Below are 64,374 nucleotides of genomic sequence, written 5' to 3' on the forward strand. Positions count from 1 at the left end.
CCCACATGGGTATAATATTTCATTTAAATGACAAGCAGAAATGTGGAGGGGAACACAAAAACAAATTTGTACATTTGCTGCCAAGTCCCCTAATGTCCTTGCACAAGGGTTAGGTGGTTTGTGGTATAAAAATAAATGACCGAAGCATCCAAGAAGTAGCACATACCAACCAAGGTGAAAAAGACCTGCAATTCACTTTGGAGGCGCTCACTTTCCTACGGCTGATGCTGCTCAAGGTACAGCAATGCTTGAAGTGGCTCCAAGGGTCCCTTTCTGCCAGGCACTAAAAGGGCTCAGAGCCAGAGATCATCCCTGGCAGTCCACAGAGACAGAGGCTGGGATGGAGAAACAGAAACCTGGAGCAGCAGAGCAACACCTGGCACAGTGGGACACAAGTAGACTTGCAGCCTGTCCGTATCACAAGTTGCTCAAGGAGAGGCTTACAGGCACCTGCCAAAACATGGTGGCAGCACACAAGGATTAGGAGAAAGCTCTGCAATCTGGCAAGGGGTAAAGCACTGTCAGCAACCCTTGCCTAGGAATACAGCAGCACAGGCACCACAGCATGGCTGATGACCTGGCACTAGCCAGGAAAAAAGGCTGCTCCAGCAGCTTCAAAACTTGCTGTTTTGTTCATTAAAAGGTGTCCTTTCGGGTGATAGATAAGAAAAACAACTACTCTGGGCTATTAGTTTTTATCTGCTCTAATTAAAGAGCTGTGTAGTTGTGTGCTGATAAATGCACAGACAGTGCTAAGCAACCACAGAAGTTGCTCATTCCCACGCCTTTTTTTCCACCTTAGGAGGGTATTAGAAGCACATTTGAATGAAAGAGTTCACCATCTCTAAAATGGAAAAGACCTACTTTGCTTCATGAACTAGGTCAACAATTGCAAAATAAAAGTGTGCCAAGGAATTCTGAGATCTTTATGTATCTACCAAGACCCTGAGACTCAGAAAGACTCTATTCACCTGGAATTAGGCTTGAAAACAATTTCCAGTGTAGAGTTGCGCCTTAAGGGCCATCTGGTAGTGATGGAAGTTATTGTTGTGAATTTAAGGACTCAGATATGGTACATTAAGAAGAAAATGTAGCTTAGCATGAGTAGTGTGTTACAAGAAAAAAAAATCTGTGAGTGTAGAGACTTAACAGGGTGCAAGCTTTAAAGCAGGATCAATACCCTACATTGAGCCCAGTAGGCGTTAGAACCAGGGCAAAATAAGAGCTGAGCACAAGTGGTATTTACAAAACAAGGTAACCTTTTAGAAAACACCATTTCCAATGCTTCATATTCACTACTAAGCCTGAGGGCTTTCATGTCAGTGTTCTCCTTTATGGAAGACCAGCCTCCAGGAGAGCAGAACTCAGATTCTGCATCCAGAAAAGAGCGTGTTGCTAGCACTGACTCCTGCACATCCTCCACTATCCTGCTCCCTGTCCCACTGAGCACAGACCTAGGGTCAGTCACAGATGCTGGGAGGCTTGAGCAGGGCCAGAGCAGGTCAAAACATCCCCTGGCAACCCACAACAATAGACAGAGCTAGGAAACTGATGAGGAAGCTATTGAAAATCAAAGACTTAACAAAATCCAGAAAATGTAGAAGTAGTCTTGATTCATTCCACTGGCTGACAGCAGGGTCTCATTTGCATTTTCTCCCTTTTCACAAACCAAATTGTTATATTTAAGAAATGGCCCTATGCTGTCCTGTCCTCTGCCTTCCCACCATATACTTTTCCTAATCACCCTGTTTGCACAAATTGCAAGGGGCTTTGGCTGATTTAGAGGAAAAGCAGAGTATATCAAAATAGTTACTGTCTCTGCTTTGTTTAATGTTTTTTAACTACTTCATTGCATAATATTAAAAAGTCTGGGTTTGAGCCCATTAGCTCAAATAGCAGAAAACAAACAAGCAATGAGCTTTGTCAGTATAAGATGCACACTAAAGACCATTTCATTTCCATCAACCACGCAATTTCCAAACAGCACGCTATTTCTATGCACTTGGTGTTCTTCCTTCTGACTCAGTTTCAGATCATGTTGCTGATTTATGAGATGCTACATTTACGGGTCATGCTAACGTGAAAGCATGTTGAAGAGTCTCAGCTGCAGAGCTACACCAACAATCTCTTTTCTTAAAAAAATAAAAAACCGTGGCAGGAAATGTATGTAAACAGATTGCTGGAAAGCAAGAGAGACATTTTACAAGATGGGCCAAGCAAAGATCTTGCAGTCACCAGAAGACACAGTTCAGCTCTCTTCCCAGAAAAAAAATCAAATAGGTTTGAGGTTTTCTCCATGAATTTAACAAGCTGAATTAGCTCACTGAGGTGTCAAGAACATTTGAGCCAATTCAAGGACAACTGAAACATGGAGGACAATATAGTGAGTAAGCAAGTGCCCCAGAAGTAAAACCTTTTCCTGATAGAAATGACATAATATATTGGCTCTGCCAGTATCATGAAACTTCACCCCAGTTTCTCTCTTAACCCCAGGTTAGCAGAGATAAAGATGAGCAGTGAATGGATGAAGGATAAAAGGCTTTCTTCCTAACAGAGTAGTCTGGCTGATCCAAGAGGATGCTTAATCACAGAGCACCAGACATTCTCAGGCAGAAGGTTCAGCACAAACCAAGGATTTTCCTGGACAGTATTTAAACAGGTAACTTCACAACAACTGCTACCACAAAGTAGAGACATACAACAATAGGTAAGATGCTTGCTGCCTCTCAGCAAAATACCATTTTTGAGAAGTAATGACAAAGGGACAAAAGTAAATGGACAGTAAGTTTTTGAAAGTGTGTGTGATGTGCATGATTATCAGCATCAGGCTGCAAATCCTGACGACCCTTTGTAACACACTGTTTAAATTGGTGCCATTTTCCTGTTTTCTGGTATAAAAGGCCTGGAGCAAAAACAACAGGAATCACAATGGCACAAACTAGCATTGGATGTGCATAACAGGACTTGTCTGGGTAAAAATTACACTATGAATTCTCAAATTAACATTACAGCAGCAAGGTTACTATGTAACTGCAACTGATTTTATCTTTGTAGTTGCATAAGGTGGAACTCTTCTTCCCCAGCTCAACTTTTGCACAAATTAGGACTCGCTGATCAGCCTTTGAGAAGGATCCCATGACCAGACATTAAAGTTTTCAAATCCAAAACTTGAAAATAATCATTTTATAGGTATATGAGACTTGACCTTAGCTCCTCATGGTCCAAGTGTGCTTTGCAACTGAACATTATACGTCACATAAAAAGCCTTTGTGGAATATTAGTTTCCTTCTCATGAATGGCAAGAGCATCACTTCCTAGCAGGAGTCTACAGCATTTACGTGTTCACATGAACACACAAATTTTGAAAACTAATGTAGAAAAAAGCCCTAATTTGAGTGAAAACTCTTCAGATTCATTCCTGTCATCCTGCAGATAGTAAACAAGGCTCAGGGTAGGTCATACGTTACAAAGAACGCAATGTGGTTCCTAGAATCCACCTACGTAAAAAAGGAAACCAAAACAAACAGAGCTCCCCAACTCCCACCATCCCAAGAAGGATGACAGAGAAAAAAAAGATAACCTGAAGTTTTCCATGGAGATTTGCTCATTTGAATAAACCTAGTGGAGAAAAGATCAATTTCTGTGCTCCTGCTCCCACATTTTCTGTCTCCTTAGTAAGTGACAACTCTACAGCCAGGATTTCTGGCTGTTTATATCCACCTCATGATACCTTTAGAGACCAGATAGCTTTCAGTGCGTCTGCTGTAACAACAAAACTGAAGTCCATAACTAAACAAATACACATGTGACCAGGCAGGACTAGAGAAGGACTCATCAGCACGTGTCAGCGGTTCACCTGAGCTGGCCTAGTGCTGTGCTTCAGATTCATTTCAAGCTCCTGCGTCCCATTCCTGCCATTGCTTTCAATTCTGTGCTTTGGCTGAAAATTAGTCACTTTCCTTTGTAGCCAAATTTGTTTCAAAGAGGGAAATGGCAGGGCAAGAAATAAACTTAAGCATGCTATAGCACTATCCCCCAGATTATCCAATTTACATTTAAAAACAAACAAACAAACCAAGCATGAGATATTTTGATTTAGGAAGATCACTAATAATCTTTGAAGTCTCTGGTTGTCATGTTGGTTGGGACTTACAATCAGATTTCAATCTCCTTTCAGTCATCTGCCTTTATGAAAACAGATGTAATACAACACAAGACTGTCCAAAAGGGAGTAAACTGGGAACAAAAAGTAAACTACAGCTGAATTTGAGAATTCAGTTTTTAAAAACACCAACATATCCTTGCATCCTTTTTCTCTTCACTCCCTAAAGTATCTCCAATAAATTTTCAGCCATAGACTTCAGTGGTCTCTCTCCTCTTTATTTGGCTTCACACCATACTACAATTTTGCTGTCTATTGATCCTGGTTTTCATACCAGGCAAACTATTTGAGAACCTCAGACCTGAAATAGTGGCAGGATTCCCAGAGCATAAAAATCAGTGCCCCATTCTAAAGCCCAGTAATTTTAATCACAAGCATGATAGTGTCCAAAAATATCATAAAGTCAACTCAGCACAGAAAACTGAAGTTGTTATGAAACCAGACCCCACCAAAACTACCCATAAGAACAATTTCATATTTGGACTAGTCCACCCGCGTACTCTGCCTCCCCCGGCAGCCAGGAACAGAAGTATGGGTGCAGGAAAATGGTACTATAGCAATAATTCCTCAGAATGTTACCTCAGCTTCCAAAATTTCGTATCTACAGAATTTCCTGAATCAGAGATTTTGTGTTCAGTCTACTTCCATTAATTTGCCCAAGGCCTTCTTGACCCATTTTGTTTCAGTTGTTACTTGCTTTGCTTCAATCCACCATCAGGTTTCTTTCCCATTTCTATTACGGAAGACAGAGGACAAAGCTGGATTTCCACACCGAGCAGAAAGAAAGAAGCAAGGGGAAGGACAGTGGAGACACAGCAAGCCTGCACAGATGTGAACCAAACCAGCACAGCTATATTAGCTACGCTGTTTCATGTTCTTTGAACATTTGGAACTTACTTTGGCATCTTGCTTCTTCACTTTATGTGGGTTAGAAACCTGGCAGGAGAAGAGAGAGACCAAATCTCATGTTGTTGTGAGACCTGGCTGGGTTTTGTGGTTCCAGGTGAAACCTGAACAAAAGGAAGACAGCCCCAAATCATCCACTCCACATACTTCAGACATCACTGCTAACTTTTATCCTAACCAGTCTCAAAACAAGTCTTTTCAGACCTGGTAGAAGAGCATGAGAACTCCTCCACCACAGTGTGTGCTTGGAAGAAGGGAGTGGAGAAGGGGAGCAATACCCACTCCCACAGCTCTGACCCTGGATCTCTGTGTTGCTACAGACTGCTGTTGTCACCTAATTTAATATCATTTCAGTTCAGATGAGCACATGTTGGTAAACAAAGCAGCGATGGAAGGGGAGCATCCTGTTTACATTTCACTGCAGGATGATTCATTTACAGTTCTTCAGCAGGGCAGAGGCTGTAATCATGCGAAAGGTCAGCAGTTTCTGGTAGGGCTTTTGCATTTAGTCAGATAGTGTTTAGGTTAAAAAATATCCAGTGTTGATATAATCCTGCTGAACAGTCTTCATCTTTCCTGGAAATCAAGAGTTTGACGCAGATGGAACTTTTTAAATTTAAGGTATGGAAAATATTCCTCATGTTCCAAAAGAAAGATGATTGTCTTTGAATACAACAAATGTAATCCACCTGCAAACTCTACCTTTTGGTGGATGCTGGCAATATGCCATCTCCCACAGATCCCCAAAACCAGCATTGCCAGACTTGCAAGTTGTAAGAACAAGAAATCACCCCAAGCATTAATGGCCTCTGTTGAATGAGGCTGGGGGAAGTGCTGTCATTTTTGGGGTAAATAATTAGAGATGAGCAAATAATCTAAAGCACTTGCCCTTCTGTTATACAGCAGGTGACCTGCAGGATCAGCCATTTATCTTCAGTGTTAAGATATTGAACACAACATCCAACACAGTAGGAGCTAATCAGTGTCTGATGAGCTGTGATTTCTTCATGCTTAGCATTTACCTGAAATTTCATCTTCCACCCCAGACACTGAGTTTTTACCTATCTCATGCATTATGTACAGCTTCTCATGGTGTGGCTTCACTGTGAAGGTACACATGTGTAGGCAATGCTTGTCCCTAGTCTCTGCAGGAACACACTTTATGAAATCTGTGCATGAGCTCCCAAATAAGCTATTGATTTAGAAGCTGACACCAACTCTTAAATATAACAAACCCTCCCAAGGTGTATCCTCTTCAAACACTAAACTTAGCTTGCCTATACCAGAACACACATGAGGAACAACCTTTCCCAGCTGTTGGAAGAGTCTGACCTTACAGTACTACACGATTTATATTGCAATCAAATAAACATGGCCTCTGAGAAGGTTAGAGCTACTTACTGCTTTCCAAATACTACCTCACATAAGCACTTTTAAGCCAAAGATGTCCTTAAATCAGTAACTACTTCAACAAGCCCTCGAGGAACGAGGACATAATTATTACAGCACCAGCTCCTGACTTAGAACTTGTTTGAAATAGAGCTCATTAATTTGCACATGCATCTGATTGACTGTGATGGAAAGGAGCTATGCAGGGCACCGGTTCCCTTATACATTGGTCAGAGCATCAAATACATGTCTATTAGAAGAACTGCCACCTGTTTGTTTTCCATGTCTTCTATAACTTAACCCCTAAAAACTCAGATCTCTCCTTTTCTGGATGGCCTAATCAATCCTAACTGGTCTGTACAAGTCTATCCAGATTGTAAAGACATTCACAAAAAATAAAGCGATTCAGGAAAGTCTGACCTGTTTCCAAAGAGTGCACAACAGGAGAGGAGGAGGCCAGCATGGCTGGGGAAATAACTTGCTGCCTGTTTTCCACTCCATTCCCCTGCTACATAAAATAGAGCCACATGTGATATGAATAGTAACACTCCAGAACTGTTAATATTATATTAATGACTGCACAGAAAAATGTGGAAAAAAAGCTCAATTTTTTGAGTACATTTTAATAACCAGAAAGATTTAATCACAATTTTACCTGCCCTGTGAAAAGGGAGGCTTATAGCCTTTATAAGCCAGGGGTATGCAACTGAATTATCACAGGACAGTTGGCCAGAGTTACACTGGAAACCAGAAAGAAGGTAGTTAAAAATACCACACGACATAAGCAAGGCAAAGGCCATTGGAACAGAAACAATGGGAATAATAAATACACCAGGAATACAGAGGCCAATTTACCTGGCAACATTTCCCAGCATCAGCTAAAGGTACAACAAACACACAGCAAGAAGGGACCCCTATTTGCACTGAGGCTTGGGTGCCAGCAGAAATGTCTCCCTCTCCAGCTCCACCACGAACTCCAGTGCACGTGTGAGTGGTTGCTTTGGCTCCAGTTTCCCATGCCTGCATATAGCTGGTGGGAATTACCAACAACGTCACTTTGGAGATGATATGTACCCTGGAGCTGACTCTGTTTTGATGGAGCATTCTATGAAAAATGAGAAAAAGTTGTGTGGGGGTGTCAGGAATGCTCATTTTCCTTATGCCCTGGCACAGCAGAAATGCAGAGCTAATATGCTTGTCCTCCCAGCTACTTCTGCACTTCTTCCATTTGTATAATATTCAATACTTCAGGTCAGACACTGGTGCTGCTTTCAAGTGAGTAGCACATCTTGCACACAAAATTCTTCATGTTCTTAATGCCAGGGAGTTATGATCTGAATAATTGGTGGCAAGCTGTTTGGAGGCAATAGCTCTCCCTTCTCCACTCTTTGAAGAGTGTTTGGCATTACCAGGTCTTTAGGCTCTACCACTAACACACGAGCTTCTCACCTGCTGCTGATTCCAACCATTCTTAAGCTTTTTCCCAAACTCCAGAAGGCTTATGTTTTGTTCTGCTTTCCTAAATATCCACTTGCTTGTTTGTCTTGGCAAAAACATTCCTCAGTTCGCAGTTAAACTTTCAAGAAACTGAAGGAATCCAAGAGGCATCCACGTTTTGCTCCATAATCTCAAAGTGATCACATCGGCAGCTGGTACCACTCCTCTGGACAGGTTACGCAGTTCTTTCCAAGGACCATTTCTCTCCCTCCCCCACTCCCTAAGGATTCTTGCACTCCTGACAACAGAGTACTATCCAGTATCTAGACCCTGGAGTGCAGTTTCATCTGCAAAAGGACCACCTCTGAGGTAGACAAATGCCAGGTATTCCAGCCTTTTAAAACTTTCCCTACAAACCTTGCACAAAAAGAAAGAAAAGGCTGTTTCTCTGCCTTCTTATCCATTTTGGTTCCTTTGTTTTGTCTGTGTACTTTTACACCACTGGTGATAATCACAGAGGACTGACAGCAGTGGCCATGGGGGGTGCTCTGTTGCCAGCAGTTATTTAGCACCTAGCAAGCACCAAAGGCTCATCAGGGCAGCCACTTCCATATAACCCAGTATTAGGGACGAAACCTTTCCCAGCACCGCTGCAGTTCTGGCAGGGCAGCAGCCAGAACCGACACCCTGGAACGTCCAGGGTGGCTTTGCAGGCTTTTGCATGTGATAATAATTGGGGCATACAAGTGCTTTCACACTGTCCCTACTGCAGCAAGAAGAGGGAAAATCTCCAGCTCTGAATGTCACCTCCCTTCAGCAGGGACACAACCCTGTAGAGCACAGCTCAGCACCAGGGCTCAATGCATTTCAGCACCTTGTAGCACAGGGCACACTGGCTGTACAAGAGCATAGCATGGTGCTGCAGAGCCTGTGGAGCCATGCACAGCCCCACTGCAGCCCCTTAAATTGCCTGCAACCACATCACAATAGCACACAACCCCAAGCAGCTGGCACCACCACAGAGAGGAGCCTAGGTAACACAGCCCTGGAGATGGCCCCCCAGCAGAAGGTGGGAGCTGCAGGCAGCCCAGGGTCATGTTACCTCAGCAGACAAGAGTAATCTTGATGAATTTGAACCCACTAACCATCCCTGGAAATATTCAAAACCCCTCTGGGACATGGTCCTGGGCAACTCTAAGCAGCTCTAATTGAGCAGGGAAGTTGGGCAAGATGACCTCCAGGGGTCCCTGCCAGCCTTCACCATTCTGTGATTCTGTGAAATCTTAAGATCTGTCAGTTCCTACTGAGGACAGTTATGTAACTCCCATTCAGGTTTATACAAAATTCATTAAAATTACAATGTGACCAACCCCACCCAGTGCTCCTGTTGAGCATTTTACAACCAGAATACAATAAAAGATTTTAAAACTCATAAAATGCAAATTAGCATACTTAGATGAGCACTGCCAGCTAGTGTTAGGTCCAAGGAAATCTTGACTTTCTAAGTAAATACAGTTTTAGTAAGAGCCCACCAAGAATGAAAATGTTTCCTTGAGGAGTAGAAAAGAAAAATGGTTTAATCAAGCTGTCTCTGCATGACTGCAAATCAAGTATTATTGTGGTGCATGGGAGCTTTGCAGTTTATATAACCTACCTGTAGGAATACTAGAGCAGTCCAGAGAGAGAAGTGAAAATTGCTTAAATCAAAATGAACATGAAAATGCTCAAAATCAATAATATGTGAAGTGAATTAGTTTCATTGCTCAGTAAACAGGGAAGAAAAATGAAGCTTTAACACCTGCATGTAATGAGTTACAGCAATACTGTTTTAAAAAAAAATAATTTTGCCCCTACCGTTTTATTTTATTGATGCGACCAGCAGTGATGGTTAGGAAAGAACATAATGAATAATGTCAGCACAAAGCTAAATATTACAAAAGTGTATTTGCATTCCATTTAGGAAAGATCTGATACACGAAAGCCAAGAACTGATGATTGCTGCTTTTGTTTCCCAAATGTAAACCCATGCATATTGTAAAGTCTATAAAATCAACAAACAAACATGATAAGTTCATTGGACTAAGTGTTTGCTTTAACCCCAGAATACATTAATCTGTATGCACAAACACCATGTGAGAAGAGTTCTCTGTTTCTTTATTACACACTGTGGTTTTTAGACATGCACTAAATAACCTTTGGAAAGACTGCCTCTGATTTCCCTGCATAGTAAGCCAACTTACTATGCTCAAACATGAACATAAATCACATACTTGAGGAAAAAAAGCATTGGCTTTCTTCAAAAGTCCTGAAAAGTGGAACCTTTTGTCCTGTGCTCAGCGGGCGCACTTGGCAGCAGCAACCCCAGAAGTGACTCCCAGAGAGAGCCTCATGCCCTGCAGTGCTCCTCACGCCTGGGGAGAGTGTGACAGAAGGACAGACCAGCCTCCTTGCTTTGCAGAGAACCATTTGACATGTTCAAAAGTTACCATGTGGTTTAGATTATCCTGAAAAAATGACAGTGGCCATCACAAGGAGTATCCACTGAAGAGATGTTTTCAGACAGATCTGTAGGTATTACACTGGCACAGGTGCCACCTGCAAGTTATTAAACAGGCAGCGCAGGAAGGAGATAGTCTTAACCTGCTCTTCCAGGTCCTCACTCACTCAGCCCATACCTACCACAGTTGTAAATAACCTGTGAGCACTGAAGCTTCAGCATAGAGTTTTAGTTTGTTTCACCAAGGCAGGGTTTTAATAATTTACAAACAGATGCTAACTTGTTATGACTCTTGGGAGACAGCCCCAGCCTGGAGGAAGGATAAGAGCACGTTGTGCTTACACAAGGCAGCACATGCTGCAGTCATTTGCTTCTCTGAACCTTCTCATGTTTCTTTGAACTAGGCGCTCTCAGAAAAGCTGTGCCTCTGCCTGCTGCAGCGACCCATGCATATTTGGATACCTGGGCCTTAGTGCCTACAAAAACAATTTTAAACCCCGAGCAGTGTGTCCTTTAACAGGGAAGGCAGAAACAATTAAATATCCCACGAAAAATTAGATGGTTCAAAAAGAAACTAAGAACTGAAACAAGATCTGGTTTTGGAGTTCTCATACAACTTAAAAATTTGTGTGTATATGGATATATACATGAACACGTATATTCATTGGCTTTAAAGAGTTTTCCATGGGGTAGGAATTAAAAATCAGCAAACCTGTAATGTATATTTTTGATTTTTTAATAGACTTCCATCTCTAACAGAAAGTTACAAAAGGTTTAACAAGAAAACTCTCAAGTCTTCAGATGAATAAAAGTACAATTCCTGCTTAAAATTCTCATCTCCAGAGCATACTGCATCCTACATTGCATCATAGGGTGACATTTACCAACTGAGATGGTTGCTCAGTTCTCCTATATTTCACCCTGCTCTATTGTCCAGTTCCTCTATAAAAGAGGGAGCTGTGAGTACACCCAGTGTCTTCACTCAAACACCTACTGCCCTGGCAGCCTGATCCCTCACATTTTGGTCTGCTTTATGTACTTTGCTTGTTACCTGTAAAGTGAGATAGGCTACAAAATGTGCTTTCCTAGAAAAAGGAATGATTTGGGCCTGTGTTAGAGGCAACAAAAATAATTTTATGGAACTGGAACTCTTAGATTTCCTTCTGCTGCACAGCTGTGACTCGATCACTGCTGCACAGCGATACTACCTCCTTACAGCACCATGATGCACTGTGTGTGCCCCAACTTGTGCAGCATTGCTGTAATAACTGATTTGTGAAAGATGTTATCTAGTCTGCCTGTGGCATAATCAGGAGAAATCGTTAGATTTGAAACACTGCATGATATTACTGCTGAGCAAAGGGAGAACAGAAATGGCCAAGCTCTTCTTACAGGGCAAGAAAGCAATTGAAGAAGTGGTGAAAGATGAGGGCAGAGGATTTCTTTTAAATTACTGTTAGCAGGTGTCTTTTTTTAAAGGAGTGAACATCTAGGCCCTGATCTAAATGGTGAATAAAGTGAAAGTTTGCATGGGAGGTACAGCAAAAAATCTTGGGTATCACCTTAACTCAAATTGAGGCATAGGCTGATGGAATTCCTCCGCTACAGAAGTGACAAGAACAAGAGCTGTGGCTTTACTTCTCTCTTGGATGGACAGCTCCTGTTGTTTTCCAAGGAGCTGGAGACAGCAGCAGGCAGCTTTATTTCACTTGGACTGATCCCAGGATAAAATCCAGCCTCTCCTCCTTCAGTGCAGGCTCCATGAATCCCCAAAGTCTTACCATTAAATATCTTTGTACTATGTAAGTGCATGACCTACATTACACATGCAGCCTTTGATTTTTATTTATAAAAATCCTTGAGCAGGTTTCTAGCACCACACGTCTGTTCCCTGCAACAGGAGGATGTGCCCACAACTGCAAACAAACATGTGACCAGGGAACTAGAGGGCATTTAACCCAACAAACCGCTGCAGCATCTCTTAACCAGTTAGTGTGACAACAGAAGAAAATAGTGAGAAGTGTTGTCTTTCTCCCTGAGCAAGAGAGGCGGAATATCACTTCACATCCCAGAGACAGGCTGGCATATTAATACATCTTATTCCCTAACTCCCTTAGGTATGGATAGTTAAAACAAAATTGTTTTTAATTAAGAAGCCTAAAATCCAGTTGTGAAGTCCTGTTTTCACCCATAGTGAGTATCTGTTACTCACACTGATGAACAGCAATAGGGTTGCTATTCATCTTTGAAAAATGAGACAGTTACATATCAAAATAAAGGTGCCTCATACTAGCCACCCATATTGGAAGAGTTTGTCCAAAAGCCACAAAAAACTTGCTGTAAGTCCTCACGGCTCATTCCAACAAGCATGCATCAGCATCAGAACTGCAGAGCAGGAGAGAGATAAAAACTTCTCATAAAAACCTGGTGGAAAACTTCAAGTGAGCTGCAAGTTGCAGACTGTAAAAAGCCATCTCATCCCAACTCTGACAGGAAGCAGTCTAGCTGCAAATACATAAATGAGAGCGTGTCTCAACTGTATCTTTTCTGTCCTCTAGTGTCAGGTTTTTGTGATGAACAGAATCAGAATAAGCCGTTTTCTGGTGTCCATTTTAACTGCTTTTTTTTTTAAGCCAAGAAATACCTGTGATATTGTAAACACTGAACACTGGTAGGGACACCTCTAAAGAGGCCATGTTTTAATTGAAAAACATCAGCCTTCCCCAAACCCAACTGCAAAGTTTCAAAGAGTTTCACTGCAGCACAATAATGCAATCAACAGTCATCAAATAGGAGATTTACTTCAAGGGAGAATCACAGCAGAACAGAGAAGGCAACTGATTTTGCTCCCAGTTTTTCTTTAAACAAATGTACATGTATGTACAGAAGATAGAACTGTCTTTCCCTCCTTAATTCACCATATAGCTATTCATGCAGGCTGTTCTACTTAAGAAAATCTCTAGCCAAACTCCAACCTATAACAGGCAGATATTTCAGTTGTTTCTCGAGTACAGTCATATATTATACCAAAGTATAGCAGTTCTGTGAACAGTACAGTTGTGTCTGCATTTAGGGGCTGGTATAGTAAAGTATCAAAAAAACCCTAGAGTACTTAGTTGCACTAGTTTAGAAAAACAAAACCAGATTAACTAATAATAGTTGCACAAAATCTGTGAGTAGAGCAGGCGCAGATCCCAGAAGCAGCCGAAGGTCTCCAGCACCCTCTTCTGGTTCCTGGGTCCACAGGCACGACTGCAGCTAGAAACCTCCCTCTGTTCAAGTGACATTGACAGACCCAGTTAATACACATCCAGATGCTAGCTAACAAGATGCCAGTGCCCTCAGCAGCACTAGAGTGAACAATATAGGACACCCTATTGTTTTGAAACTTTCAGGAAGAAATATCAGTTCTTGTGATATTGTTCCTGAGTCTCAGCACCCGTTATTTGTTTTACTGGATTTGTTAGAAGCCATAGATCCAGGGCAAGAACCTTAACATGCGGGCAATGAACAGACACTGGGAAAAACTCCTTACAAGAGACTGATGGGAGAGCACAGACAATTCACATGCAATACGGTCCAAGAGCCAGGCAGAGATCAGAGAAGCCTGAGCTGTCAAGGTCCCTCATTTTGCTTCATTTCACTTTGAAAGGTCTGGGGGGACTGGGTGGAGGGTGGCATCAGACATCTTCTTGAAGTGAAAAGTGACACATTGAGTGGGAGTGTCTATATTGCAGGGGTCTCGAAAACATATTTAATGTAATCAAGGGCAGGAAATACATGGAAGGAGCCAGAGAGGATCAAAACGGGAGAAGAACCTGTGCAGCATCACCCTAGGACAGGTGGGGCTGCATGGTGCTGAGGCCAGAGATGGTACTGCTGACTCAAGAGCTGGGCAGATGAGAAGACCCCCAGTGAGGAATCTTGAGATACATGAGCAGATTAGGTTATACCTTAGAGATGTTATACAGTGAAGATCTGCAACAGCTAGAGGCAGTTACAAGAATCTACAGATTGTGAAAGATGGTGAAAGACACAAGATAAAAAATTAATAATTAGGAATAGAAATGAAAAGTAAAATGGTCAGAAGATACTATTTAAACATAAGAAAATAGAAACCAGACCATTGATTGGGAAGTTTGTTCTCTTGCCTAAGCAATAATGTTTCTGCACCACATGGAGCCATTCGCTTTTTTTCCCATCACAGTGGTATTTTAGGTCATCGGTGTCAATAGCTCTGAGGTTTGGGCCACACATTGAGCAGCTTCTTCCTCTTGAGGATCAGATACTTCAAAGACAACCATCAGCAGCTCATCTGTGTTCTCTCTGGGAACACCATGGTTTTTTCTCCCTGGAGTCACTAGAGGTCCCCCAAAGCCCAGATTTTCATCACTGCACAGAGCTAAGCCACAGAAAACACCCTTGAGGGTCAACCATGCAGAGGCCCTGGCCAAGCAGCTGGAGGGGAAGGTCATCTCGCTCGCCAAGGACTGATGTTACCCTAGGACCAAAGTAAGCCAAAGATTAAAACAACCTGTCTGTCCACACGTGGTTAAGCTTTCTTGCATGATGGGGGCAGGGTGTGGTGGGGGAAATACCATTCATGTGCCAGTCACAGAAGAGCTTGCAGGAGAACCAGGCTTATGCTGAAGAAATTTCTGGGAATGAGAACTTCCTCAAGAGCAGACAGGAAAACTGGATGCCCTGGCAGCAAGGCCCAGAGACCCCTCTCTGCACTCCAAGCCAAGCTGGTATTCCCCACACCATTAGCAACCAAGAAAACCAGCCATAAGCATAACCATTTACTCCATATACGTTGATATATCATGATGGCAGCCAGCATACTGCTGCTGCTGGACTCTCCTAACATGAGTAAACATTATGAAATAACATTCCTTCATCCACACACACTCTCCCACAGCATTCCCTTCATGCCCAGTGGAGGAAGGGCTTGGTCTGCTCAACATCCACCTCTCTGCACCAGATCCTCCCTGCCTACCTCCCAATAAAGCCAACAAAACTACTTGCCCCATCATCCCACAGCTCTGCCAAGATTGCCACTGTTTCAAAGATAATCAAAAACGTTTCTTCTTTGCTGAGGCTTTCTACGTATTAGTTAATGAAGTCTGTCCATCTTGGTTTGGCAAATCCTGACATGGCTACTGCATATAGCAGAGATGGGATTTTGTAATTTTTTCTTAAACAATTAACAGTGAAACAGTTGCAGAATTGGACTCCTCTGCTCAGCTCCCATGCATCCCCCATCCACACATCTCCTTCAGACACTGCCAAGCAACTCACTGCTCAGCCAGAACTAGTTCACCCACATTTCCTTCACTTGCTTCCATGTTTACTTTTTAAAAGGGCTTAAACCCCACTAAAGCATTCATCCCCAGCTTACCAACTTGCACATCTTCACTGCCCACACCAGGTACTGGTTGTGCTACAATGCCCTCCAGCTCAGCATGGAGCTGTAAGCCACCACTTTCCATCAGTCCTCCTCCTCCTTGCAGCTTCTCCTCCCCCAGGCATGTTTCTGAGCCCCCCAAACCCTGCTAAGTCACGACCCACATAGCACCCATTGCTCCTGCAGCCAGTGCAGCACCAAGGTCTCACTGGTCACCTTCAGGGCTCTCCCCCAGAAGCCAGTTTGCTCTCCCAGACCTGCCAGGCAGCTCAGGCCCACCTGGGAAGTAACAAGCAGCTCCTGACCCACAGCTGCAGCACTGCTGAAGCACCTGTATGCAGCAGAGCCAAGCTACCTATCCTTCATTTTACTCAGCTGATTCTGCCAAACCCTGAGCTCTTCCACCACCCGGCCCATGAGCTGTGCGTCTGCATAGTCCTCTTAGCCCTCAATTTTTACTATTTTTTTTAGAAATTATTTTCCTGCTCCAGCCTTATCTCTCCACCCTAACCCCTTGAAGTCAGCTCTAGGTAGAATTGCTACCTGCTTTTGGGCATCCAGGGGAAGAAGCCAGTGAGTGAATACTAGTGAGTGAAGCTTCGTGTCTTGGTCTACGTCCTGCTTCCTCAGCCCAAGGACAGCTTCTGGGCCTGTCCTTTTGCTCCTGACTTGCTGTTTCTACATCACAAATTCTGCCAAAAAGTCATAGAATCATTATGGTCAGAAAAGACCTCTAAGATCAAAAAGTCCAACCACCAACCCGCCACCACCATGCCTCCTAAACCATGTCCTGAAGTGCCACATCTTCACATATTTTGAACACCTCCAGGGATGGTGACTCCACCACCTCTCTGGGCAGCCTGTTCCAATGCCTGACCACTCTTTCAGTAAAGAAATTTTTCCTAATATCCAATCTAAACCTCCTCTGGTGTGACCTGAAGCCATTTCCTCTTGTCCTATAACTTAGGTTAACTTGGGAGAAGAGACCAACACCCACCTTGCTACAACCTCCTTTCAGGTCATGGTAGAGAGCGATAAGATCTCCTTATCAGCCTCCTCTTCTCCAGACTAAACAACCCCAGCTCCCTCAGCTGCTCCTCATAAGACCTGCTCTCCAGACCCTCACCAGCTTTGTTGCCCTTCTCTGGACACGCTCCAGCACCTCAGTGTCCTTCCTGTACTGAGGGGCCCAGAAATGAACACAGCATTTGAGGTGTGGCCCCCACCAGTGCCGAGTACAGGGGCACGATCACTGCCCTACTCCTGCTGGCCACACCATTGCTGATACAAGCCAGGATGCTGTTGGCCACCCTTGGCCACCTGAGCACACTGACGGCTCATGTTCAGCCAGCTGTCAGCCAGCACCCCCAGGGCCTTCTCCACCGGGCAGCTCTCCAGCCACTCTTCCCCAAGCCTGCAGCGTTGCATGGGGTTTTTGCGACTGAAGTGCAGGACCCGGTACTTGGCCTTGTTAGACCTCATCCAATTTACCTCAGTCCATCAATCCAGAACTGTCCAGGTCCCTCTGCAGAGCTGGAGAAATAAAAGAACCACATTAAACCTTTACATGACCCATATAAGACTTTGACTTTCTTACAATGCAACTGCATAACTGAGATCATCACATGCAGCAAATGTTGGATTCTAACACAAGACTAGCCACTAAGAGACAAGAAGGAACACTTCATTGGCATCAGAAGACAAGACTCTCAGCTACATGATCTGGATGGAAACATATTGCAGACCTTTCTTTTCAAAATTATGGGCTTGTGCATCCTCGTGTTGCTCCCATTTATTCTTGCCACTGAAATTGCTTTTCCCCCTTTTGCCATTTTTAGCTCCCCCCCAATTTTAGCTCCTTTCAGTGTACCTGCTGGGCTCTGCCACCCTGCAGCTGCATGCCCAGTGTCCTGGTCAGGCAGGGAAAACCAGTCCCACAATGTTAAGTATTTGGCAGTTAAGTGACTGAGAACAAAACCTTGCAGTGGAAGCACAAGTTTGAGATAACCACAGACACCATCACCAGTTCCACCTGCGCTAATGTGTTCATTTTTCAGCAGTTTCAAACAAAAGACTAAAAATTATATTATACTAAAATATAGCTTAACTGGAACATTGATATATTTCCACATTGCATTTTCAGAATAACTAATTCATTTAGTTCAACTAAGAAGATGTTGTTCTACTGTACAAAGATTGTTTGTGCATGCCCACTTTGTAGGTGGACAATGAAAAAAATCTGAGCAGAAAAAAATGGTCATGTGAGGACTTACTAAAATATCAGTGTACTTTAGTTTCACACTTGAGCTTCTTTTTGGAACAGCTTTCCAAGGGTGACAGAAGTATTTCTCAGCTTTTGATAATAAGTGTTTACAGCTTAGCATAAACAGTGGCTTGATTCAGTAGGCTGCTTACAGTACACATCAATTCCCTACAGACCAGCTCGTTTCAAGCATTATCCTTTCAAAAAGTATACCTTGTTACCTAAAGCAATGTCACAGGGAAAAAAGCAAACCAGGTAATTGATGAAGAGGCCCTTCAGCCTGGCTATAATTTAAGCTCTGTATATCCTGGGCAGGAAAGACCAGGATACCCATGACGAGAGCCACCAGTAACACCAACAGGTACAAACGGCAAGTGTAGAAAATAAATTATTGCTAACCATTCTACAATGTCCCCTTGTATTACATTCAAATTGTGTGTATGCACATGTATTTCAGATTATTCAAAGCTCAACTGTTTTTCCATCTATGATGCAGTCGCTTGAGCTCGGATATGATGCGCCAGAACTTGCTAAAGATGGTTCCACTTCAGCAGTCTTGCAACAGGAAGCAATGGGAGATGGAAGATGCAGAGATTAATATAGCATAGAGATCCCAGACATCAAGCTATCCCACAGAAGAAGGAATAAGAATCAAGAGGAAGCCACTGTACCAAAACTGCCATACTACAATAGGCAGGAGCAGAGCTGCACATCATGTCCTGCTATTGGCTAACAGACTAACAGATTGGAGGAAAAGCTACATCACCTTCCTTGACAACCTTCCGTGAGAACACTAAGGCAACAGTGGATGCTATCTGGCTTCAGAGCAGGTCAGCAGCTGTCTGTTGGTACCTGATGCAGAGGCCTGTTTCAGAATCTATAGGCTTAGAAGGTAACAACAGGGCAGAACACAGCCAGGCTGGTAATCTAGCAAAATGCAATAGCTCAGGCCACCAGACTACTCCAAGTTCATCTTTCAAGCATTTCACAGAATCACAGAATGGTAGGGGTTGGAAGGGACCTCTGGAGACGATCTTGTCCAACTCCCCTGATTGAGCAGGAACACCTAGAGCAGGGGGCACAGGAACACATCCAGGTGGGTTTTGAATTCCCCAGGGAAAGAGACTCCACAGCCTCCCTGGGCAGCCTGTGCCACTGCTCTGTCACCCTCACAGCAAGAAGATTTTTGTCATATTTAAGTCGAGTTCCCTGTGTTTCAACTTGCGCCCATTGCACCTTGTCCTGTCATTGGGCGCTGCTGAAAAGAGTCTGGCCCATCATCCTGACACCCACCCTTTAGATATTTATAGGTATTGATGAGATCCCGCCTCAGTCGTCTCTTCTCCAGGCTGAACAAACCCAAGTCTCCCTGCCTTTCCTCATAAGGCAGATACTCCAGTCCCCTGATCATCTTTGTAGCTCTCCGCTGGACTTGCTAGAGCAGTTCCCTGTCCTTCTTAAACAGGGGAGCTCAAAACTGGACACAGCACTCCAAATGTGGTCTCACTAGGGCAGAGCAGAGAGGGAGGATAACCTCCCTCGACCTGCTGGCCACCTTCCTTTTAATGCAGCCCAGGATACTGCTGTCCTGCTTGGCCACAAGGACACAGTGCTGGCTCAGGGTCAGCTTGCTGTCCACATGCACCCACAGGTCCTTCTCAACAGAGCTGCTTTCCAGTAGTTCAGCCCCAGCATGTACTGGTGCATGGAGTTGTTCCTCCCCAGATGCAGGACCTTGCACTTGCTCTTGTTGACTTTCATGAGGTTCCCCTCGGCCCAGGTCTCCAGCCTGTCCAGGTCTCGCTGGATGGCAGCACAGCCTTCTGGTGTATCAGCCACCGCTCCCAGCTTGGCATCATCAGCGAACTTGCTGAGGTTACACTCTATCCCTTCGTCCAGGTCATTGATGAATATGTTGACAGGACTGGACCCAGCACAGACCCCTGGGGAACAACACTAGTGACAGGCCTCGATCCAGACTGTGCTCCATTGATCAAGACCCTCTGAGTTCTGTTGTTGAGCCAGTTCTCTGTCCACCTCACTGTCCACTCATCCAACCCACACTTCCTTAGCTTGCCTGTGTGGATGTTATGGGAGACAGTGTCGAATGCCTTACTGAAGTCAAGATAGACAACATCCACTGCTCTCCCTTTGTCGACCCAGCCAGTCACGCCATCACAGAAGGCTATCAGGTTGGTCAAGCATGATCTTCCCTTGTTGAATCCATGCTGACTATTTATGATAACCTTCTTGTCCTCTACGTGCCTGGAGATGACCTCCCTAGGATGAACTGCTCCATCACCTTTCCAGGGACTTCTTGCATCAGTTCTCAAGTCTGCTTCCTGGCAGTTGGAGGTGTTTGCTTTCCTTTGCTTCCAAAGCTGAAACTCTGTAGTGCCTTGCTTAGTGCCACCAGAACCAGCTATCTCCCCCTACCTCCTAATGGAACTCTAGTTCTCTTGCATTAACCCAAGCTCCATTAGCCTGACATGCATTACTTCTCTGGACATCAGCAATCATACCAGTAAACAAGCATTTGCCCTGAAGTATGAAATGTCATTTCTCTGTTACAATCATGCTATTTCCAGGGGAATAAATAGCTGCATGCTAAGAGGATGTCCAAGGAAGATATACAGAATGAAGCCAAAATAGGAAGCATACTCTCAGGTATCTTTATAAAGACTTAAGAAATGCATGCATCTACAGGCTTTGTAAGACCTCGCATCTCCATCAGATGATCAGATCTGCACAAGAAACTAATGGGAACAGGTTTTTGTAGGTAGTGAATTCAATAACAGAGCAGTACACTCTACTGACCAACTGGTTGAAGGTATGACTTTCTTTAGTCTGTCTGAAAGTCTTTCTTAGATGGCAACACACTAAGAGGTAGGCCCCAGAAGTTGCTTACAAATATCTGAGGAAGCATAAACCTCCACAGATAGAAGGAAGTTTTTGATACACACCTATGCCTCAAACATCACTGCCAGTGCTGGTTTAGCAAACGCATTGCCAGCTACCTCCAGGAAGGTTGAAGAGAGATCCAGGGAATGAAAAACATCTCATTCAGTTTGCAATAAACCTCACTGATTACTATGAATAAAAGCACAAGGAAAGCTGACCAGCTAGTCAGCACATTCATCATCCTAATGAGCCAATAAGTTTTGATGCACAACTGCAATAATCCTTAATCAGACCAAAAGTTCCCTGAAGCTGAGTAAACTACCTCAGCCACTGCCTAGCAGCAAACAGAAAAAAAAAGGAAAAACAAAGACATCCTTGACTAAACTCTCCTTCCAGTTTCTAGCAGCCAGCAGTTTAAATGTATTTACTGAAGAACAGGCATTCTTTAAAGAAGAAACATTGTAGTTGAGGTCCCCATCATAAATAAGTCAATCTCCCTCCGCCCAGCACTGACAAACTATCCAACAGATATTCTTTAACATCCACAGCTTGATAGAACCTACTGTGGAAATGGGAAAGCTTAGTCCACCAACTTTTTAAGCCTTTAAGGAAGGCTTCCTTGCTGGTGTTTAATCTGCTCAAGCAGAAAATCAATCCTGGGAATGGATTGTGGTTTACGTACAAAAAAAAGAAAGGCTGATGAACTACTAAAATTGCCCTGTGAAAGGAACAAAGTCAAAGATAGAAAAAATTGCATTGTTACGCACAAAAGAATCAGATTTCTTTCTGCTTTACATCCTCAAGCAGTAAAAAAAAGGAGGGTAACAGCACAAAAGAATGCTTTCATACATTTTACAGAAGTAAGATATGAAACCCAGAAACTTTGTTGCAAGTGACATTTCCCAGGAAAACAAAAAACCTCAACTGAAAACAAGACTTCCTAGGTGAGTGACTAAAGAAAGCAGCAAAAAAAGAGGACTAACACACTACTCAGCTTTGTCATAAGTAAATATAATATAAAGCAATCCAGTTCCTCAGTGGAAACACTGAGGCTTCCCCACTTCCATACTGCAGTGAAGGGCAGACTGAAGTAACAGAGCAGGCAGATAAGCATTTAAGACAGGGGCTATGCAGACCTGACATGCCCCTGAACTAGCAGAGCAGACAAATGCATAGGAGTAGAATTGAAGCCACAAGTATTAGTTGGTTAAGGCTATGCATCTGCACATCAAATCACAGTACCAAACATGCCATACTTCAGAAATGCAAACACAGTGTAGTAGGAGTACCTGTTAATTATGTTGTGTCTATAGAGCCAGGATGGGCAACACAGCAGATACAAAAGAAGCAGCCACATGCTTATAGCAAAGAAGTTACAAAGCCTGTAGAAGTGTTTCATTTTACAAAGCAAAATCACTGCTCAATTCCTGTTACCTCCTTTGCTCACAGATCATTATAACCTGTACTTCAGCTACCAGTTTCAAGACATAAACTAGCCAAACAGAAGTACCAAGTATAACTATTATTTCTGGTTTCTCTAAAGACAATTTTCTCAACTACAACGTGTAAATTTCCCAGGTCAGTACCCTTACTATAACACAATTCTATACTTGTAGTATCTTCAAGGGGTTAATTACAGAGATGACACTTTTTACTAAACTGAAAAAAGAGGGGAAAAAAATCTGCATCCCACTTTGAGAAATACCAAGGCAAAAAAGTTTTCACTTAGTAATAAAAATAATGTATTCACATACCACTAAGTGATTAGGATAGGCAGAAGATCCTGTTGCTAGGATGTGAAAACCAAAAAGGGAATGGACTACACCAAGGTGTTAAAGCTACTAAAAAAAACTTCAGGAGAGGGAAGGAGAAAGGTATGTAAGGCATACAGGTAGGAAAGACTTCACTGATATGGCAGGTCTCTCTAAAAAAAAAAAATTTTTATCCTTCATTTGCATGCCTGTCCCAAGATAAAAACTGACCTCTTAAACAGAAATATCTATTTAAACTGATTAAAAACACCCCACAAACCACCTTCAGCCCAAAACTGATAGAATCTGCCTTATAAAAATGTATTTTCCTAAAGGAGTTAAATATGAACAAGACCTCAGCTTTATAATTATTTTTGCTTTAGAGTCCTAAGTTGCAAAGTATTTAGTATATGAAACAGTACAATTCAAAAATATCTTGAAGGGGGAATGTCTGTCTATATATAATATATATAAGCTATGTTACAAAGGCATGTGTCCTCCAAGAGCAGCTGTGCATATGAATTAATGCTACACAGTTTGTACAACCCTGTGGAAAATATTTAAAGAACTAAAACAAACTAAATAAAACTATAAATAATACCATATTGTTTTTCAAATGTGTGATCATAAAGAAAAAGTCTGTCACAAAGTAAGCAAAACAGGTGCTTACTGGATAGATACACTTCTGCTACTATAAAAGCAAGATCTGGTGATGAAACTATTTTCACATCATTTTGAAATGCAGTCACTGCTGCCAGAGTACATTTAATATAAATGCAAACAAAATTTACTAGATTTAAAAACAATACCCTTGATGCTATGCACTGAGACAACACCCTGTATATCAGTTTATTTCCCATGTAGTGGACAAATCCAGTCCGTGTAATTATTTTTCTGCATGTGAGTAGTAAACTCAAAATGGTTATTTTCCCACAAGAAATGTGTTCACTGTGAGAATACTGGGTCTTGCAACACCCAATAAATCTTTCAATTAGATTTCAATAGCTTAGTTTAGAAATTTGGAACTGTAACACAAAATCACACAGAATCCCAGGTTGGAAGGGACCTCAGGGATCATCTAGTCCAACCTTTCTAGGAAGAGCACAGGCTAGACAAGGTGGCCCAGCACCCTGTCCAGACGACTCCTGAAGGCGTCTAACGTGGCCGAGTCAACCACTTCCCTGGGGAGATTATTCCAATGGTTGACTGTCCTCACTGTGAAAAATTTCCCTCTCGTGTCCAACTGGAATCTCCCCAAGAGCAACTTGTGTCCATCCCCCCTTGTCCTCTCCATGTGACTCCGTGTAAAAAGGGAGCCTCCCTCTTCTTTGTAGCTACCCCTTAAGTACTGGTACATGGTGATGAGATCCCCTCTGAGTCTCCTTTTCTCCCAGCCTATCCTCGTATGGCAGCTTTCCAGTCCTTTGATCATCCTGGTGGCCCTTCTCTGGACCCTTCCAGCCTGTCCACATTCTTTTTGTATAGCGGGGACCAGAACTGTACACAGCACTCCAGGTGTGGCCTGACAAGGGCTGAGCAGAGCGGGATAATGACTTCTTTCTCTCTGCTGGTGATGCCCTTTTTGATGCAGCCCAGCATCCTCTTGGCCTTCTGGACCACAGCAGCACACTGTTCGCTCATGTTGAGCTTCGTGTCCACCAGGACCCCCAGGTCCCTTTCCACAGAGCTGCTCTCCATCCAGGTGCATCCCAGTCTGTGCTGCACTCCTGGATTATGTTTTCCCAGGTGCAAGACCTTACACTTGTCCTTGTTGAACTTCATAAGGTTCTTGCTGGCCCACTCCTCCAGCCTATCCAGATCTCCCTGCAGAGCAGCTCTCCCTTCTGGAGTGTCTACTTCCCCACTTAACTTGGTGTCATCTGCAAACTTCATCAGGCTACACTTGATGCTGGTATCCAGATCACTTATGAATATGTTGAATAACACTGGGCCCAATATTGATCCCTGGGGGACTCCACTTGTGACAGGTTGCCACTTGGAAAAGGAGCTTTACCACCACCCTTTGGGTGCGGCCTGTCAGCCAGTTTCCCACCCACTGCACAGACCACTTGTCTAGGCCATAACACATTAATTTCTCCAGGAGGAGGCTGTGGGGGACTGTATCAAAGGCCTTGGAGAAGTCCAGGTAGACAATGCCCACCACCCGCCTCATGTCAACCAGGCAAGTCACTTTGTCATAGAAGGCCACCAGGTTTGTCAAGCACGATCTGCCTTTAGTGAAGCCATGTTGGCTTTTCCCAATCACATGCTTCATTTGACTTGTGATGGCCCTCAGGAGGATTCGTTCCATAATTTTCCCAGGGATTGAAGTAAGGCTGATGGGCCTATAGTTACCTGGCTCGAAGGAGGATCCTTTTGCTTGAGGCTCTTTGCTGTTAGGAACAGCTAGGCTACAAATGGCTGAAGAACAATGATGTGTCGAAGTAGAACAGTACAACAGCTCAATTAAGGAAAAGCGTTTTAGTGCACTTTGCTCATTGTTGCCAACATGCTACATTGCCCTTTTTGTGTACAAGGTGGACTCAAGGATTTCCATTGTAAGAAAGAAATGACTTGGCAAGCAAAACACTGTCAAGCTGCCCTTTTTTTCCTTATAGACTTGAACACTAAGACAGAAGCTTTGCAACACATTGCGCAATTTTTTGTTTTTATTATTAAATGACAAAGTGTGGTTTGTTACATTGTCACATTGCTAGTCAGAAATGCTTCAGTGATGAAGAAGTTGATGCTGGGTCAACCCAAGCCCTCATTCTAGAACATTCATTTACAAAGAAGTTATAGTAATATTCAACAAACCCAGCGCAACATCCCTTGCTTTCTTCAGTGAAAATACCCATCATCCTTCCTCTAGTATTTATGTTACTATATAAATTAGAAATTTTTTTAGGACAACACATCCCCATATTTTAATGAGATCAAAAGAGGCTTCTACAAATGTTACAGGAGTCTTCACACATCATCATCATCTGATGTATCACTGCTGGTAGTCTCAGAATCCTCATTCTCCAGAGCTGGTTTGAAAGTGCTGTTTTTCCAGGGCCCAAATTTAAAGTCACAGACAAAGCCATTTTTCAAAATGTTGTTTTTCCGAAGGCCATTTTTTTGTAACTGAAATGAGAAAACAAGATGTATTTAGAGAAAGAAAAAGCTAAACTCAATCTGTTGTATTTCAACTTTCTCTGCATCTTCACCTCTGGGCTACATTAGATCCTCAGCACTACCTTTTAAATATATACACAAAAGGAAAACTCTCTTGAGAGCCTTCACTTCCGGGCAAGCCACCTGTATCCAAGTGCCTCCAATTGTGCTAAGCCCCTACAGTCAATGAGAGCTTACCCTCTTCTCACCCACTTCCTCAGAAGCCTTGCCTCAGTGATCCCTCTCCCACACTGTCTCTCCTGCAATGCAGTCCCCTTTTCCACAGTGCTGCAAACATCTGTGCTAACAACTGCAAGGTCTGTAATAAGGAAGGGGCCCCGAGGAGAAGCAGGAAGGAGGAATGGGTATCCCAATCTGTCTACCTGATGCAGTCAGAAAGTCAAAGACACTGGAGGGAAAGGAAACAACTGATTCTAGAACAAGAAAGGAATTACTGCATTTCCACACATAGTGCAGAAGCTGGTCAATAAGCCAAGCATTTAAGAGTTTAATATTCCAAATATTCTAATTTAACACGTGTTCCTAGACTTACGGAAATATCACATGTTCAGATTTAATATTGCACAAGATTCTCCCCTGCAGACTCTGTCAGGTATACACAACACTCCTAATTTTAAATAAGTAAAAAAATTCTAGATTGCCTTTTCAGACTTTGTTACTAGTAAGTTAACTGTCTCTCAATTTCCAACAGAGAAAATTCACATTCCAGAGAACCAAGGAAACTGCATAAAAACCTTGAAAGGAAGTTACCTTTCCTCAGGCTAAGCTGAGGAACTGGAAAGCCTGTGCAGTTCTACCAGCAATGCTGAAACTACACAGAAGCACTCCCTTACACTTGCCATGATATTTTGAGAATAGGCCTTACCTACAATAAGCACTGGTCCCCTAGCCTTTTACAGCAAATATTCTTCCAAAAGCACAATACTGAAATGGTACTGAAACAGCAGCACCCCTAACCATCAATATTACTGCAGATTCTCCTCAAAGGTAGGCATTTAGGGTAGCCAACTACAAGTTCAAAATGGAACATTAACTTAGTGTTACCTGTTCACTAATGACTCGGAACTCCCTCATCTCATCCTCTGTTAGTGGAGCACATGTTTCATCATTTTCATTGTCTTCCTGCCAGCCCATCTCCTTTAATAACCTTTAAATTAAAAAGGAGAACATGAAGGAATTTGCTACACACATGCAGACATTTCAAGCTCTGTTTACATATATGTGTAAATGGATTAATCAGTCTTTTTTTAAAAAAAAACTCTACCACAAAAGTAGGTTAAAAGCCTTACAAAAGATAAACAAAGCATCGAAGTTGAGACCTTCTCAGGTCCCTACTGCTACATGCGGTAAAAACTGTACCTTCTTTTTAAAGTAAGAATGTATTTCCTTTGCATAACTGCTCTGGCGAAGCAGCAGTGTACCCCTTGAAAATGATACAAAAAGCCAAAGTCTCTCACTGAAGGAATCTGCAAGTTCTCCTGGAAAACACAGCAGCCATGAGGAATACTGGTGGTTCCCTCCACAGGAACCAATTCAAGATGCAATGGCCTTATATGGTTTCTTTTTTGTAGCACATGTTTATGTTGGAGCCAGGACAGGCTTCTTTGCAAGTGAATCTTACCCAATATCAGCAGATGCTGATATTTCAGCACAGACTACAACTAGTAGGGCATTCTGGGATGGGGGGGAAGAAAAAAGAGGCAGATCCCTCTCATGACTAAGCTTGAGATATCCAAAGATGCAATAAATCGGTGTGTTTTAGCTAGTGCCAGAAGTGGGATGGCAGTATCTGAGCAGGAAGAAAATGGTTTTGTATGTGAAGATGCTGTGAAAGCAGGTTCTCTGAGGGTGAAAACACCATAACATTTAACAACGAAGACAGTAAGTTCACCTGCTGCAAAGTTTTTGCCAAAAGGATTAGCACCTCCTTCAGGCAAACCATGCACTTGTTAACTTTAAATGTTAAAGCAGGTTGAGAGAGTCCTATAGGAAGCAGCCTGAAGGGTAACGGGGTCTAGGAAGGCTGGGCATTCAAGAAGGAAGTCTTAAAGGCACAGGAGCAGGGTGTCCCCATGTACCATAAGATGAACCAGGGGAGCTGCGAAGGTGAGTGTCCTGGCTGAACAGGGAGCTTTTGCTGGGACTCAGGAAAAAAGAAGAGTTTACCACTTTTGGAAGAAGGGACAGGCAACTCAAGGACAGTACAGGGATCTCTTTAGGTCATGCAGAGAAAAAATCAGAAAGGCAAAGGCTCAGCTAGAACTCAATCTGGCCACTGCTGTAAGAGATAACAAAAACATGTTTACAAATATATCAAGAACAAGAAGAGAGCCAAGGAGAATCTCCATTCTCTACTGGATGCAGGGGCAAATATGGCACGTCCTTCTTTGCCTCAGTCTTTAATAGTCAAACGAGTTATCCCCAGGACATTCAGCCCTCTGAGCTGGAAGGCAGGGACGGAGAGCAGGATAAACCACCCATAATCCAGGAGAAAGCATTTTATGACCTGCTGCACCCCTGGACACTCACAAGTCTATGGTCCCAGATGTGATCCACCTGAGAGTACTGAGGGAGCTGGTGGAGGAGCTTGCCAAGCCACTCTCCATCATTTATCAGCAGTCCTGGCTAAACAGGGAGGTCCCAGATGACTGGAGGCTTGCTGATGTGACACCCATCTACAAGAAGGGCCAGAGGAAGGATCCAGGGAACTACAGGCCAGTCAGCCTGACCTCAGTAGTGGGGAAGATAATGGAGCGGTTCATCTTGAGGGATCTTAACAGGCATGCGCAGGACAACCAGCGGATCAGGCCCAGTCAGCATGGGTTCATGAAAGGCAGGTCCTGCCTGACCAACCTGATCTCCTTCTATGACCAGGTAACTTGCCTAGTGGATGAGGGAAAGGCTGTGGATGTTGCCTGCCTAAGCTTTAGGAAAGCCTTTGACACTGTCTCCCACAGCATCCTCCTAGAGAAGCTGGTGGCTCGTGGCTTAGACAGGTGTACTCTTCATTGGGTATAAAAACTGGCTGAATGGCTGAGCCCAGAGTGTTATGGTGAATGGAGCTCAATCCAGTTGGCAGCCGGGCACGAGCAGGGTACCCCAGGGCTCAGTGTTGGAGCCAGTCTTGTTTAATACCTTTATCAATGATCTGGATGAGGGGATCGAGTGCACCCTCAGTACATTTGCAGATGACACCAAATTGGGCAGGAGTGTTGATCTGCTCGAGAGTAGGAAGGCTCTGCAGAGGGACCTGGACAGGCTGGATGAATGAGCCGAGGTCAATTGTATGATGTTTAATGAGGCCAAGTACCAGGTCCTGCACTTCAGTCACAAAAACCCCATGCAACACTACAGGCTTGGGGAAGAGTGGCTGGAAAAGAAAAGGACCTGGGGATGTTGGTTGACAGCCAGCTGAACATGAGCCAGCAGTATGCTCAGGTGGCCAAGAAGGCCAACAGCACCCTGGCTTCTATCAGCAGGAGTAGGGCAGTGATTGTGCCCCTGTACTTGGCACTGGTGAGGTTGCACCTCAAATACTGTGTTCAGTTTTGGGCCCATCACTACAAGAAGGACATTGAGGTGCTGGAGTGTGTCCAGAGAAGGGCAACAAAGCTGGTGAAGGGTCTGGAGAGCAAGTCTTATGAGGAGCAGCTGAGGGAACTGGGGTGGTTTAGTCTGGAGAAGAGGAGGCTGAGGGGAAACCTTATCGCTCTCTACAACTACCTGAAAGGGGCTTGTAGCGAGGTGGGTGTTGATATCTTCTCACAAGTTAACCCAAGTTGTAGGAAAAGAGGAAATGGTCTCAAGGTGTGTCAGAGGAGGTTTAGATTGGATATTAGAAAAAATTTCTTTACTGAAAGACTGGTCAGGCATTAGAACAGGCTGCCCAGAGAGGTGGAGTTGCCATCCCTGCAGGTGTTCAACACACTTGTAGACGTGGCACTTCAGGACATGGTTTAGGAGGCATGGTGGTATTCAGTTGATGGTTGGACTTGATGATCTCAGAGGGTTTTTCCAACCTTAGTGATACTATGATTCTATGAATAGTTATAGAGATCCTGTTAATGTAAATAAGATATCCGGCAATGGCTTATCATCTAAAGTTTGCAGGACCCCTGTCCCTTTGAAGTGACATTAGACTTCTAGAATGCTTAGAAGTGTGAAGTATGTAAAAAAATTAAACTTCAGATTTGCCAACTTGACACCAACAAGATGCCTGCATATTGGAAACTTCCCCAACAGAAGGGAAGCTCGAGATATATTTTGTACTAGATGTGCCAATACTGTTACTAGGTAAGCACAAGTATCCTGTGAGTTAAGCTGGTCACTTCAAGTCCAATTCACCACATAAGGCTTACCATAATATCTGTCCACATGCATGCAGAGGTCACAGACAAAGGGCTGCGACAAAATGGAGACACAGCCTCTCTGAGATACCATAAAGGAAAGACACTTGCCCAGAAACCCTATGAAGGCCATTCAAAATAATCCAAATTGAAAAAAAGAGAGTTAGATTTGAATCCTATCTTCTAGTCAAAAAAATAGTCATCAGCAGCCTCTCATGGCCAAAGAATTCTGCCTCCATAGCCAATGGGAGGGGGGGAAGGCAATAGAGCAGGGAGCATTTCACTTTTCATACTCATGAGGGGTAAGAGGTTATGTGACTTTCCTCTTCGGGTACTGCAAAAGGAAAAGTTCTCTAGTCCAATTGCACACTTGTAGAGTTTGCAACATAATTTATCATTAAAAATAAAATAAAAAACCCCAAACCCATAACAAAACCAAACCCCACCCAACAATCATCACTGCAATTTTGTAGTTGCCAGAAACATTAAGAACTTGACAGAGCTCATGACAATCTGATCTCCAGACTGAGCTGTGATTTCCCAGCAGCATCATCCTCATCTCTACCAGTTGCTACTGCAGTTACTTTTACGAGATACTATAATTGTTTCAAACCTTTTAAAGTTACTTCCTCCCTTTCCAGTGCACTGTCTTGTGATATCACTGACAGCACCAACAAGTCAGCTACAGAAATAATTACTTTAATAATGAGGAAAAATAAAAGTTTACATAAGAGGCAGCATTTAAAGTATTAAAACAAATAGCAATTATATGCTTTGTTCCTCTTAGGCATGCAGATGAAAATCAGAGGGATGAAGTCACTATGCAGTTTGCTTTATTTCTTTAAAAGGAAACCTATAAACTTGCTCTGCTAAAAAGGTCAAGTCAGTACACAAGTCCAGTAGAAATAAAGTACATTCCATGTTAAATCAGTACATGTCTAAATGTTAAACTTGACAATACTTACTGAACATTTTATGTGTTCAAGTTTTCAGATTCTGACTTCTGATCTAGTAAGAATTTATGACATGTTCACTCACTATGAAGGAACACGTCATATTATTATGTAAAGTACATACCTATGCTCTGCCTCGAGTGAGATTGAAAGAGCATCTGCCTGAGGGAAAGCTGAAGATTGAATGATCGGTTGAGATGTAACTGAAGCATTGCCATTCTCCTGTGGAATTTCATTTTCAAAGTTTCGATTTATCTCTCTCTCATGATGAGGACTTTTTTTGTTATGCACGTTAAAGGAGTCATCATCCTGTTAAAATTATACATTAACAAAGTTTAAAAGTAAGTTTCATTCATTCGTAAATGTCTGCAAGAACTACGATTCAGTTATTCTGTTCAATTTAAATTAAAGTTTAAATAGAGACACTCTATACTACTTTGGGGGTAATTTTGTTCACACTTTCAGTGTTTGCAATACCTAGATACTACAGAAATCTTAAGTTATGCCACTGATCAAGTAATGTAGAAAGCAACTCCCATGCTCTACCTCAAACGTTTTTCTACAAAGTTTCAAACGTATCTGAAAACTCGATCTTACTTAAGCTGTCTTTCATACTTACAAAAATAACATTATCTGTTGAACTTACAAACAAGGCTCCCAATTAAGTATCACAGCCACATATGTCAAGAGAAGTTTTAAAGTGTAAGAGTTCTCAAGTTGACTTAGTGTAAGGGGCAGGTCACAGCCACCATACCTCAACCAGCAAATCTGTCTGCTACAAGCTCAGAAAGACTGGATACTGGTCTCGAAATTCAGAGAACATCTTCCCCTGCACACATGCACTCACCACAGCTTCTCAAGCTGTTGTTAACAGCAACTGTAATTTACTAGCCATGAAATAGAACTAGGAAGAAAGTTCATTTAGAAAGCAGACAGTTCAGGTTCACTCAAATATTAAAAGCTCTTTAAACCTATAAACCAGAGATGTTTCTTTTTATTCTACTCATTCAGCAACCTGTAGTTCTTATTTAGTGTGAACCAAATAGCCTCAGAAGTCTTACCAACTGTAAAAACAAAGAGGAGAGTACGATCATTATCTAATTTTGACAACAAAATCCACAACCTGAACATTTAAGAGCATTATCCATAGCAGGAGGCAATCACTCAGTCAGCCAATACTGCACTTGTAAGAAACCATACTTCACAGCCCAGGATCAACACAATCATCATCATTTCCCTTCCACTCAGTGTTGTTTGCTTCCAGAGATTTTAGAATGCTCAGCAAGAATTTTGTAACAAGTACCCCTGTAAACTTACATTCAGCTGTTAAATCATATACCTGAAGTATGCATCTCAGATTATTAAAAATATTTCATAAAACAAACAATTTTAATAGCTACAGGGCAAGATAGCTTCTTCCAAGCACAATTCAGCCACTGATTATGATTTGCCTTGTTATTTCAGGTGACATCTGAATCATGGACATGGCACTTCAGGACATGGTGGTGTTGGGTTGACAGTTGGACTTGACCTTAGCCGTCTTTTGCAGCCTTAATGATTCTATTATTTGGTTAGTGCTAAGCTTAATTTGTCCTTTTTATTGTTGCTAAAGACACAGATATACCTCAGTTACTAACATGTATGAGTAGATACCGCAGAAAGAGAAACTATTAAGAAGCACTGGAAGAAGAGTAGTACTTGGACCTCTAAATTCATCAAAATCTAATTCTTTTCCTTCATTTAGAGAGCCAAGACCATGACTTAGCAGCTGCTTACAGCAAAATAAGATCTGGTTTATGGTCCACCTGAAAACTACTGCTGCCGGGTCTACAATAGGTATGAATAAAACTACCTTCTCTTGCCCAGTATGATTCTTGTCTTCATGTTCTTCTGGCACTCTATCTCGTTTCAATGCTTTCAAAAATTCACTCTTCTTATCAGTCCGCATTCTTGTCAATTTTGTTAAACGAGGCTGACCAACTTTGTCAACAGGGGATGAAGAATTTGACCGATTACACTGAGGTAGAGAGTCAGAAAGATAAAGAATATTAGACATTTAGTCATTTAGAAAACTTAGAATGAAAGACAGATACCCTGGCACCTGTAGTTTCAGGTTTCACATATATTCAGCAGTTGAAAGCAGAGCAAAGGTTATTTGTATTTCAGTATATATAGCTCTTATATATAAGCCCAGAGATGCAGGGTTATGGAGCACTGCTAACAAACAGTAGACCTTCTGAAGTATACAATACCATTACCAGCTTTGAAGTTTAAATCTATCAGGCTATACTTATTAATGCACCATTTTTACTCCAAACCAAACATACAGTACTTAAAGGTCAGTGATGTACCTTCCATATTTCTCACACAGTAACTTCCAAAAAAAAAAAAAACTTATTTAATACAGTTCTGCATAAAACTTACTGATCCCTTTATCTAACCACATTAAACATTTTATAGATTTGATAAAAACTACAGACATTGCTTTACCTCTTTCACTGAATATTGTGATACAGTAAACGCCTTGGCAGTTGATTTGAAAGGACTGAAATTGCTAACACCATATGCAGAGTCATGAGGAAATGGATTCCCAAATTTGTTTTCTTTTGCTTTGCTTTTCCACTGTGTAGGCTAAACAAAAATTTAAACAGAAATTTAAGGAGCCATTAACTACGACTCAGAAAAATGATTAAGCAAAAGCAAATCACAACTACAACCATCACCTAGTGCAAACACCTGTTTTATTGTGGAAAATAAACTGTTTATGAGCAATTCATCTATTCACAAATACCATTTACACTTTTTAAATAAAGACTAAAGTTTCAAAACAATTAAGTTCCTCATATTTGAGGTATTAAGAATCAAAATATTAGTCTTCAACAGCTGAAGTATTGGTTTTAATGTAGAACGTTAGAGAGTAAAGAACTAACTCCACCATATGCTTTCAGGAGCAGAGAAAATAATCCTGAAGCAAAAAATCAAGAGATGAATCTGGAAAGTTGCATTTGGAAAGAGACCAGAATAACATTAATAGGTTGCAACATCATCTCTATCAATAATTGGGTAAATTCTGAAGGTATTTTTACACTATCTCTCTCCACTAGGTGTCTATTTTTCTGTTAAAATCATATAGGAATAGCAATGCCTTTTGTATAAGTTAAAAACATCCTTTTTGCTCTCATTTGGACAGCTCTTGCACTGCTCAAAAGTAAGTGAGAAACAAAGAGAGATCCAACTGCAGGAGAGTTTAAAAATAAAAATAAGAAAAAGTTGCTTCCATTCACTTTTGAGGTGTGCTGTACTTAAGATTTGGAAGCATAACACTCTAGGAACTGTACTCTCAGGGGTGAAACAAGCACATTCAGAATTACAGCACATTTTTTCCAGCATGTTGCTCATGCCACCAGTATCCAAGACTCACCTTTGCGGGTGGAGTCACAGGTTTAGGGAATAATGCTTTATAAACACTTGTGCCAGTTCCATTCCTTACTGGCTGTGAACGATGACTTCCTACCACTGGGAATCCAGATATCTGCAGTTCTTTTGTACTACCCTTTTTAATGACCAGCATTCTCTGAGATCTAAATTTGGGATTCAAAGGATACTCTGGAAAAAAGAAATGTGTATATATATAAATATTTGTGTGCACATGCATACAATCTTTCTAGTTCATAAAATACTTGATAGCCATATGGTCCAGAGCAAACACGCATAAATCAGGAACTTAGTCCAGTATTAGTTCCACAAATAGCACACTGTACGCACATGAATACACACAGGTTCTGTTCCATTTTCTACAACGACCATTTGTAAAACATTTCCCTTGGAAATGCAGGAATTTTACTTTCAGAAAGCAAAGATATTCTTCAAAGCAGCCAGGTACACAATTCTTGCTTGCAAATCTAAAATCCAAATACCATTAATTGTTGATAATTACCTAATGGTCAAAGGGTTTATGGTTTCCTTATTTCCCTTTAAGGTTACTAAAAGAATAATTACTTATATTTTGATTAACAGGGCAGTTTAGAGCCAAATGTTCCACACTGGGGCTCTATAAACATGAGTCAAGAGATGTGCACTACTCTAGACCACAGCAATGAACATTTTCTTTATCTTCACACCTCAACGTAAGCTTCAGGTGTTCTGTTATGCCCAACATTTTCGTATTCAAGAGAGCACTAACAGATATACAGTCAGCTATCATAATAAATAACTGACAATTAGCAGTTTTAAAGTACACCTATTAAATAGTTTTAAATTTTCAAAAAGTGGAAAAATACTTTATTTGTTTGCACATGTATTCCAATGCTGCATTAACAGTCTTTTCCAAGATTATCCCCTCTCCCTGCATGCAATTCTACTTCATGTACAGAGTCACCATATCCTACATTTAAAAAAAAAAAAAAACAACTTATCTTAAAAGCAGAAGTGACTTTAGCTTTGTTTAGCAGGTAGATGTTACAAAACATCCATAACTGTACACTTTTCATAATAGTCTCATCATATATACACAAGCTAAACTGGAATCTAACAGAAGCATGCATTTTTAACAGGCATTAGAAGGGGAAGGCAACATCCCTCCTGTCCTGAATATTGTTTCCTTTAAAAGGAAGTAATAACAGCCTTTATTTCATTTTTTTCCATTACAAAACAAGGTTTGCAATAGCAGAGCTGTAATAAAGTAAGATACCAAGCTGTAAGTTGTAACACTACACTGCACTGCAGCTTATAGGTTAGACTAGATGATCTTCAAAGGTCCCTCCCAAACCAAACCATTCTGATTTTTTGTATTTAACAGAACAGTTCCTTCCTTTACTTGGAAAGAGTGATACCCAAAAAGCCTGGAAAGCCTGCCCTCCTTCAGTTCAAAATGAGCCACATCATGCAGCAGCCACAGCCAGAGCGATGAAAAGTTGTAACACGCTCAAATTGTTATGCAATTTTTTCCAACTTGGTTAGGATAGAATTTAGCTATTGTTGCTCTTTTATTGAAAGATAACTGCATTTCATGACTTTTGCATGAAAGCTGCTAAACACACAAAACCAAAAATCAGTCCAACTGCTTAGGATCCTACAAAAATTCTTAGCAATTAGATGTTTATATCGAGGGGCTGGCCTACCTCTAGTGTTACCTAAGAGTGCAAAACATACTGGGGGAGTATGAGAAAAAGAATCAGCAAATTAAAGTACCATTTAAAATGAGCAACAAGTTTCAGATCTCAGCATTAGCAACGGTTTAAGTAGTAGCTTTTATGTCTAATTAAAGTTATTTCTTCATAAAGAGAAAGGTTCTTATATTGAGTAAGTTTATTACTTTAAAACCTGTGCAGTGTAAAGCTGCTGCCTTATTAAGTGTGAACAACTGACTACATAAAGCCCACAGAATTGTAAAGCAGTAGCCAAATTTAGTCAGGTTGACGTGAGAAAACAATCCCAGCCCACACTCCAGTTCAAGGCCCACTCTCAGGATTGGATTTGTTGCAAGTAATTTATAAACACAACCAACAGCTTAAGACATTTGCTTCCAGGAACGACCTTAAACTTCTGCAAGCTAACCCTCTCTTCTCAGCCCTCCTAGGTTTCCCTCCAAACTCTTCCAACAGCTCTTATCAGTCAGAAGCATTCTTTTATTAAGTCTTCAGCTAGCAATCACATCATTAGTTTAAGTGACCCACCTTCATTGCATTTCCTCTTGAAAATAAAGGTGAAGATAAATTCTTGACATAGTAAAAAAAAGGGTATTTGTTCTGGCTAGTTGTGGCTGCATCTACAGACCAACAGATTGATATTCAAATGAAAGTGTTACCTCAAAAGATAATTACATTGTAATAATATTGAAGTTTCCTCAATTTCAATCTACACCTTTATAATTTAAAAAAAGTCTTTTGTTTCAAACAAAATAACTTCAGATCTCCACTACATTTTTACATTTAAAAACACAAAAAATACTCACCCCACACACTTGCAGTTAGAGATTTATTCTGGTTTGATTCCCTCTCATATTCTGGGTTCAAAGACGGCTGAAAGTAAGTTTTATCATTTTTAAAAACATAAGCCTTGAATTCTGGGACCAATGAAATAAAGAATTGCAATAACATCAGCAGTATGATCTCTGCTGTCAAAGATTTTTAAATGGACAGACTAGACTCTTCCCCCCGTGAGCCAAATAAGTCAATGCTCACTTGTTTCTCTTCTCCAACAAAACAACTCAGGCAGCAGTGATGACCATTACATGAACTGTCCTGAGAAAGCAAAGAACAGTGATATATTGCTCTTCAGAGAGGAAGCTCACCTTTCCTCTTACATCCTACAATTCTAGGTTGAAGCATGGGATCTTAAAAGGCCATTGGCAGAAAGATCACTTTGTTATACTTCCGATTTCCAATAAGGTAACTGTGTAGAATTTAATACATACACATACCACAGTGAACTGCAACCCAACTGTAGTTTCACTTAAACACTTAAGTGACAATAATAAACATGTAACAACAAAAACTGGATATAAAAAGATAAACAAGTTAGTGGACAAATGACTAACAGCCTCTTACCTAAAGGGAGGGTGATCCCTTATATGCTGATCTGAAACTGGTGAAATACCATGAAGTCGCTTTTAATGGACAAAATGGCACTTAGAGAAACAATGAAACCTAGTTTATTATAATTACAATTAACTTACAAAATCCTCAGCCTCAAACTGTTTCGGCCCTTCTTTGTCTTCCTTTTTCCCAGCTTCATTGTCTTCATGCAGTCCTTGGCCTTTTCCACAGTAGAAAGTACTGGTACGAGCACGGGGACCTCTGCCATGGTACCCACCATGATGGCTTATATTTTCTGCACCATTTCTGCCTTGTGAACGCCAACCATTCTTCTCTTTTCTCCCAAAATGCCCTTAGATTTTTAAATTTTAAAGAAATGTAATTACAAACAATTTTAAAAGAATATCCTACTTTTGCAAAATTGTAAGAGAAGTTAGGTCAGCAGCACTATACTCTAGGATGTGGTAGCATAGTGAACTTAAGTTTTCATTCACATAAGCAGCATGGAACAATCTTACAAAACAGTGCCAAAGAAAGAGAATTGTCGTCCAACATTAAGACAAGTCAACCTCCTTTTCTGGCTGCCCATTTGTATGTGGTTGGCTAGAATATTAACTCAACACCTCATTCTTCTTAAAAGAGAAATAGACCTGCAATCACACTACGTTAGCCAACCCTTAATCAGTCATCACATCCTCTCCCAGAAGATTTGTGTTTCCATTACCTCCATTTTACTACAGAGCAAGAATTCAGTATTGGAGAGCTATTATCATCAGACATCTACCATTTTCTAGCTGGAGTGCTACAAGGATGTAAACATATTCAAAATGCTCCATGAAGGCTAAATTATACCTCCATTAGGCCGTCCAATGTTAGGAACAAATCCATCTGAAGAGTTGTGTCTTCTGCGATTTACTTCAAAATGATTCTCTGTCCATGAAAGGTTTTCAGCATGTTTCTGTAAGTTCAGTGATGACTGTAAAGGAGCACAAGTGGTAGACCTGAGATATCTGATTAACATCAAAACTGAATTATCAGAACTGTAACATGCATATTACTCATGGTATATATAAATAATTGTTAAAAGAACTTTGAATAACAGAGAATGCAGCAGTCCAAGTATACATATGTTCAGAGCTATGTCACCATCTCCCATGCTAGCAAAGTGGAAGCTGTGTCTTCTGCTCCAGGACACTGACACAGCACTGAGGACCGCGTCTGTGACACAAGGTACAAGTGTCTATTTTGTTTTGGCAGCAGAACAGAGCACAAGTGACATGTGTTGCAGCAGAGGAAAAATAAAAAAAGTAAGACAGGGCAGGAGAACACAGTTTGGAAGGCAGAAAAGAAGTCTGGATCTTAATATGGGTGGTCAGAGACTATACATGTGTGCATCCCATAGAAAGCAAGGAGTTGCTTCCACCAGAGGCAGCTGTACCTAAAAAAGGCCCAATTTATTAGTCTTGTCATTATAACTTAGTAAGGCAAATGCAACTAGTTAAAAGATACAAACGTACTTCAAATTACCAGCTTATAAGTACACAATGCAGAAATTTTACAGGAATAAACCTTTACTATATCAGCAGGAAGTACCTTATAAACTAAATCCTTATACTGAGAATGGAAACACAGAAACCAAAATACATCCCAACTAGAACTAAGGGAATTAGACCAGAAAAGGTCGTGCCTTACAGCAGCTCTCTTCCCTATTGCTTCTATCTAGCTTTACTATTCTAACACTGTAATATTTCTTTCACTGCTATATCTTAAAAATTCAATAATAAGTTTTTGTTCTACAACAGTAGTGCTTAGCCTTGCTGTTGTTCATGCCACACATCTTCCAGTGAGCGACAGCAGAGGGCTGTGTTACCCACTACCTCTCTGCCTCACAGCCAGCCTTCGATGCAGATGAAGCAAAGCCTCCTTCCCTCCCAGCAGACTTACTGTGCACATACATGTCTGTTGTACCGCACACATACAAGAGACCCAACACATCCCAGGGCCACAAGAGCTACAAACGCATGAAAGCACAGCTGTGTGGAAATGTACTGTGTCAGCAAACTAAGCTTAATGATTCCAGGCAGTATCAGTTTTACTGCACCCAAAGCATTAACTTTGCTGTCTGAAGCTCATTCCCTCTCCACACTGAGTAGCTTTTAGGGAAAAAAAAAAGTACAGCAGTAATGGTGTATGTCTGAAAATGAAAGCCCCGAGTTTTTCGACAGTTACTACCCACTAAATCTAATCAAGCTGTATTAATATTTAAAGTACTCCACTGATCAAAGTGAGTAGGAAAAAATAAAAAAAGAAGTCACAGTAATAGGATTAACTACTTTGGAAAACATACTGAAGGAAACTATTTCCTTCTTCTCACCTCCCCTGCAAGAGACAATCACACAAAAAAATGAAACCCAAGTTCTACTGACAATGCCCCAGCAGAGCTCAAGGTACTATTCAAAATTCACTGCTTAAAATTCAAACTCAAGTAAGCAATAGATGTTTAAAATACATGGCATGTATTTCCAAATTGCACAGAATCAAATGAAAAGGGATTGCCCTCTCAATTTGAGATCTGGGAAGTGAATCACTTCCCTGACAAACCTGGAGAGACAGAAAAAAACAGAAAACCACATGAGACATTCAAAAGATTTAAGTAGTTCAAAAAATATCACAATGAATCTCAATATTTATGTAAAAAGTAAATCCTTACAAATTAATTTTTAATAAACTGCCAAAAATTTCAGAAAGTTCTAGATCTGTTGATTATAGATGAAATTTTAGAAGATAGCTTCACATGTTCATTTACATACAACAACCTTCTAATATTGCTTTTGGAGCTTAACTTTTTTTTTAATGAACTTTGAAGAACAATCATATTTTCACAAAGTGTAACTGACAGCATTTTATATATAGTGTTTCAGTTGTACATGACTGAACCTAAAGTCTTTAAATTGCATACAAAGATCATGCAGTTTACATTTTCTCCACAAGATGGAGATAACAGTGTATCAAGCCTCCTGTGGCAGAGATAACAGTAAATTTAGTAATCAACAGGAAATCCATTGGCAATTTCTGGAAGTTGAGAAATTATCTGACTGGGTTCAACCAGCCAAGAAAGAAAGCAACACAGATTTTTGAAGTATAAGAAGTCTTACTGCTTAACATGAAGTAAAAGGAAGCTTGCAAAAACTGAGTTTACTAGTTGTTGGCAATCTTCCCATGCATGCTTTACAGTAATCCTTTCTGAAAAGTTTTGTCCATATCCCAAGATGGCTTCACTGTTCACAACCGCTTCCCATTTCCATCTGCCCAACTGCAATACTGCACTGACACAAATACAGTAGTTCTGAACAAAAGTTACTGAGCAATGGACACCCAACTATTAGGTAGACTTTGCTATAAAAGTCATAGGGAGATCATATAAAAGCTTATCCCTAAGACAAAATCATCAGCAATAGGTGAGATGGATTTCAATCAAGCTGTAATCTGTATCAGTCACACTGAGAAAGCTCATTCACAATCCCAGCTTCCTGGCACCAGGTTTTTCTAATGCTAGCCTTTACCTATGTCGGGAAACGACTAGGCTACCCACAATTGAGGGGGGAAACCAACCTCCTAAAGATACAATTCCTGAAAGTGCCTCTTCCAGAAAATAAAAACTGACCAGGCAAAGTTCAGTTTCTCCTCAAGTCCAAATGTTGTTGATACCATAGCCTCACCTCAGCTCCATTCTGCATGAAGCATGAGGCGCCTTGCCTTCCTCACCCCATCCTTCCTCTTCATCTCCATCCCTCTTTCTGCTCTTCTCTTTAGCTGCTTTGCTGATATATGGGAAGCAGAAATAATAATCTGTTCTAGGAAGTGGAGATGACAGGGGCCATAACACTGAGACCTGTCTTGTAGAGGACAGGACAAGGCTTATTCTGTAAGCCAAAAATTACTACACATCAGGTAGGACCAAAAATACTTCACAAGCATTTAAAACCCAGATGTGCTGTATATCACAGAATGGTGATTATTGAGGGAGGAAGTAACACAAGGAATTAAGCTCACTTCAAACAACAAAGCAAAAAGACTATAACAGAGAAGGAATACAGCTATAGAGTTTTTGGAATGGATGAAAGAAAGTCTATCTAAACTCCCTGAGGCAAAGAATCATGGAAGAGAACAGGATCCACAGCATACGCTTGCAATGAAATTTCCCACAATACACAAAGTGACAAATACAACCCATACCTCAGATATATTCAAGCGGTACTGGTATAGTTCTGGAATTTACTTCTCTTCTGCTTTATTGTACACTTTAAGCATGCAGGTAAAGCTGTTCCAGCAGATTCTTGAAATACGTGGTTAAGATTGTTTCATAATTGTGACACCATATTAAACTAAGCTCTGATTACTTTTCCAACTGAAAATATATTAAATTGGAAAAAGCAGATCAAAAGAGTTTACTATACTGAAGTCAAGTAGAATGAAACTAAACAGATGGCAGGAACCATCCTGGAACAGATAGGCCTGATGTTCCCAGAACAGCAACTGGAAGTTGTTGATGGACTATACTAAAAGAAGCTAGCTAGGTCAGTGTAGAAGAAAGATACACAGAGCAATACAAATACGGACATTCAACAACCTGACGAAAAAAAAAAGCATGCCTGGATGCGTAGACTTATATAAGCAAAGCAATGGGAACACAACTGACAGCTAACTGTGCATTTAACAATAGCACAAGCCTATTTCCATTAAGTTTATACAGGCTAAACATTTTCCATGGACATGAAACACAGCAAGAAACTTACATAAATACATTAAAGTAAGGCAATGCCACTCACAGCTGCAGACATGGGCATTGCATTTAAAAGATTGTAATGAAGAATATGGGTCTACAAATAGGGAAATAGATGACAGGACTTTCAATATCTAGTGCTGTCTCTGCTTCTGCATTTGCACAAATTAAGAATGAGAAGAAGAGGCCAGAAAAAAAAAAAAGCAGCATTTATGAGAAAGACATACTCAAGACTTCCCAGAATATTTATAAATTCCAACGATTCAGAGATTGCTATTTCCTGTTTCCAAGCTAACTGTCCCATTGTATAAAGTGAGTAACAGTAGTCTAGATGAAACAACCCAAGTGAAGGTGCGTAACTATTTGAAAGAACCACTCTCCACCAGTAATAACAAGCATCACAATAGCAACTGTAGAGTCATTTCAGAAGGTCTATTTCAAACTTTTTTTTTTTTAAATCACTTGGATGATAGAATAGCAATCCTGTAAAAGTTACAGGACAGAGCAAAATCAGAAGCAAGAACATCAAGCACATGCCTCTGTCTTGGTACTTCTAGCACAAAACATGGTAATTCATTTTAAACACCCAGTGATGGCAACCTTAAATCCAACAACAGCTCTGATAATGTGGCCAGGCACATGCTTCTTTCCACGAACTCAGCTGCTCAAGCAAAAAGTTCTACTGGAGGTATGAGCTTGACAATCACGGTACATCTACTTAAATCATGACAAGGTTTGCTAGATATCACCTGTTATCACCCTATTCAGAGAGATTTGCATTTTTACTATGATTAAGGTTATAACATTTAGACTTCTCTAATAATGAGAGTACCTGTTCAAAAGAACAAGAACATACCTTTGTTGATGATGGTGGAGTAGGAAAATTAAGCCAGGCTGGAGCAAAGTCATGCTGCGCCATTTAGGTCCAGTCTTTCCGAATCAATGAAAAAAGGCTTCAGCACCTCATGGCAAGTCCCTGTAATTGGAAAACAAGAAATGTGTACTTTTCAGGTGCTTATGTTACAAGAGGATTGCACCTGAGTTTTGGTAATTATTTCCCTTCTGTTTTCTGGTATTATTTTCTCACACAGGTCTGGTTTAGAACCTAACTATCCCCATCTTGTTTATAGCATCACATTTGTGCTTTTATTACCAAAGTGTCACACTAATCAAATGTATTGCAGGTATCATGAAAATACAACTGTAACATCCTTCCTTTATTTCCACTTATAAATGGGATGAAACAGCTTGTGCAAGGTCTGATCCAGAAAACTGTGGCAAAATTAGCTGGTTCAAATACCTTCCGGTACTTTCCAGAACAGATTTCAGGAGCTATTTCACTAGCTTCCCAGAAGCAGCTGATTTTTTTAATTAGTCCCTAAAAGTTAGTCTCAGAGGCTATATTATGGTTCCTTACAATAAACTGGATGCTCAGGGCCACCATAAACCCCATCTTATCTCTAGATTCAATGGAAACAGTCTACATGCTCAAAAACAGTGTCAATATCCAGTAAAATTCTCTAGTTGGAAAATGGGCAAGACAAAGTAACGGCTGAAGATTAAAATCCAATAATACTTTTTCTACCCTACACTCTCCCCACAGGTAGGAAAACATCTCTCAATAAGCAAGAGAATGCAAGAAAATGTGAACTATATTACCTGAAGCTGAACTACAGCACAGAAAGAAAGAAATGGATGACACTGCCTAAATTATAAGGGTATCTGAATCATGCTCTGCAGCTCGACACTGCAAAATTGTCAATCATTCAAAAATATCCCACATATGATATATACACTATTAGAAATTCAGCTAGTGAAAACATAATAAACATCCACATGCATTTCATAGGGAGACCCATATAAACGTGCATTCCACATCTCTGCAAAACAGATTACAGATCTGTTAGTAAGCAAACATAGATATAGTTCACTTTAATCTAAGGCTGCTGTAACATAAGTAAGTATTAGTAAGAGCTATGAAATCTGAACTTGGTAACTGATAATTGTTGTATTCTGGCCTCAACCAGACTTCTGCAGATTTCCAGTGACATATGAGAATGTTCTAGCTTCTAAAAGGAAGCCTAACAGATCCACAAGTATTAAACTGCACTTAGTTGAGCTGCCGGTTCTTTTTTATGCTGCGAGCTCATACTTAGGTTTTTAGGTACCTCTGATACCAGAGTTAAACTGTAAGCTAAGATGCACAATATCTACCATCATTTAAAGAGACAAGTTTAAAGGTATGTCTCACCCAAATAACTTGTTATAAATTACTCTGCTGAAGTCATCCAACAATCTGTTCTAAATTAACCTCAACACGAATTCCAGAGAAATTTTCTGAAGAACCTAATTACATCAGACTAATAAAAAACAAACAAAGGAAGTTCCAGAGTCACAGAACCATCACAAAAACGGCTTCTCTTTTTAATAGGAACCAACTTCACTTTTACTGATTAACCATGCTTAGCAATGGTATCGAAACAGAAAAGTTTGTATGTTTACAGACCAACCAATACAAGAGATGCTAAATTAAGAAATACCAAATTAAATATGAGCAGACTGCAGCAGGAAATTTTTTTTAACTCTTTCCCTCAGATACAGTTCTCATCTCCTAGCAGGAGAATCACAAAATCCTTAGAAAGGATCAAGACAGGTATGAATACTGGAAGATCAGGACAACAACAAGAAAATCTCCAGACCAAGGCACTTAAGAGTCTGAGAAAACAAAGGGAGAGATTAGGTTTATACTGAATAAGAACATAACAAAGATCCAAGAGGTTTTACCAAGTTTTGGCGAATCAGCTATTAGGTATGCGACAAAGGCACTAACAATGAGTTCTTAACAAATTCATATTTGTGTTTTTTGAAAACCAGTCAAGCTTCCTAACACTACTATTTATCCAATTGTTATGAAAAGAGTTTATTCTTAACTCACTAACATACCTACCTTTTACCTTTTGCACAAAAATCAAGGGGTCAGGTGAGATTTGGTGATCACCAAGTATCTGAGGACTGCAAAGGTGTTTTTAACAGAGCTTCGTCCACAGCTCTCTGATACTGGATGTATATTTCTTCCTGCAAAAATCATTCTAGAAGCAGATTAAAGTCTTCCTCATGTTCTCAGTTCTTCAACTAAAAGTTCTAAAAAGGCTTTTGACAGTGCTGCTATTTCAGACGATTCAGACCTCTCCTATGAAGCAGTACAGTGCAGTCGTAAGGACAGAGGCCTGGGCCAGAACTACACAATATTCAGAGTGCAAAGTCGGCAGCAGAATATCTGAAATTTCAATAAGCCCATAGAAGAAAAACTTTTCTAGGCCTAATTCTTCCAGCTAGTTTTGATGAAAGAACAGCAGCAACAAAAGCACAGATGTCATTCTAAAACACTATCTGACTGATTTCATAGGTTTACAGTAAATACTACCAAGAAAAGCAACTATTGAGGATATCGGTCTCCACACTACCAAAGTTAAGAAAACACTTTCTCTCATGTGATTGTACATATTATTGGTCTGGCAATTAGACGTGGGAAAATTTAGTATTTTCATTATTAAACCTTACTAACTTCCAAGAGGCACAAACACCCTAGCCATAATTAAACTGGGAAACAAACATCATATCAGGAAAGGACAAATATTAACATCTCTTTTTTTAAATATATTTTATAGTACATAGCCTACCCAGCTTTAAGTTGCCAATTCCATGTTTTATCAGTCTTCATAAATACTCTTACAGATCCTAGCTTTCTGATGTTGCCAACAAGTTTGTCCTAGCATGTATTTTAACATAAAAACATTTTCATTACAAGCACGAACTCTGCTTTGATGATCTGGCAAATATTCAATACCTCTAGGATACTCTTCATTCTCAGGAAAATATTTTTGGTAAATTGAGAACGAATCACAAAAAGTGAGAATGGGATGCCAGCAAGACCACTTTGCTGCCACAGGCAGGATTTATTACGCTTAAATCCTTCATGATCACCTTGGAACAAAACAGCTTGCTTTTCAACTTAAGTTAGACCAACAACTGAGACTACCACACTATTTTGCAACACATCCCATCACTACGAAGGTTCCTTCCACCAGGTCTCTTTTCCTGCTATTCAGGCCCATTACTTAAGCTGTCCCCATCAGTCAGACGTTTCTGCATTGTGTGTCACCCAAAGCACTTGCAATCTCTGTTCAAATCCATACTATCCACAAATAGGCATACACTCTATTTCATGATTTAAGTTATTAATAAAAATACCAAAGAGACTTCTTTAGAAATTTACTTGATAGATCCTTCCAGCTTGACATCAAACAAGAGCTGCCTTTACAAAGTCTGAGGAGCCACTAAGACAAATAGGTAACATTGATCAGCAATTTACTTGAGAAAAATAATTCTGCTTTTCAGAAACATAGAACCCACAAAACCAAAACAAAACCCAACCAACAAACCCATTTAAAGTATTTAAGTAGAATGAAAGTCAGTAGAATGCACCCATACAAGCGTTTACAAGAAACTGCTTTAATAACACTGACAGACATGAAGAACCCATTTGTCTGCTAGTAAGCCTTCTCTTATGTACACACCACACAATGGATCAACTGCTGTTCATTAACACTGATAAAACAGCTGTTTTACTCCCAGCATTAATATAGCTGTCAGAAGAAAGCTTATTGAGGTAAATAAACACCACAGATCCAAACACGATTCCACTGATTGTAGAAACTCTTTTGGTAACAAAAGAGTAGGACCAAAATATACCACTGAATGTTTACGTCAGCATTCCCTAGCAGCACAAAGTCAAAACACATCTGCCATTCTTTTACCAAACTGCCATAAAAGCTAGCTTGGCTCAGGTTGTCTATTACTGAAATAGAGCTGCACAATCCTAGAAAGGTAAGGAAAAGACACTGAAACACTCCTATCCTCATACCATTAGCACTCAAATGCATTTAAATTTCTTTAATCAGACTGCTCAAAATATTCAGTCTCATCTCAGTAATAGCCTCTGACGTCTGATTCAAGTATTGAATAGTGACTTCAGAAACAAAAGCCTTCCATAGCCCATAAATTTAGATAAAATTTATGTTTCACTGTGTTGTGGACAGCAAAGAAAAAAAAACATGTTCTTAAATTTTACTTCTTGTGGGGGATCTGAGAAAAGGCTGTAAAGCATTTTGTTTCAGGTAACATGCAATAATTATTCCAATATTCAATTATATAAAATGAATTCCAGAGTTTTGTGAAATATGATCTTCAATATGAAGGCAGTGAATGCCAAGGAATAATGAACAGCTGGTTCCAAATTATGTACAGTGAAAAGATTTGTCATACATCTAACTCAGTCATCCACTTTCAGCAACATTAGCAGCTGAAATAAGAACACTGCACAGAGTATACTTAACCAACATCCAAACACAGTTGGGCTGGGGTTTTTTATCACTGAGTCAATAAGGTCCTTTTGTGACAGAAACTATTTTTCACCAGTTGTAAAGCAGCTGGAAACACTACTTTTTAAACAAACTTATTTGCGTCATCTAAACAGCATTTGGGAAAACTTAATATATTGCCTGTTTTAGAAAAAGAAGTAACATGCTAAGAAAAGGGAAGCAGAAAGCAACTGCTTGAATCAGGAGTCAAGACTTCTGTGTAAAGCCTAAGAAAAAACATCTACAGTCAACTCCCAAAACTCTGCAAAAAAATGAAAAAGGAACTAAACCAACTATCATTAGTCTACCTTGTGCATAACAAATTAAGAAATCAAATATTAAACAGTATAGCTGATTTTCCTTGCACTACTACATTTTTCTTTTTTAAATCACCACAGAAAAGATATAAGTAAAATCGCACTTAGAATAACAGCACAAAATTGTGAGTTTTACTTGATGAAATCATGAACTATTTCACTGATAAGGGAAACGAAAAGTCTAAGAAAACTAATTGGCTTGCTTTGCCTTGCAAAATGAGGATCTCAGATGTATTTAAACAGTGGTTATAAACATATGAAGGAGTAAATTCTACGAAGAAAAGATATGTCCTAACCCAAAACACCGTAAGAATCACAAGAAGATACCAACCGCAGTAGGTTTAGGCTGGACACACAGCCCTGAAGATCAGAAGGCCAAGATTCTGGAATAACTTTAAGACACAGGACAAGTATTTGAACCTGCCAATTCCTGCTATGCTTCCAAGTCAAAAACTAATAATTGTAACTAAAGAGTTTAATGTGTAGCACAAGCATGTACACAAAGATAACGTTGTAATAACTAATCCACTTTTTCCCATCTTAGGTAGTAACTGTATAAGAATATTGTTTCCCCAGCAACTTTTTTGCCCTCTTTCCCTCACTGCTTGAAATCACTAGAGTGTTTAAAAAACAAACTTTAAGCATGAAGACCACCTACTACCAAGTATAAATCAAATTCTTTTTTTTTCCCCTACAAAACCAGACAGAATTCAATATAGTACCAAAGCAGAAAACACCCTGTACCCATGAACTTTTGGATTACCTTGTTTTCAGATTATTTTAGTGAAGTGCTTCTTCAAGCTTCATATTATATTACAATTTTCACCTTACCTGAAACCTTTAATTCACTATTACTGGGACAAAACATGGAACAGCCAAAATGACTAACATTTAAGTTTCGTGTGCAAAGCTTGCTTGTAAACTCAAAACCTCCATGTAGTTAACACATAAAACAGGGACATGAAGTACATAGATCAAGAAGATCCAGTCAAACAAACTATCCAAAACAGTGTTATGAAATACATCTTTGATTTAACAAACACCATTTCTTACACTTTAATAAAATTTGTGCACTTTCCTGCAATAGAATATTTATTTAACAATCTCTTCTTTTTCCTCCCCAAAGTTTACCAGAAGAAAGAAAAAAAGACAAGGAAAAAAAAATGCTTGCTCATTCTCATACCATTTGTCCTAGATTAGGGACTCCAGCCACCACAGCTACATCAGTTAAAGATTTCACCCTCCTTTACTCCTGAGCAATTTCACCAAACAGGGAGACTGGCAATACATGGCAGTACTTTCTAACCACTAGTGAAGCATGTGGGAATTACAGGCTAAGCATAACGCAGAACCCTAGCAAGCATCTGTTAGTCCAGTCCGTATCTCTACTTACCACATTAAAAAATGGGAATACAGTGCAGTCACATACCAGACTCATTACAGACAGGGTAACAGTAGAGTCACTACAGAGAGAACTGCATGCATTTATTAACTCACTTAGCTGCAGCGCTAAACCATGAAGCAGTTGTGCTGCCAAATGTTATGGAGCAAAAGGGTGAAGCAAGACAGACCAACCTAGACTTCCACCCCCCACCCCCAGCATCTATAAAATGCTGATAACACCTAGACCTGACTAAGCTTTATGAAAAAAAGAAAAAACACCACACAAACCCCAAGCCCAAGTCTCCAACTCAAACACTGGAACACTTATGATATAACCAGACTCCCTTCATATAATGTCTCCTGCACAGCTCCTGCTAACACATTGGAAGAATAGCGATTTCCTTTACTAATGTCTTCAACCTGGCCTTAAACATATCATCAAGAAAACAATGCTACTGAGGTCTGGAATAAACTGGTTATATAAACAAATAATTTCAGTGATCAGTCCTGCTTCCTTATAACAATGACCCTTTATCCAGAATTTCTTCTAGCTTCAGTTCCATTCACCAAATCTTTCCAGCATCAGAAACCCTCTCTCCCTCTCCCTCTGCTTACACAACACTAAAAACAGCCATACAGCACCCCTGAAAGTGCATAATACTCTTCAGGAGCTGGAAAAGTGACTCCCATGAGAATTCATCTCAAAGGAATCTCTACCCTGGCTGCGTTACTGGACATGAGAGCCCACAGATGTGGGCATGGGGGAAGAAATTAACTTCTGGGATACTGCAAGAGCAGAGAGCAGAACAGGTAGATGTCATTAAAGCATTCTGAATTTTAGTTCCATAGGTGTTTTTCCTATGAAGAGGTCAAATAAGAAAAAATGAGCCCGATTATTAAAGTACAGAATCCTGAAAGGACTATGGCTTATAAGGCAATATGCATTCACATTTAACTGATTTTGAGATTATTTTCATTATTTGGTTTAAGTAGCTCTAACTAGAGAAAATGCATTTAATATCACATTTTAAATATATTAAACTATAACACTATAGTAATCTTACAACTCCTAAGATTCAAGTGTAAAAACATGTAATCCTACCTTTTACTTTCCCAGGTCCACACCCACTGCAGATAACAGGAGGAATGTCTCAATACAACTCTTCCATTTACCAGAGAGGGGTTATGAACTTTAAGCATCACCTTGTAATGAACCATTGCTACCTTGTAACTGTATACTCTTGCCCAACAGTCTATAGTCCCATCGATAGCTTTACCAAAGTGTCCCTCATCATTTTCACCTTCACAGAATTTTACATGAGAAAAATGTAAGCCATTAAACTCCTTAGTTTTACACCTGTAAAGTACCTTCTGAAAAATTTAAATAGAACACTCCCTGGGTGTTCCAAAAGACTGAGGACCAACTTGTACTTCATTAGAAGATCAAAAAGAGTATCAGTCTCTCCCCATAGGTAAGATACTCCAGTCCCTTAACCTTCTTTGCAGTCCTTTGCTTTATTCGCTCCACTAAGTCTGTAACTTTCTTGTACCAGGGAGTCCATCATGGGATGCAGTGCTCTACATACAGCCTTACCAGGTCTGAGTAGAGGAGAAAGATTAACCCTCCTTGACCTGCTGGCAACACTCTTCCTAATCTAGCCCAGGGAGATGTTGGTAGCCTTTGTTCTGAGGATGTATTGCTGGTCCATGGTTGGCTTGCTGCCCAATATGACCCCCAGGTCCTTCTCTGCAGAGCTGCTTACCAGCTCATCAGCCCTCAGCATGTACTGGCATATGCAGCTACTACTCCCCAGGGACAGGACTTTGCATTTTCCCTTTGCTGAACTTCATGAGGATCCTCTGTCCAGCTCTCCATCCTATCCAGGTTCCTCTGAATGCAGCACAAACACCCAGTGTATTAGCCACTCCTTCCCATTTTGTATCACCTGCAAACTTGCTGAGAGTAAACTCTGTCCCAGTGTCCAGGACTTTAATGAAGATGTTCAATAGTATGGGCTCCAGTACTGAACCCTGGGGTACAGCAATAACAGCTTCCTCCAAATGGCCTTTGTGCCACTGATCACAACCCTGATGAACTGGGTCTGGCCATTCAGCCAGTTTGACACACCTCATCATTCACTTCTTCACACATACTTTGCCAGCTTCTCTATGAGGATGTCATGGAAGACAATGTCAAAAGCCTTACTGAAGTCAAGATAAACACAATCCATTGCTCTCCATTCATTTACCAAGCTAGTCACCACACTGTAGAGGGCTATTAGCTTGGTTAAGCATGCTTTCCCCTTCATAAAGCCATTCTGATGGCTCCCACTCACCTTCCTGTCCTTCAGGTGTTTGGAAACAGTTTCCAGGATTAGTTGCTGTACCACCTTCCCATGGACTGAAGTGAGGCTGGCTGGACTGTAGTTCCCTGGACCCTCCTTCTTACCCTTCTTAGTGACAGGATTGACAGTTGTTCTCTTCTAGTACTCAAGAGCCTCTCCCAAGGACCGTGAGACCTCTCAAAGATAACCAGGAATGTCACTGCAATGACATCAGCTGGCTCCCTCTGTACTCATGGGAGCATCTTGTCAAGGCCCATGGATTTACACGTATCTTATTTAAGTGTTCCCTAACCTGATCCTTTCTCCACCGAGGGTGGAGAAAAAAAAGCACAGCAGAACTTCAAGATGACAAGGACATGAGATCAGAGACCATCCCCACCCAATTTTAAGTGCATGTTGTTTAACTTGTCTAACCAGTATTTAGCTGGCAGAAGACAGACAGTCCCACTGGTATTGAAGAGATCCAACTCAGGGAGGTCTCTTCAAGAGTACAAAATAAGAATATTTCCCTAGCCCAGAAAGCCATCTTCAATATTTAAGACAGGTTTCATTACTGTTGGCAAGATACATTTGCTAACACTCTTTGTCTGAACTAACAGAATAAAAAAAAAAAAAAAGCTTTGCTTTTTTTATAATGTCCTAGCATGAAGAAACAGACAAAAATGGTTGCAATCACTACCATAAGGAAAAGGCTGGTCAGTGTAATAGTAAAATAGCCAAATCACCTAGAAGCTAAAAATTTATTTTAGTAAAAAACTGTATGCTTTTGGCCATCTTATGGATTTACCATATTAATAAAGACATGCAATTTAAATGGAGCTGACTAAAATTTTACAGGAAAGCAAATTTTAAAATAATGCTAAAAATTGGGGGGGGGGAACAAAAAAAAGAAACCACCCTGACAGCTGAATCCATCTCACCAGAATCTAGAGACAAGTTAAAAAAGTTTACTTCTATAACTACTTATGCTCTGTGGATAGCCTATATTATTTTACAGGAAGTAGTTTCTGTGACACTGGGTAGCAAAGTTATAAACAGAGGGGGGAAGCTTCAAGCAAGCCATGAATTCCCAGTGTTAGAAGGCAGATACAAATTCAAATTTCTTGATTCTCCCTGAAGACCAGTTTAGAAATTCTGTCTATTGATTAGCATACAGAAACCCATGAACACAACGAATGTTAAAAGCACATATATACACACTCCTAGTTTTAAGGAAGGTCTAAAATTAGGATGTATGCATATCTAAGTGGAACATACCTTTGATCTTTTACCTAATGCCTCACAGATTGTTATTACTGTAAATACAGCACATTACAAACTATACACGGGAACCTTAACTCCACCCTTGTTTGACAACCCACCCTCACCTTGCCAACATAATTTTAGTATAATGGGGTAAAAGAAGGTTGTAAGCCATCAGAATTAAAGCATACTACAGTGTTCTTATGACAGTAGGAAAAAATAAAAGGTTATACATTTAGTGTCTCAAGTGAGTTGCTACTGCTGCTGCTTTGCTTCCTCAGTAATGAGCCTCAGCAAGTATATCAAATCCTTATTAAGTCCAGAAGACAAGCAAAGTGTATATGACTTTCAGAGAGACCCAATAAGCAAGTCTGTATGACACCTTACAAAAGAGTGACCATCTCACAGGAAGAGAAAGGAGGCACACAGTTTTCTAGCAGGGAAGTAAAATTGAATTATTACTATCAGAGATACACAAAACACCAACTGTACTGCATTTCATGACAAAAAAAGCTATTTGCCAAAGTCAGTTGTGGGGTTTTTGTTGTATTTTTTTTTTTCCTGAAGAACAGAAGCAGCAGGCAAAGTTCTCACTAAAACAGCAGCTCTGGAATAACCAAGCTACAGCATAAATTGACCCTTCAGTTCTCCCATCTTGTGCCAGTTTCAAATGATTATTTCATTTATTTAGCATCATCCATAGGAAAAACTACAAAGTTTTGCTCTGAATTAGGCAAAGAAACTATATGCACAGGTCCTAGCCATCAAACTACAGAGTCTCTCTTCTTCGTAAACAAAAACATTCAGTACTTTTCTCAAACTAAGCAGGCCTTTAAAACAACCCATTCCATCAAGTTTTTCCTCTGCCACAAAACACGTTTTCAACTAAAAAATCCCTTGTTATAACAAGTTCTTCCCTGTTATCTCTAGTCAAGAATAGCACTTATTTGAAGTTGGTAAGTGTAAGCTTCAAACAATACTTGTTTAAACTATACATCTCAATTTTCATTACCCTTTTAAAAACACAGCTTATTAGAGATCTTACTTTAATTCATTTAGTTTAAACAAAACAAGTTAATTTCAAGTTATTTTGCTATCCAAAATTTGCATGTCAATAAAACAGAAAACAATATTCAACCTTAACACAAGCATTACAGAATTTTTGAAAATGGAAGCATTTCTACTGATCACAAATTGCTGCAAAAGCATGAGAACTACTGGAACTAAAGATTATTTATTTCCTTTCTTTTTTTCTGCCCATGTAAATGCACAGCCACAACAGCAGAATATGATTAAGTCTTTACAACCATCCTTTTAACATTTTCAAGGGGAAGTGTGTGTGTGCAACCCCCACTGCATTTCAGTGTAGGAGACTGTTTATGGATGTATAATTTACAAACAAGGTTAAGTTTGGGTATGCTAATTCTCTCAAGTTCTTTGGTTCTCTAAAATTTGTTGTCAAAGACTCGTATCTCCAATAAAAGGAAAGGGAGCTGAACCTCTAAAAGTTTTCTCTCTCACTGGTTCAACAGACATTAGAAAGTTCTGAACAGTTCAGCCAAAGCCTCTTTCTCAACTTTGCTACTGCAGAGCAAGTAAAATCTCCAGTTTTAGTTTCATTGTTCCCACCATCCAGTATAGAACTGTGAGTATTCTAGCACTGGACAATAAGGAAGAATAAAAGAAAATACTTATACTTTTTTTTTTTTAATTTACCTTCTTGCCTCATCTTTCAAAGACAGTGTGATAACTAAGGCTTCCTGCAGAACACTGAAGAAGGAGCGAAGTCCTCTGTCATATCTGAACACCTCCAAAAGTCTTATGACATGCCTAGGTATGAGAATAGTGTGGAGTCAAACTGTAATGGTCAATTTTTTCACCATTTAAAGCCAACACATTCTCTAGTAAAGCCTAGCTTTACAGTGACTTAGGAAAAAAAAAAACCAAAACACACAAAAAGCTTAAGGAAAACCCACCTTCATTTCTACTTAGGGTTCAAGTTCCTTTTGTGAGGATGAATCAAGTGAAGCACACTTTGTTTTGCATAAGGATCTAGAATGTCAGCAGACTTGCAGGGACAGTGGTGTTCTAAAAATACCAACCATTGCTCTTTATTGTACGGTCCCCTTTCTACACATAGATGTGGGTCACAAGCAACAGGGTTTGCATCACTTCTGTGAATCAAATGTTAATGTCACAACAATCAAAACATCTTTTAGGAAATGGTTTAGAAACCACCAAAGTTAATGAGCGCGCTTCAAATAACTTAATAATCACTTTATCAGAAAAAGTTTTTCCTTCTTGCACTGTACCAAACTGTAAATTAAAAAAAAAATATCTAACTATTTGATAACACAGAATAACTTCGTATTTGAAGGTAAACTACAGCCAGGTTCCTTCTGCTTGAAACCCCACACACTTGCAGTACCATTTAGCAGAAAGCTAGCTAAATACTGATCTCTTGCCCTTTACAAGGTTCAAAGTCCAAAAGCTGAAATGCAATAACATCACCACCCCATTCAGTATACGTTGTATAATAAGATCACAGAGCATTCTTTTGCACTTCGGAGTCTTCACAAAGATCTGAAGAAAAAGCAGCTGAAAAAGGTAGTGGTTTTGACATATCCTGAGCATATGAATCAGCAAAACAATCTTGTGTATTTCATCTGTTTCCCTGACTATATTTACCAGTAGGTGATTGTGGAGTTGATAGCACCACACAGGACACTATCACCAGTTACTGTGTAATACTACTGCTCAAACATACACAGTAACAAAAACCAGAAAGTATGCCAAGTCTCATTCAAGTTCATTTATAATAAGGTCTGCAAATAGTTCATCAATAACTTCTAGTGAAGTTGCTTTTATTTTTTAGCACTAGGAGTAAATCCTGTCTAGCAATGAGAACTATCACTGTCACAGTTTTATCCACACATTTTAAACAAGATAAACTCATTAAAATGGAGGGGGGGAAAGGAGCATAAAGTACGTTAACTTGTGAAGTAGCAACAAAGCTAAGTATCTACACAATTTCCCTCTATCACTTTACAGATATAATTCCACTCAAGCTTTGCTGTAAGTTTAAATTCTGCTTACTCTTAAAAGCTTCCACCAACAGTTTTTTCATACAGCAGAGCAGCCTGCCCCACTCAAGACAATTTCTCAATACAAATGCACCCATTTTAGGATGCTACCAGAATAAACACATCAGTAAAAGAGCCAAGCTGCTGACAGTTGTTCCAGTACAAAAGCTATGTTTACATCAAGGTTTAAAGTATAAGCTCTTGTGGGCAAGGACCTTATCTTCATAGTTGTCCACAACCCACTTAACACACTGTCAGCACTATACAAATAAAAACCTAAAGGAGGAATTAAAGTGGACCAACATGCTAGGCATTTTCTCCTCAGTGGGCGTCATCCAAGTATGAATATTGCTTAGGGTACAAGGGCACAGCTGTAAGATATGCCTGAATCCTTGTCAAATACATACGCACACAAATAAGAACAACTGCACTTCCCAAGTGCAAACACAGTCAAGAGAAAAAGAATTATCCTACCAGCAAACAGAGATATGTCAAGACAGTTAGTTTAATGAAGCTAAAAAGCAAATTCTTCAAAACATCCAGAAGGGAAAGAATCCAGATGAAGAAGTCAAAGACAGTAAGTGGAGGATACAGCTCCTTGATTTCAGTGAGAGCCTCTTGTAAAGAGGTATCTCCCAGCACTGAACCTTAATAGTTCGAAAAAAAGACACATCACTTTACGAGCTAAGAAGCAAGTACTTGTATTACTATTTATGACCATACAATATACAAAAATCAAATTAAATGACCACTGACACCTGAAGTCTTTCCATCTACCAAATGCTTTCAAACAAAACTCAGACTAATCCAACTAAAGGCATCAGAAAGATCATTCTTCTCTGTTGGTTTGGTTTCTTCACATGTGCCTCAACTCACTCAGTCAATCCCAAGCCACACTGAGACTCAACGTAGAAGAGTCAGAAGCCACAGCCACAAGAGATTACAGAAACAGCCCCTTATTCATGTTCCACAGTTTCATTATTTTCGAAACAACAAAATTGCAATAGAAGTTAAAATAAAAAAAATCCAAAGAAAGCAAAATACTGAAGCCACATCAACTTTTAGATACTGACAAGACAAAACACAGAATAGAACTGCTTCAGTGAGCCTGAGAATTTAAAAAACTTAGATGTAAGTATTTCATTTGTGGTCACAACGACAACCTACACGGGCAAAAGCACTATAGTAATCTTTATATACAGTTTCACATGCTTAACTTTACTTTTTCTACAAGGCTTTAATAGAAGCCACCTTCCCAAACATCTCTGCATTGCCCTTAGACAAAATTTTTTTTTTTCATTACCTCACTACTACTAATACTTCAGTATTGCAGAAGCTGTGAAAAAAAATTTTAAAGATGGGGACTAAGGTAAATGTGTCACCTTTACCGTACACTCAGTTTACAGTCTACCCAATAAATATTTAATTATTTAAAGCTTTGTAAATAATCAAGTTGGGGCAAGAGGGAAAGAACTTCAGTAAAATGACCACTGACTTTTGAATTAAGTTGTTCTGTCCATCCTAATTTTCTTTGAGGCAGTAGCAATTCAGCTGAACACAAACCTACAAAAAAATATTGTAAACATATTAGTTTAAACATTTAAGCTACAACTATCTTCAGAAACATTTACTCACTATGGGCGGATTAGGACAGCAATAAATCTAAAAGTAACATGTAGAACTAGTTCACCACTGGATTTTGTTCTGAATCCTTCCAAAAAGGTGGAGCTTTTTTGTACTGTTATACTTGCAGACCAGTCAGGCTCATTCATTCCCATTACAGAACAGGAAATCACCCTGAACCCACCTTAAAATATCAACACATTAATTGGTTTTTATATGTTACTGCATAGGCAGTAAACTTATTTTTGGTAAAAAATATCTGGCTTCTACAAGTGACAAAGAACAGTGGAAGGAAATTAAAAGAAAAAAAAATCTAAAAAACACACACAACCAAAACCTACATTATTTACCTTCATGGTGCAAAGACATCTAATACAAATGGAAAGATTGAGATATGCAAGCCATCCGGCATACTTGTTCAATAAATATAATAGCTCACTGTTGAGAAGGCAATATAAACGTGAAGGCTGTTACCTATGGATTCAGTCTAGGTGTACCTATTTTGTAATCTCCCAGAAAAATCACACTCCTGCCTACATATTTCTCCCTGTACACGTATTCTCCAAATTCTTAAAAGAATTATTCCACCAATTATTAAAAACAGCAAGTAAAAATTAGGTTCTGCAAGCTCATTTCAACGTTCTCAAAAACCCAACAACCTCCAGGCAGTAAATGTTACTGGTTTAACCATTCTACAGATAAAATGTTTATTCAAACATAAATTGATTTATGAACACTACACCACTTACCTAATCCAAGAGGACTGCACAAGGTGTTAGTACTGTGTGATTTATATCCTTCCAGTTTGTTTTCCTTGAGATAATATCCCAAGTTCTTGTTGAAACTACATTCGTAGCTGTTTGACATAGATTTGACACCACAGAAATCAGCTACCCATCCTTCTTGCTAACAGATTCCACAAGGCTACTTCCAAAAATTGCCAACACTGTCTCAAAAAGCTTTTTTTTTCTCTGACAGCTTCTTCTTTTGTCTATTCCATGTACATATCACTATAAGAAGCATGAGCTCCAGGTGAAATAAATACACTTTTTACACCTCAAACTGTGAAGCCAAAACTCCAAATTTCACATCTGAACTGTTGAACATCCTAGCTTCGGGTAACAGAGGCATTTGTAAACAACAGCTATCTGGATACCTCCATACTGCTTATTGGCAACAACATTTTTCAACAAAATATTAAATAAAATATAAAAGAAAAAATGATAAACAAACATCTATTAGATTCTTCATTTAGAAAATAGGTCTCACTCCAAAATGACAGAAGGCTATGTCAGAAAATCTAAAAGATAAGACAAGGGAAAAAATATCTGCCATGAAACTTGTCAGCAATGTCTACACCGTGACTCAGGCTGCGTTTAACCAGGAGCCAGTTAACAAAACTGGTTATGCCTATGACTCAGACAGAACGCTGCCTAGAAGAAAAAAAATGTCTAAAAACAAGAAAGCACTTTATTTTGTGAGCTGAGGTATTCAGAACTTGATAATTTTAGCCACGTATCCATGCCATGTGGACAAAAGCGTCCAAGGGTGAGGTGCTCAGCACCAGTAGAAAGAAAAAGCTCACGACTTCAGATTCCCAATTCGCTTCTCAGACGTCTACTGATTGTTTCAGAAGACTTTTGAGGATGAAGCGTATGGACAAATAATCCCAGAACAGCGTCCGATATTCCTCCCCTTTCGCAGGAAACAAAAGCTGCAGGTCGGTTTCAGGCTTTTTTTTAATCCCCCTACCAGCCGAAGCAAAAGGCTGCAAACATCCAGGAATGTCTCTGTAATCCAAACCACCTACAGTAAAAAGAACCAGGACAATCAGGTTTCCCTCTTGAACTCCAAACTGGCGCTAGACAAACGCATAAACCCAGGGCTTAAAAAGCAAACACACATGCCATCAGAAAGCCGAACCCGAGCTCAGAAGCCTGGGGAAAACCTTCACTCACATCCCGGGGAAACCAGCAGGCGCGTTTATCGGAGAAACGCCTGTCAGCGAAAACGTTCTCCTGCCTCTCGTTCCCGGGAGCAGAGGGGAAAAAAAAAAAGAGAAAGAAAAAAAACAAAGGGGGGCATTTCTCATTTTATCGGGGAGATGAGCAGTCCGCAGAGAGCAGCCGGGAGGGCGGCGCTGACCTGGGCCAGGGACACCGAGCGGAAGCAGGGAAGGAAGCGGGGGAGCGGCGGGAGCCGCGGGGGAAGCCCCGCGCTCCGCGGCCGCTGCCTGCCCCGCTTGCGGGGGGGGAGGGCAAGCCCCCGCCTGCCCGCCGCGACCGGCCCTTCGCCGCGGGGCCGCGCCGGGCACCGGGAAGGGCTGCGCCAGCGACCGCTGGGCGATCGTCCTGCCTTCCCGGGGGGCCGCACCGCCCCACCGCAGCCCCGCCGGGGGCGGCTCCCCCTGCCCACCCCGAGGGCGGGTCCGGCGGCGGGGAGGGAAGGGGGCGGCCCGGCGCCCCGCACGCCAGTGCCCGCCCCGGCCCCGCCGCGCCTCCTCCCCCGGCCCCGGCGCCCCCGGACCGCGCCTGGGGGTGACCCGGCCCCGCTGCCGCCGGCCGCCCCTCCCCCCACCGCGGGACCACGGGCGCGAGGGCGCCGCGCACACGCACGCGCGCGCGCACACACACACACACACACGCACACACACACACACACGCACACACCCCCCGCTCGCCTCGCTCCCAAAATGGCGCCGCTCCGAGCCGCAATGCTCGGCGCGCGCTAGCCTCGCGAGAGCCGCCGCGCGACCCCGCGGGAGCCCGGGGCGGGGCTTCCCGGCCGCCGCCGATGGGGGTGACCCCGCCCCGCCGGCGGGAGCCCCCCGCCGTGACGTCACGGAACAATCCCGAACGTTCCGTGCGGGGCGGCGGGGGAATCCCCAGCGCGCCCCGCCCCCGCCCCGCCCTCGGGAGTCCCCGGCGCCGCCGTAATTAATCGTGCAGCGGCGCAGCCACCTCAGCCCAGCGTGGCGGTGGCACCGCCCCTGCCAGCGCCAGCGATGCGACGCTGACGTAGCGACACGCGTCACCGAAACAGAGTCGCGGTGCTGGGGCCGCGGGTGGGTCGTGCCGCGGTCCCGTCGGGTGCCAGGGAGAGCCCCCCGCCCCGTGAGGAGGGCGCGGCGGGCTCCCGGGGGGCGAAGGTCCCTCCGCGCCCCGCCGGCGGGGTTAAACGGCGGGGTCCGAGGCGAGGAAAAGGGCCGACAAGCGCCATTCAAACGAACAACAAAAAGAACCGGCCCCTTATCTGAATCCACAGATACAGCTTCAATGTACAAGCGCGCGAGTGTTAATACGCTTAACGTACACGCAGTCACTTGGCGAGCGCCTTTCTGAAAGAAACGTGATGGATTTTGCAGACTGGGAACTGAACGTTCGCATTAACTGTTTTTGCATTTTTGAAATCTCATTATCGACGCAAGCCAAATTATTTTGCAATTAATTAGGTGAAAATGACATACACAAAATTATGTTTACATATCATTGGAAAGGGTACTAGCAAGTGTTTTCAGAGCCCACGTTTGATTCTGGATTTTCTTTCAATGGCAGTTTCATCTATGAGATTTAGGTTATTGTAAGAACTGAAATTATGTACCTTTTTTTTTTTTTTTTTTTTTTACACAAAAATGCCTTGAAGTCCTGACAAACAGTAGGATATTTTCAGGTAGTTTGCAAGCATTTATATGCTGTCAGAATAACCCATTTGTCATCCTTTGATAAAATTACTAAGAAATTACTACAAAGCAACAGTTACCAGAAAAATTACTAAAAATCAACGACTGAGAAAATTAGAAAGTAGAAAAATACATGAGAGGCTCATCTTTAAAAAAAACTGACAGAAGCTCTCAAAACGGCCACGGCCACATTTACCTTCGGCTCAACCCTGAGTAGTCAACCCCAGTTTCTAAGAGCAATGGTGTTTTTCTTGATTCCCATCCCAATCCTGACTGCATTGAAATCTCCTTTCCTTACCTCATCCTTGAAATTGTTTGTCCTTTTACTTAACCTGTGCTGCAGACAAGAGGCTTCCCAGGCGGGGCGATGGAGCACACCCCCTGGCCCTCGGTTGTTTTCGCAGCCTGATGCCAAGCCTGTAACCACAACCAGGGGAGGCAGGGCAGTGCTCCGCTGCCTGGCCCAACTGTGAACCATGGCACCAGCCAAGGAGCCAAGCAAGACTGCATGTATGTGCATAGTACCAAAACGACCCACACTCTTGAGTTTCATTACTAAAATCTGTTTCAAAATGGAAATTTATAACCTACAACTTAAATCCTATCAGACATACGCTGCAGTACCAGCTAGAAGCTAACAGGTTGGTTCAACCAGGGAAAGCCACCAAAAGCCTCTCAGGACTCCAGGGCTCACTGTGCTGCCTGATTCAAACAAGTACTACCAAGAAAGCTCTGACAAAAGGGACCATATACAAGTCCCAAAGCAACATATACAATCCTGAAATATAACAGGTAACAGTATCTAGGAAAACAAGATAAGAGGTGAACCCAAAGCAACATGAAAACAAAGTCCGTACAGTCAATAATGCACCTCCAGGCCACCTTGACAACTCACATTTAAGGCTATATTCATGATCCGAAATGAACTTTCAATTAATTTGAGTGAGTTACAGCCAAAAACCTTCACACTGCACAGCTATTCTGAGCGTCTTTTGGCTTTGCAATACATTATAGACCATGGGTATCAAAAGAGAAACATGGTAAGTAGCAGGAGATTATTAATTTATCCATATCAGTCCTCCTAATAGGTTTCCATTCATGTTGCTTCATATATGATCCTTCTAGTTCCTTCTGGTGACAATAACCACAAATTTTAGTAACCACAGGAAAAGCTGTGATAGTCATCGGGAAAATTACTTTAAAGTAGTAATGGGAAATGGGTTTGATTTATATCTCCAATTGTTTCATAAAAGATGGTTAATGCCATTTCCACTTCATGAAAACCAAGGCTTTGACCCAGCAAACAGCTGAGGTCATGTCCTTACCTTACAGACATAAGTGGCAAACCTCACACTGGATTCAAATCAAGAGCCCTCCTCTTTTTAACACACTTTAGTTTACATGTCACAAGCATTCAAGCATTTCCAGCAGAGTCAACAGAACACTGTTTGAATGTGCGGATTAAAGGAATTTGCAAGTCTGCTGGCACGTGATTTTGGGTGGTGAAGAGGTTCCTGCCATGCACAGCCTAGCTATAGCAGCTAGTTCTCCTGGTATACACAGGATTTATACCAGCAAAAGAATGCTTCTGCTAATACAGGTTGTTTTGCTTGTGTGGGGAATAATTAAACTACGCTGATAAAACCATATATATTCCAATACTGATGAAGAGAACAAGAGGAAAGATGGAAGACTGCCAGTATGGCAAATTTGTGAAGTAGTATTTATAGCATATTTTGGTTGTTAAACATGTTATTTGATCTTCTGAACCCAATCTGTACCTGGATCTTCAGAAGCATATAGAGCACAGAAAAGGGTGGGAGCATTAAAGTGATCAAAATTTAACAGAAACAGCTTCTGAAACTAGGTAGGCTGTGCAGAACACATCTTTGGAAAACTGCTATAGGAGTTTATGATGATATTTATGTTGGAAATTAAGCAGTGGGGAAGATATATCCATATGAAGAGTTGTCTTTTGTTAAGCAAACTTGGGAAAGTAGGCCAAGATTTTTGCCAGTGATGCTCACACATGTTTTCAAAAGTTCTTTTAATGAACCATGATATAAGCAAAGGGTAACGCATGTGGAATTTAGACAACAGTTGAGATTTAAGAACAAGCTGAGAAATATTGGTTCTGAATGACTGAGGTACCTCTGGGTAGTTTGATAATGAGAGAAGAAAAACATATTTAGCACTTTCATCCAAATTTAGTACTCTCAATACTCTGTGATTTAAGGATCAGACTACAGACTGTGAGATAACGGAAGAGAAGTAGCTCATTTCATACTCAGGGACCACCTACCTCAGTATACGGAAGCACTGAATAAATACAGTGAAACAAAAATGTGTGTGAAATACTGAGGTCTAAGAAATGACACTACAGAGATTTTAACTCTCACCAAATACTAACCATCCATATTTAAATAGAAGTCTTAGAACTCTTTTTAATATCATTGTAGAAGTCACTTTCTACCTCAAACAGAACACAAGACATGGCATTAGAAGCAACTCTTGCTAAAGCCTTAGGTCACAAGTTGTGAATATTCACCTAGATAGGCTGCCTGTATGCCGAACTTTTACTTAGCCACACAAAGGAAGGCCCTGAAAGTGGTGCAAATCGGACAGATCAGGTAGCCACAACCATCAGCAGAAGCTGCATCCATTAAGATAATAAGTGTCCTACTGAAGACAGAGAAAGGATCCAATAAGGAAGATGATGACAACCCCAGACCCAAATATTGCTGTTGGACCAAACCGTTGTATGAAGGGAG

The 64,374-nt window shown here is 41.0% G+C and overlaps 1 protein-coding gene across 10 annotated transcripts; it reads right to left on the bottom strand.

Annotated features, from left to right (window-relative positions):
- Positions 1-25,362: 25,362 nt before the first annotated feature.
- Positions 25,363-60,679, bottom strand: GPBP1 (GC-rich promoter binding protein 1). 10 transcript variants are annotated; one of them, XM_075078239.1, is made up of 16 exons: positions 60,594-60,679; positions 58,674-59,730; positions 57,797-57,864; positions 55,195-55,392; positions 54,935-55,048; positions 43,368-43,487; positions 38,581-38,704; positions 37,869-38,080; positions 37,375-37,434; positions 37,146-37,212; positions 34,614-34,798; positions 33,683-33,823; positions 33,045-33,209; positions 31,317-31,501; positions 26,938-27,040; positions 25,363-25,842 (listed from the first exon to the last, which is right to left on the bottom strand). In XM_075078239.1, the coding sequence occupies exons 6-16, from the start codon at positions 43,428-43,430 to the stop codon at positions 25,684-25,686; spliced, it is 1,464 nt and encodes a 487-aa protein (XP_074934340.1). In that variant the 5' UTR covers positions 43,431-43,487; positions 54,935-55,048; positions 55,195-55,392; positions 57,797-57,864; positions 58,674-59,730; positions 60,594-60,679; the 3' UTR covers positions 25,363-25,683. The 10 variants fall into 10 exon arrangements, with proteins under 10 accessions (XP_074934340.1, XP_074934341.1, XP_074934346.1 ...); XM_075078240.1 differs by lacking the exon at positions 55,195-55,392; XM_075078245.1 differs by lacking the exon at positions 37,375-37,434.
- Between the last annotated feature and the right edge of the window lie 3,695 nt (positions 60,680-64,374).

This window comes from Phalacrocorax aristotelis, chromosome Z (assembly GCF_949628215.1).
Source record: "Phalacrocorax aristotelis chromosome Z, bGulAri2.1, whole genome shotgun sequence".
Lineage (NCBI taxonomy): Eukaryota > Metazoa > Chordata > Aves > Suliformes > Phalacrocoracidae > Phalacrocorax > Phalacrocorax aristotelis.

What these genes read in the sequence shown, in the direction of transcription:
- GPBP1 (XM_075078238.1), bottom strand. Translation starts at nt 43,430, where the DNA reads ATGGCGCAGCATGACTTTGCTCCAGCCTGGCTTAATTTTCCTACTCCA. An exon ending in CTCCACCATCATCAACAAAG is followed by an intron (nt 38,705 to 43,367) that starts GTATGTTCTTGT and finishes GCTCCTTTACAG; the next exon opens with TCATCACTGAACTTACAGAA. An exon ending in TCTAACTGCAAGTGTGTGGG is followed by an intron (nt 34,799 to 37,145) that starts GTGAGTATTTTT and finishes TCTTTTTTCCAG; the next exon opens with AGTATCCTTTGAATCCCAAA.